The sequence below is a fragment of the Heterocephalus glaber genome, unplaced genomic scaffold, assembly GCF_053883595.1.
Source record: "Heterocephalus glaber isolate CG9 unplaced genomic scaffold, H.glaber_assembly_v1.0 deba00001550, whole genome shotgun sequence".
In the NCBI taxonomy this organism is placed as follows: Eukaryota; Metazoa; Chordata; class Mammalia; order Rodentia; family Bathyergidae; genus Heterocephalus; species Heterocephalus glaber.
In genome coordinates, this window is record NW_028258343.1 from 12,393,597 (window position 1) to 12,465,685 (window position 72,089).

The 72,089-nt window shown below is 37.9% G+C and overlaps 1 non-coding gene across 2 annotated transcripts; it reads right to left on the reverse strand.

The window, feature by feature from the left end:
- Positions 1-22,950: 22,950 nt before the first annotated feature.
- On the reverse strand, positions 22,951-37,648 carry LOC101709655 (uncharacterized). 2 transcript variants are annotated; one of them, XR_015442513.1, is made up of 5 exons: positions 37,391-37,648; positions 36,789-37,041; positions 32,152-33,155; positions 29,770-29,852; positions 22,951-25,388 (listed from the first exon to the last, which is right to left on the reverse strand). It is a non-coding gene; the product is annotated as an uncharacterized LOC101709655 (transcript). The 2 variants fall into 2 exon arrangements; XR_015442512.1 differs by lacking the exon at positions 37,391-37,648 and having other exon boundaries at positions 36,789-37,048.
- Between the last annotated feature and the right edge of the window lie 34,441 nt (positions 37,649-72,089).

The window sequence follows — 72,089 nt, forward strand, 5'->3', positions numbered from 1 at the left end:
GTTTATCATGCCCAAATATTTTCCATTTCCTTAAGGTGAAGTTTAAATAACTGATTTTTGAGAATTTCTTCGTCCATCATGAGCTCTTTGTCTTTTCTTTTTTTTCTTTTTCTTTTTTTTTTTTTTTTTAAGGTAGGATAGAATTGAAAAGCAGAAATCTGGAGCCAAATTGCCTGAGTTTTAATCCCTACTCTACCATATATGAGCTCTGTGTTGCGGGGAAGATTACTTGATTACTCTCTATACTTCCATTTCCTAAATTGGTAAATGGGACTAAAAATATTGTTTGTTAGATTGTTTTAAGAAATAAATGAATATATATGAAGAATTTAGAAATTTTTTGCATTATGTGCAATTTGGTTGTTCTTATGATTGCAAAGTGCATGCATTTATAAAATGTGTGTGCTCAAGGGTAATCTACATTAAATAACATAAACTCATTTAAATAATACACTAACACTTCTAAATAATTTTCAGATTTTTTCTTTGTGCCTCAACTCTCACTGTATAAACAAAATAAACAAAATATTAGGTTGCATTTATGAAATAAGAGAAAAATCCATTTATGCTTCTGATAACATCTATCACTCAGTGGAAGTCTCTAAACCAATCATATGCAATTTCATACCAGAGACTTGGAGAAGTATCTGTCAGATATCTTACTCATGACAAGAATTATTGGTTATCAATTAGTTACTTGGGCTCCATATAATTAATTCTTTAGTAGGCTGTATGTTTTTCTCTTTTCAATGACCTCATGGTTGTATTGTTTAAACAAATAACAACCCACAAAAGCAAAATAGTTCATTAAGAGCAATGACTATGAGACCAGATGACATGCACAATTTAAAATAAAAAATCAAGGATAAAATGGTTCTAGGCGATGTCCCAAGACGTAGCTTTGCTAGTTTCATGCTTGACATGAGGCAGGCAAATACTTTCTTCCTGGATCTTGCAATTCAGACAGAAAAATTGGTCTGTACAATCTGAAACATGGACCACATTTGATGTTGCTTGAATTTTTCCCTTGCTAAGGTTGAGTTTTTGCTGCAAAAAGGCCATAACGGTTGTCAAAGAAATCTACATATAATGTCTGTTTACCACCGTTTAAACAAGCTATTTAATCCAGGACTGGTCTGGCTGCATGTGAAGATGCTGAAGGAAGCACTAGAAGAGTAACATGGGTTTCGTGGTGGAGATCGGTGCATTTTCTCAAATTTATCCAAGACATAAGATATTTGTTTTTGGTATGTGGGAAAGGTAACCAGGAGTTGTGAAAAAGAAAACCAAAATGAAGAGAGGACAATCTATTTCACTGAGCATTTGTTATGTGTTAGGTAATGTGCTAGTTAATACCATTGCACATTACGTCTTTTCATCAACTGAAATCAAAATTAGAAAATCTTTTCAAAATGAATGATTACAAGAAGGCTGCAGGTTGCAAAGATGTGCTATTGGAATCTGTTATGATATGAATCAGATTTTAAATGCTCAAGATTTTGAAATGCTCGGGTGGAATGGACATTCTCTGCCTGTTTTCCTCTGCCTTCCATGATCATAGTACCCTCTGGAAAGAGCAAGGATTCTCATTGCTTACAGTGCACCCAGACCCACATATTAATGAATAGATAAAGTTTAAAATACATTTCTTTAATTAAAAACTCTTACACAAATAGTTATATGTTTTCATCTATCGAAATTCCTTTTGCTACAGTCTAGTTTTGGAGGGAAAATGCCCCTGCTTTGGCATCTCATCTTTATTAAACTATTCCACAGAGAAGAGTTTGCTGAAAAGATATAAACAAATGCAGTGTTATGGCTCTAATTAGCTGGCAGAATACCTGTATAAATGGAATCTGTAGGTCACCCTAAGCCACCCTTCCCCCACTCACTTATCTAATAATCCTGGCTTTCAGAAGACTAATCACCACACACCATCTACACAGCATCTAATTTCCTCATCAAATTTCTCTACTGGGTTTAGCCATGCTTGTCAACTTCCCGGCTCCCTCTTCAATAACTGGGTTTATTCTTACTGTCTCACCAATAAACATTCCTATGAGCAAACCCATGAAAGAATGAAGTCCAAATTTCTTTATCGCTCCTTCTTTCAAGCAGGGTTTTCTACTCACACCCCTGGGAAAGGTCACCGGTAATTTGGGCTGGTCACTTTTGGGTGGCAGGATTGCAGGGAGCACATTAGGCTCTTTTGTTGCATTGTCTCGCTGACCACCAAAGGCGACCGACTGCAAGCTGCGAGGAGACTGTTCAGAAAAGCAAACGGGCCGGAATGAAAGCGAGTCTGCCCGACTCAGTTTCTCTTCAACCTCAAATGGAGTTGCTCATACCGTTGCAGGAGAATACAGCTGTGCTGCAAACACTTGTCTTCTGTTTTGCTTACGTCCTATATTTTGCTGAAGGTTAACAGGGAATTTTAAGGCATCTTTGGGATGGAGAAAGGCACCATGAATCGCTTGAAAAGCAACTCATTTCATATTAATTTTACAAGGGAAGTTCATTTAAATCTTCCCCATTAAGGCTGCTGGTGTAGCTCAGTTGTAGAGCTCTTGCCTAGCAGGTATGAGGGCTTGGGTGCGGTCCTCAGAACAGCCAAAAAATAATAAAAATATAAATAAATAAATAAATCTTTCTTACTAAATCTCTTCAAAATATCTCCCTCCCTAGATGCTCAAAAGGAAAGAGGAGCCTCGGTAACCTGTGGAAATACATAACCACTGAGATGACCATTTCTAAAGTAGTATTGGTCTAGGATGTCATACAGGTGGAGCTATGTCTTCCCTCACAAGAAGATATGTTGGATTCCCAACCTCCTGTACCTCAGAATGTGCCCTTCCTTTGAGATTGACTCTTTACATAGCTAATCAAGTTAAAGTGAGGTCACTAGGGTGGGCTCTAAGCCCACTGATGTTTTTATTAAAAGAGGACGTTGGGCACAGAGAGCCACACAAGGAGAAGGCCAAGTGAAGATGACAGCAGGTGTCAGGGTGATGGGGCAGAAGCAGCCCACCTGCAGACCACTAGATGTAAGGAGAGAGGAGAAGCAGCTTCCTCCACAGCCTTCAGGAGGAACGGACCTTTCCCACATCTTGACCTTGGACCTCTAGGACTGTGAGATAATTTTCTGTTGTTTAAGCCAATCAATGTGTAGTACTTGGTTGCAGCAGCCAGAAGAAATAAGAAAAATGTTAATGATAAGTTCAAGACCCTTTAAATAAAGGTAAACCTGAAAATTCATTCTTTGTCCACAGTAAGTTGGTAGGAGTTGTAAAGATGTGGGCTTGATTCTGCTGTTTCATAGTCTCCTTCCTAAGCAAAGCAGATGTGCTCTCTCCTTCCACTCACATAACTAAACTGGATGCATGTTCTTGTCCCTGAAAGCTAACTAGGCCTTTAGGTCAGAGGGCAGTTCCTCACCTTACACTCTTAACCATTGTGTGGTGGCTGTCCTGAGCCTTATAAGATCAGGCATCCCTGGCCTCTACTCAATTGATGCAAGGAGCACTATCCCCTTGGTTAGGACAGTGCCTGAAGATATTGTGACTGTCCGTTGGAGGTCAAATTTGCCTCTGGATGACAGTTATTGTTTCTAATCATATTTTCAGGGAGCAGTTGTAACTTTCACACACACAAACAGAAAGGTTATTCTTCATATATCCTAATCTCTGGGTTTCATGGCCTTAGAGATTTTTCCCCATTTTTTTTTTGTAATAATAGCCTTGTTTTGTTTTGTTTTTACACGCAAATGAATCTCTTCAATTTTACCACCATTTACCACAAGCCTTTCATTGACATCCCTAGGTTAGGAATGGAGACTTCTGGCCACATGAGTGGAACTTCAGTATCATAATCATGAGACTAACCTCAAAAAAGAAATTCTCCTTTGTAACTAAATGTTCTTGCCTAGGAAATATATTAGTTTGGTAAATATAACCTGATAAAGAGAAAAGTTCATGTAAATAAAATCATTCCATTGAGAGGAAAGAATGGTCTTCCATGGCAGAGGATGTTTTGCCACCGCAAATACTGAGTAAAAATATATTGGACAGATGAATGACTTCTGTTCCTTAAAGACAGGAAGTATAAGAAGTTTCAGATATAACGTGCTCAAAAGTTCTATTGTGTGGTTTCATGTAGTGCATAAAATGCCTCTTTCTTTTTATTTAACACCATTTTTATATTAAACTTTTTCAATTCCAAACCTTAAAATTGGCCTCAAAACACAAAGGTTGTCTCTTCTTTACCTTTCTGTTGTTGTTGTCTTGTGGGAGAAGTACCAGTGTTTATCACCTTGATATGTTATTGAAGTGTGCTATTTAGATTCCAGGCTCTAGATTCAAAACAGACATGGATACATGGGTTTAAATCCCAGACGAAACATAGAGCAGTCTTTCACCAGTTCCTTGTCCTAAGTCAGAGTCAGCTTTTTAATCTGTAAAATGGAAATATTTGGTAGAGTATCAAGGAATAGGTATCAAGTAATTCTTATAAAGCACTTAGCATGGTAGTAAGAGGACAGGTAAGGAGTGATTAACCTACTCCTGGGTAGTAATTAACTGTTAATTACCGCTTTCACTGCTAGTTATTTTTCAAATTGACCCATATAGATGTTTTCTCTTTCTAAATCTCCTCAAATGACCAATGTCTCCTGCTGGAAAGAATTTTTTTCATGGCCTGTGATAACAACAAACTAGATAAGTCTGTATAAAATATGGGTCAACTAGCTTTTGCTAGGATGGCACAGTAGTGCATATCTTCATCTTTACTTGCCAGAGGGTCTCTTCTCAGCTGCTCACCTCTGCCATGGTAGCATGAGAGTGATCATAAATACTGTTATCAAAGGGTAGGTTTCAGCCCACAGATTGTAATGTGCCAACCATTGTTCCATAAAGATCAAGCAGCTTTTCTTTTTCATGTGTTACCACTTGGCTTAGTATTTTGATGCTTTATTGAAAAGAAAATCACTTCGGATGCATAACATGCTACAATTTTTCATGAAAGCTTTACGTTCCTGATTGAGCATAGTAGTGATTAAATTAAATTTGCAAATCATGGGATGATGTCAATGATTTGCTGCAGTAAAAGAAAACTAGTTGGTTCTTGTTTTACTTCTGCTCCAGATGAAAAGTTGGACAGGCCTGGAAAACCAGCCAACTGTAACATCCTACCCTTGGTGTAGACGGCAGGGGCCTCTGCTAGAGCCTGGAAAGGGACTTGCAGTTTGGCCTGGCTTCCCTACCACGCAGAAGCCCTGTAGCCAAGCCTGCAGCGGGTTCATCACTATGTCATGAGGGCCTAGCACCAGAAACACAAACACGCAGGAAACTGTGTTAGGCACAGGTTTGTAAAGTTTTCATCCCCCTAGCTCAGGCTACGAGTGGCATCACAAAACCCATTTCAAAATGACCTCAAAGAAGAGCACAATTCCAGAAATAAAATCCAGGCATAAAAGTAATTTTAAAATAACTTCATTTATTTCAATTTTAACACCGTAAAAGGGATTTATAGAATAGAGAATGCCTCTTTAAAGTCTTTCTTTTGTCTTACCAAAGACTAGCCTTTGCTCAATTTAGTTTTCTTTTAAAATGTCGATTAATATAAACTACAGGCTAGACAATTTTCCAATATTAGGGGTACAGAATCTTGTTTTTAGTTCAGGAAAGTTTTCTCCCACAACACAGTCCATGGAACTAAATCTCTACCCTTGTACTTGTGGTTTTTGTCATCCTTTCCCTCCCCTTTCCTTTTAGTTCTTCACTATAAAGTCAAAAAGTGAATCTGGTTACAATCCAGGCTTCTCTCTAACCAGTAGGGCAGACAAAAGGCAGAGAACCTTCACGAATAATCATTTAATCCCTAAACATAGGCTGCATGTGGATGTACGATGTTGTCCTTGAAGCCTTATATCATAATTTAAACTTCTATTCCTTTTGAGAAATGAAAGAATAGCTACCAACCCTAAGGCAAAAAAGAAAATGAGATGTTTGACAAGAAGAAGGATGTAACAACTGACGCCACCATTTATAATTTGATGTTTTGGGTAGCAGGTAATTTGTGGCATGCCCAACATGGGCACGTGATTCCCTTTCTTCAGAGTGCCATTCCTGTCAATGTTCAAACCATAAGCATCTGCACTGAGCAGGGATGTATTAGTTTATTATTGCTATCAGTTTATTATTACCACATAAAAAATTACTACAAACATTAACTTCAAGCAATGCCCCTCTGTCATCTCACAGCTTAGCTCAGTCTGCAAGGCTCTGTATTCTCTTCCAAGTTCACAAGATTGTGGCTGAATTCAGTTCCTAGCTATTGTGAGACAGAGATCCTTGCTTTCTTTCTGGGTGCCAGCTGAGGGAGGGCTAGCTTTCCTCCTGGGGACCTTTGCAGTTCTTGGCATCTGGTCTTCCCCTGGGTCTATCACTAGGTGGCAGCTGACTTCTTCAAAGCCATCAAGACCTCAGGGAAGCCCCATCCTCTTTCATAGGGAGGGCTCAATTACTAGAACCTTCCTATTTGTTAACTGTACATCAACTGATTAGGGACTTTAATTACATCTCCAAAGTCCTTCACCTTTACATAGAATGAAACATCATCTTGGGGGTAATTTCATATTCATGGACTTTTCTCACACTCAAGGAGATGAGACCACAAAGGACATGTATTCTGAGGGCAGGAATCTAAAAGCCATCATAAAACTCAGTCTGCTAGAGTGAGAGAGACTACTGTGATGACACTGGCAATAATTTATCCTAAACTACTATGTATAAGACTTTATATACACTCTCCATATATGAGATTAAATATATACTCTCCTTATACTGTATAAGAGTTTACACAATATATTCATTAATTCCCCCATATTCGCAGGGGATACATTCCAAGACCCTAGAACTGTAGATAGTATTGAACCCTATATATACTGTATTTTTCCTATGCACACATAACTACAATAAAACTTAATTTATACATTAGAGGCAGAGTAATCACAATAATTATTAATAAAATAGAACAATTATAATATAATGTTATAAATTTATGAATTGTTTGCTTCTGGAATTTTCTATTTAACATGTTCAGACCATGGTTGACTATAGGTCATTGAAACTACTAAGAGTGAAACTGTAGACAAAGAGGGTCTATTGTACATTCTCTGTACACACAGACACGTACACACACATGCACACACACATACACACACACTTGGGAATTTATTCATGATGATGGGCTCACAAAATGATTAGTTTAATGCACTTATGATATGCAACCAACACATAGAATATTTATTATCTATTTCTTAAGATGTCTCCTCCAAATGACACATTTATTGATTGCTTTCATGCTATGGGATGCAGTAGAATCTTGAGCTGACTCTCCTGATGGGGACAGGAACCCAGATGTGCCTTTCAGGCAATGACTTTCTCTTGCCTGGAAAACTACAAAGTGAATTTGAAACCACGGGCAACACAGTGGCAGCCACATGGATAAGGTTTTTTAAAACAAAGAGGAAGAACAGAAACATCAGTAGCCTTGAAGCTGTTTTCTAAATTCAGAATCAGCAGAATATTTATGTTGGCGGCATCCCTTGTCTCACAGCATGAGATTTGACAGAATGTACTCTATACATAACCCATGCAAGCCCCAGATCATGAGGACAGTATTTGCATAAACAGAAACCTAGAGACCATGTCATCACTATCTTGCTCTTCCTCCTTCTTCCCTCTCTCCTCTCCAAGCCAGTAGTATCGAATTTCCTGGGCTACCTTCCATGAATATCAAGGAATGCAGCAGAGATGAACGGTACATTGACACCAGCAGTGCTGCTGCGAGAGAAAACTGTTTGTACACTCTTCGTTTCTCAGCGCAAGCAAGCATCTAAAGACCTTGCACCTGTTCTAGTTAGGCCTGGCAAATGCGCTCTGTATTTATATTAATAGAACGATGTTTTCATAACAGAATGGATGTGCAGCCATCGTGGCACTCTGGATGTTCGCATAAGCGCGCGGCTCTGGGGGAGGGGTGGCTCTTACATAAAGTTCCACATCAAGGATGAGAGACCCGCAGATCCCAAGCTGTGTCACCAGAACAGTTGGGGAACATTTCTGGAATGACCGGACTCAAGTATTGGAAATCCAATTAGATACTCAACGAAGAGGAAAGCACACTGGTTATAAGTGGGCTTTTCATGAGTAGCTCAAAGCTGTGAACTCTTTTGTGTTCCCTCTCCTGTGTCGGTAATTTGTGTCTTATCTCCCCAGAGAAGAGCTGAGAACTGGTGAGATCATAGTTGGCTCAATTCCTGAAAGTTTGTTCTGAGTCACCAGTATAAATATTGTCCACCCAATCTATACACTTGCACAAATTAACTCAAACCACCTACCCAATTCCTTGTTCATATTTGGACCTGTTGATTAGCCCTGACAGCTGGAACCTCATTAGTCCAAGGTCTGGCCATAGTGGAACAGCTGTCAGATTAGGAGGAAGTGGACTTGTGGAAGTTGCCTCTGTGGACTAGGCACGTTAAAACCAATAGGTACTCTAAAAGGGTTCAGCTGTGGTTCTCCTTCTAGTTTGTATTGTGCTGTGGGCTTTTCTCCTAGATCCGTAGTATGGGCCTGAAATCAGTAGCTGATGGAGAAAGCAAGGGCTCTATCACAAAGTGAGAACAGGGATTTTACCTGGAGATGTCAGATCTGCCTCAGTTGGAAATGGGGCTTTAGCCTGCGCTATAACACAGACATTTTAATATATTTTAAAATATTGGTTCCTAATGTGTTTTTTGGCATGAGAGATGTTGTTAGTTTTGACAGGGGGCCAACAGTGTCCTGACTATAGAAATAAGAAAAACCTTGCAGCTGGTGCTTACAGGAAACATGGAGAGAAAAGTGAAAAAAGACTTAGAAAACACTCTAGTAGGAATGTGGCTTCCCTAAATCGAACATAAAGTCCTTAGAGTGAAACCTGTTCATTTCTACAGGAATCCGTAAGGAGGAGGGGAGAAGGTAAAACTCTCCATGACTATCAGTGAAAATCTAGAGGTCCAGGGAGCAAGACTCTTCCAGCTACCAAAGTGCTGAACGTGACAGTGGGGCTGGGCAAATGCTGTGTGTGGACTTCCCTTGCAGCACTTCCACTGTGGAAGGAAGATGGAAAATTGGATTGGGAAATTCTCTGAACAAAACATTTGGAGACCTTGCTTCTGGTTCCAGTTCTGCCACAGTTCATCTTCCAGCCAAGCCTTTGGACAAGTCCTCGGTCTCTCTGGATCTTAGTAGATTCATTTACAAAGTAAGATTTGGGAATGATTGCAATGGTCCTGTCCAGTGATCCAGTGCCCCTTCTTATTTTCACAAGAAGATATTCCACCAGGCCCAAGGTAGATGTATGTACTAGTTTTCTAACTTTGGGGTAATTCTACTCTTTCAAAGTGTCGCTTAGACTTGAATGCAAACAGGTGCTGTCCTTTGGCACCCCCTGGTGGTGTATGTGGCTGTTACACCTGCTTTAACCTTGTGGCCCCTGAGGGCAAGAGTGGTCCTTGTGGGGACCAGGGAGGGTAGAGTGCAAAGAGGTATGGGGGTGTGTGTGTGTGTGTGTGCAGAATCTCATTGTTGCTGTATTATCCTTTTAATGTACTGCTTTTTAGATACTTAATTGAGAGTGTTGATTTTACAAAGAAGCTGCATGTATCAGATGGTTTATCAGCATCAACATCGTGAACACCTAGATGGCTCCAGGGCGATTTACAAAATGGCAAGCACTCCGACTTTCATTACTGTAAGAAAATAGAATTTATATATTTAGGGCAAGTCAAGTGCTTCCTTTGCACATACCTAAAATTCCCCCCAAATTTTGAATAATACATACTCCAGTGTTTCCTAGAATAGATTGAGGTAATAGTAAAGTATTAAAACTTACTGAGCATTTTCATACACTTTCTTCAATTTAAAAGTCATTTGCAAAGAGGATTCTGGAAGTCAGAAGTCAGATTAAAAAGGTAATTTTTTATTATAGGATGAGAAGTAAAAAACAAGTGTTTTGACTATTGTAAGTCTCTACAAAATCAAATTTTACCTCAATTAAGTATTTTGACTATTGTAAGTCTCTACAAAAACAAATTTTACCTTAATCATCATTTTTAACTTAAAATTTAGATCATATTTGCTCCAATCACATCAGTCCTATTCTTTTTGTTTACAATTACATTCTATCCCTTTCACTTTGAAACTTTATTGAAACTTGGTGAACTAAAGCAAAAACAAAATCATTGTCATGGATATAATGTAAAAGCAGATACAACATTTTCAAGTCAAAAGATTCCAAATGCCAAATAATTCCTTTCACAATAGCATCCAAAAAACTGAAATACCTAGGAATCATCCTAACAAAAGAAATCAAAGACCTCTTCTCTAAAAACTATGGCACTCTGAAAAGAGAGATTGAACATGATATCAGAAAATGGACAGACATCCCCTGCTTCTGGGTAGGAAGGATTAATATAGTGAAAATGGCCATACTTCCAAAACTGCTATATAGATTTAATGCAATTCCAATTGAGATCCCAGCAGCATACTTCACAGACCTTGAGAAAACAATCCAAAAATTCATTTGGAACAAGAAGAGACCCAGAATAGCAAAAGCAATTCTAGGTAACAGAGACATGGCAGGGGGTATCACAATCCCCAACCTGCAACTCTACTACAAAGCTACTGTGATTAAAAACAGCATGGTACTGGCAAAGAAACAGACTTGTGGACCAGTGGAACAGATTAGAAGATGCAGAAACAATGCCAGGCACACTCAGCCATCTCATCTTCGACAAAGGAGCCAAACACCCTCACTGGAGGAAAGATAGCCTCTTTAATAAATGGTGCTAGAAAAATTGGGCTTCAACTTGCCAAAGATTAAAATTAGACCTATATCTCTCGCCATGCACTAAACTAAAATCAAAATGGATTAAAGATCTAAATATTAAAATAGAAACTCTGAACCAGTTGGAACAGAGGTTAGGTAGAACCCTTGAAGACATCAGTGTAGGAAAAAATTTTATGAACAAAACCTCAGTTGCCCTTGAACTAGCACAAACAATCAACAAATGGGATCTCTTCTTATTAAAAGTCTTCTGCACAGCAAGAGAAACCACCAGCAGTGTGAAGAGACAACCCACAATGTGGGAAAAATCTTCACCTGCTTTTCCTCAGACAAAGGTCTACTATCTCGAATCTATAAAGAACTTAAAAAGATCAGACCTCCCAAATTTAAAGACCCAATCCAAAAATGGGCATCTGAAATGAACAGACATTTCTCACACAAAGAAGTAGAAATAGCAAATAAATACATGAAAAAATGTTCAACATCACTGGTCATTCAAGAGATGCAAAGGAAAACAATGCTGAGATTCCACCTCACTCCAGAAAGAATGTCTGCTATCATGAAATCAACCAGTAACAAATGCTGTTGGGGCTGTGGGGAAAGAGGAACCCTGTTCTACTGCTGGTGGGAGTGTAGACTGGTGCAACCACTGTGGAAATCAGTGTGGAGATACCTCAAAGAACTAGGACTGGAAGTCCCATTTGATCCCACTATTCCACTGCTGGGGATCTTCCCCAAAGAATTAGAAGAATCATACCACAGTGATATATGTGCACCCATGTTCATAGCAGCACAGTTTGTAATAGCTAAAACTTGGAAACAGCCCAAATGCCCATCAACTGGAGACTGGATAAAGAAAATGTGTTTTTTTTATAAAATGGAGTACTACTCAGCCATAAAAAATGTGAAATTAGAGATATTTATAGCTAAGTGGATGCACATTGAGGCAATACTCTTAAGTGAAATAAATAGGACACACATGAATAAATACCGAATAGTTTCTCTGGTGTGAGAAACTGAAAGTGTAAATAAGAACTAAACGTATAATAGGTTATGTGAAATAGGAAGAAATGGGGCAAAGGGGAAGGAAGTGGGAGAGCTAAGGGAAAGGATAGAAGGGAATGGGATTAATATGAGAAAGTGGAAAATAGGAACAAAATCTTTGTAAATAGGGAGGAATGGAGGGGTTGAAGGGAGGGCTGGGCAAGGGTGAAAAATAAGAACCAAGAGAGTCTATGTAAAGGTGCAAATTTCCAATGATGAATGTCATTATATTGTATACCTAAAATGTACCAATGATTAGAATGAATAATCGATAATGTAAAATAGGAAGAAAAGGTCCAAAGGGGTAGGGATAGTGGGAGGGGCAGGGGAAAAGAAAGAAGGGAAAGGAAAAATGATGAGAAATGGGAAAAATGGAAATAAAGTCTTTGTAAATAGGGAAGGGTGGAGGGTGTGAAGGGAGGGTTAGGAATGGGGAAAAAATAAGAACCAAGATGCATCATGTAAAGGTACAATTCCCAATGAGAAATGTAATTGTGTTGTATACCTACAATGTACCAATAAAAGAATTTAATAAAAAAAAAAAAGATTCCAAATGCTGAAAGTTTTGACAATGCAAAGAAACTAAGAAAACTGCATGTAGTGGAAAAGAGAAAAACATAAAACTTCAATTATTCTGTCACATTGACTATGTACTGACTATAGATGTGCATTTAATGCTATGTACTTTCAAAACTAATCATTTCTGTGTGTTTAGTTTGATATAAATATAACAACTATAACTTTTTCCAGGTAGGGTAAAAAAACAAAAAAAAAACCCACCATAGGAAAAAGAAAAGTCAATATTCCCTAAAGGAGACCAATATTTCTTTACCATGTTTACTTGACACCCTCTGGCAAAAGGCTGTTAGCAGTTGTACCACACAGTTCAAGCAGAGCCTGTCTCCAGAAAAAAAATAACAGTGAATATATATATATAAAATCGTGTCTCAGAGATTTGGTTTGGAAAATCTGCTTTTGTTTCCAATGCCTTGTCTCTTCTCAACCACATTTATAAGCATTTTCCAAGCTCTTTACGAGCACTTTGCCTGCCTCTCCACACTCCTAAATATCACCCTCTGCTCCTTATGGCCAGCCACGTACTCAGCCTTGGCCAAGGAATAAAACATTGGTTCACCTCAAAGACTGCCATTAAATTTACCTCATTTAATGACCAGCAGGAGGTGCACCCACCCTACTGAGGTCAGCACTGGCTACAGTGCTGTGTAGTCCCCCATCACCCCCTGACTGCTACCCTGTTTAATGTCTGCTGGGCCCCTTGGGCCGGGTAAATCCTACTGTTGACATATTGGTGCCAATGCCCTTGGAACACCTTTGATCCTTTAGTATGCTCTCTCCATTCAGGGATGTATTTTACTGTGTGTTGGATAAAGTAACCAGGTATAGAGAAGTGATGGAAACACAGTGAGCTCCTACTGGAAGAATAAGCCATTTATACTCCTCTGCAGTAGACCCTGGGTCCATTAGAACCCCAGATTGAAAGGCAATGAGGCCTTGAGACTTCTACTGTCTGGACAGAACCACCACGGTGCCTCTGGTCCCCTGAGGTGGTCAGCAGTGCCCTGCCCAGGGACCTGCCAGCTCTCTAACAGCCACACTTGCCCTGCAGAATGAATGGCCTTTGGCCAGCAATTTCTGTGCTTTTCCTCATCATCCCTTTGTCATTCTGTAAAAATATGAGCTCTCTTAACACAGTGACTGTTTAAAACAACCTTGAGTGCTTGAATACAGTATTATATAATAGTGCCTATAAGTCTGCTTAGATTTTTAATAGGCTGATAAAAGATCATATTTAAAATAAAGGAAGCTTTGCCTCTTCTTTGTTGAATTAAGTACAAAAAACTGTGCCAAATGGGAAACCCTAGCTATCTGAACTCTCATTTTGTGTGTAAGCTGTCAAATAGCCTCAAGCAGGAATCTCTTACACATTCCCATTTTAAGCCCTGCACACTGGCCTCCCTCAGCCCTGACCTGGAGTGGCCAGATTAGATGGGCAGAGCTCTTAAATCTGAATGTGGATTCAGGCCCTCACTCAGCTCCCAATAATAGTTCACTGGGCGCCAATGTTAGCGGTGGTCTCTTACGATGTGGATGCCTGTCCAGCAGGACTTGGGCTGTGACCAAAAGCCATTTTCCTCACGCCACAGAGTAATGGTCAGATGGTGACTGCTGCTCAGCCCTACTCACCAGCCACAGCCACCTCCAAGGGAGAGTTTCACTTCTTCTGTTCATCCTGCCAGGTAAATCTGGTCAGTATACAGATATTGCCTGGGCTGAAATTCAGTGTTTGATCTTCAAGTCTTTGAAAAAGCAAACAAAACAAATAGGACAAGAAAACCACATTCCTGCTATTTCTCCCCCATAGCTCGGTTCTTTTTTTCTTACTCTGACATTAATTATTCTCTGTTTTATTGTACTTTGGTATTTTACAGTATTCTGACCTTCGGTCATTAGTAGGGACTACGTTTTTACACACTGCATGTTGCATTCATATATTGCCTTTTTCTGGGAGTCAAGTACTTTTTAAATGTTTCCCTGACTGTCTCTCCCCTGTGTAAGCACAGAGTCCCATCCTTCTCTCTTTTCACAGAAGAGGAATCCAAGACACCTAGTCTGAAATAGTGCAGTTCTGAGCAGAGGGTCAGACCAGAAGTAAAGGGTTGGAGACAAGCACCCAAAAAATAAATCCAGAGAGATAATTCCTTGCTGCTAATCATTTCATGGGATGTGGAGGCCTTTGCCCTTGAGTTCGGTCTAGAAGAGTCAAACAGTGTATCTCAGGTTCAGTGTTAACACAGACAGACAGAAGTTTATTCTGGATAATGCAGACTTCCTGGACTAAATTTTCTAGAAACACCAGATTGTACCAACTTGTTTCATTCCTCATTAATGAATTGCATTGTCCTATAGTACCTGAGGAAACATTATTCTTTAAGCCACAAAGCAGTATGTTTCAAATCATGAAGCAAATAAAGATATAATTGTGTGCATGTATACGTGTGTATATGGAGGAAAGCAGCCAAACACATATAATTATCATTTGGTATCCACAGAAGAGTGATTCCAGGATGCTCTTCGGATACCAAGACCCACAGATGCCAAAGTCACTTAGATAAAATAGTGTGATATTTACACATAACCTATGTGCAACCCTCCTGTATGCTTTAAATCTTCACAAAATTACTTAAATTATTGAACCTGACATAAATGCTATGTAAATAGTTGTTATGCTATCGCTTAGGGGATGCCAAAGATAAAAGTCTATACCATATGTATCAGTAAGGATGCAGTTTTGCTAAATATTTTTGGTCTGCAGTTGATTGAATCTGTGGATGCAGAACCCAATCTGGAAAGCTGACAATGTATGTCAACCATGTCTACTCTTAGAAGTCTAATACCCAATGAGGATATTAAAAAAGTAAAGGAAGCCTCCCCCAAACTTGAAAAGCAAGACTATTGATGCTTCAGATGTTACTGTGTTTCTTTTGGCTGCAATTAACAGTCCTTCCAGAAATTAAAAAAACGCATAAACATTTTTTATTAAAATAAGTGTGGATCACTATGATATTTTAGCTCAGAAGCAAATACAAAATTACAAATTTTTGTCTCTAAAGCATACTCTTAGAATGGAGGAGCTTGGCATTTCTTGAGGTCTGACTCATTCATCTTATAGAAAAAGATAGTGAGGCCCAGAGAGGTTGAGAAAACTCTCCCAGGTCGTGTAGCTTGAGTCCAGACCTTAAAGGTGATGGTCAACTTCAGCTTCTCCACCCTTGTCTGAGAGACTCACTGTGTCAACTATGTCACAAACAGTAAGCTATTGAGATTTGTGCACCCCACAGCACTTCTGTCTCACCTCTTCTCTTGCTTCTCCCTTGGGAAAATCCAATTCAAATAATTATGCCCACGTTCACTGGTTTCGTAGACTCTCCTAATTGTTCTCCAAACTGGTATAATTGATGTCTACCAAGCACTGAAATTGTCCTCTGTATTATATACAACCACATACTTTTTCAAATTTCTAAACCTTGTAATGCTTGTGTTACCTGCAAACATTGGTGGAGCACAACAGGGGAACAGATCCAGTCACCACTGACCAAAGCAAAGAATAAACACAGTTTCCAGCATGTCTGAGGAGTGAGTTTCTGATAACCTAACCGTTTCAATTGCTATGTTTCCTTGGACCCATTTTCAAAGTACTTGAGTGAAGTCCCACATGCAAATTATCTTCCCTGAAAAGAAGGCCTTCTCTGGCAGGCTGGCCTTTCAGCTTCTGGGGCAATGCCATGGAGACACAATGTATTTTTAACATCCTTGTTTTGTTCTTGTCTTAACTGACACTAGTAATTTGAGAAATGTAGAGGGTATTACTGAATATAAATTTGAAGAAAAATAGCTCTTTAAACTGTAATGGTAGAAGTGAGATGAATATTCTATCAACGATGAATCAAAGTTTAGATTCTCCATGTGGGTGTGCACCTCCCCAAAAACACAGTCTTGCCATGATACTTTCTTCCTGACGTAGCAGTCCCAAGAACCGCTCTGCAATTTGCAAGCAATGGTGCCCTGGGTGATAGCAACCCACTCCCGTGCTCATTTAAAAGCTCCTGTTACAGAATTTTTAAATGTCAAACCTACAGATGATAGCTCAACTACCTCATTTTGTAGAAAAGAAAGCTGAGGTCTTGAGAGTAAAACTATTTGCCTGCGACTATGAAACATGTTAAGCCTTTATTTAAAGAACCCGATTCTGAATCCTTAACAGAGAAATCTTCTCTCTGGCCTTTCAGAGTGGTTAACCCTTCCCAGCTCTCATTCTCTTGTTTACACTTAGTCATTCATGCTTAAATTTATTCCTCACCCCTCCCTCCCTTGCTTGCTTCCTTTCTTCCTCCTTTTCTCCTTTTCTTTCTTAGATATTCATTACTATATGTCAGTCATTGTGATGAGCTCTGAAATACGAAGAATGGAGTATGGTCCATGACTCAAAGAACTGCTCATTTTTAGAGAAGACCGACATGGTACCAACAGGTCTCGACCCATATGGTATACGTGGTCCTCTGTCAGCTGACAGCTCACCCATCTCTCCCACTTGTGTTTCATGCTCCAGCCTTTTGAATTCCTTCACTCACTGAATGGACTCTTCCCAGTTGTGCCATCACCTATGACTGCTCTGGGACCAATGCCTCTCCTCTGCCCTCCTCATTTGCCTGGCACCAAGGCATCCTTCAAGTGTCAGTCTTAAAGATGTATTCCCTGAATGACAACTAGGTTAAGTCTCCCTTTTAATAATAATAATAATTTTCATAATGCCTCTCCCTCTCTCCATTGGTATTTACAGTAAGGACAGTGATTAGTATCTGACCTACTCCCTCTTATGTCCCCAGTTACTTAGTTCAGGATTTAGCACCTAGTAGAAATTCAATAAATGCCAATTTAATGAAAGAATCTGTTTAGCATACAATGGAAACAGAAAAGAGAATGATTAATTCTTCTCAGGAAGGTAATCAATAGATGTCATCTATGTTTAATTCATTTGAAAGGTTGAGATCAAATTTCATAAGATCAATTGGATACTTATCATACTTAATTTTCTACCTTTCTGTTTTGTAAAAAATAAAAATAAATAAATAAAATAAATTTTGATCAGCATCGATGTCTTTCTCCACAGGGGACATATATCAAGACCTCCATGAAATCACAAATAGTACCGAACCTTACATACAAGCACTTCCTTACCCCCAAAACTGCTCTAAAAACTGAGTGGCTACTAAGTGGTCTGATACCTGGATGGCTGCTAAGGGACTAAGGGGCAGGAAGAAGATACAATACACAAAGCAATGAGTCACATCTCAAGTGGGACTGAGTGAGAGAGCACAAGGTTGAATTCAGTACAGTGCACAATTTAAAACTTCTGAATTGTTTATTTCTAAAATTTTCTACTTAACATTTTCAATCTAGAGTTAACCATGGTTAGTTAACTGAAACCATGCAAAGCAAAACCATAGAGAAGGAAGAACTACTGTATTTTACTTAGGTAGCTTTGTAATTCTTTACATACAACCCTAAAAATCCAAATGAAAGTATAAAAAGAGAAAATGTTTTCATATATGTGAGTATGTTGTAGTCTTCTTCTTCTTTATATGAATATTCATGTTTTACTGCAGAAATATCAATGCTGTTAATCTTTACTTATCTAACTTTGTATAAATGTTGTCCTGTGGCAGAAATGTTTGATGTTGAAGCTATCCCAAAATATCATATTATCCTAAATTTGAAACATGCCTAGCCCCAAAAATATCTGAGAAGGGAATGTGAACATGTATTAATTTACCATCTCATATAGCATAAATTTTGTCCATCATCAAGTTTTGTATTTTCAACTTTCTCCTTGATTAAAATTATTCCCAACTGGGTATAATAGAGGTAAAATCTCATAGAAGTAAGAAATTTAAAGCTCCAGTAAGTGGCAGCACAACATGGACTATCACTTACCAAAGCTGAGGTGACCAAACATTGAAAATGAAAATCTGGAACTGAGAAATCCTCTTCTGGCTTCATTTTAGAAGTTTGTACTATTGGTGAGGTATAATGATCTTACCCACATGCTTCATTTTATAGGAAAGAAAATTGAGGCTCAGGAAAGCCAAGTATTTGTCTTACACAGCTGGTTTGTGGCTGGCTAGACCATTGTTGCTTGGCTCCGTGTTTAGTGTTTGGGGTTTTCCCTTGATTTTATCATTCAATAAACAAAATGGAAATATAAAAAGCAGCATCTAAAGACCAAGAAGAGAAGACATGCTATGATAGCTTCACTATTTGTATTTGCAGGAACACATTTTTGCAAGGGGAGCCTGATTCACAGGCCTCAAATGACAGGAGCAACCAGGACCACCACCCCTTGGGCCAATCAGGAGGGTAAAGTGACTGTGACAAGAGCTTGAGAGTGAAAGTCCGGAGACACTGGGTCTACAGGCAATGTGGAAAAGACAGACTTCAAGCCTTTCAGAGATAATACCATCACTATTCCAGAATGAGGCTCTAGAAGCTAAAATACAAGGGAAAATAATGTGCCTAAGATTAATCTAGGCCAGGAAGCTTTCTAACAAATGAAAACACAAAAAGTTGAAGATAGACATTAGCAGGGGAAAATGATAACCAAACAAAGAATTGTTTTGAATACTTACAAAGAATAATACTAAAAATCTCTGTTTAAAGAAGAATTTTAGTTATTGTCTGGGGAATAAAAGAGAAGATAAAGTAAATCTGTTTATCTGTTTGAGATAATGGTGAAATGTTGATGAAAGTCTGGGAAGTGAAAAGTCTTTCAATTTTCTGAAAGCTGGAATGACCTTGGAGCTAAAAGAGAAGGAATGGAAAAAACCAAAAGAGAATTCAAGTCCCACACAACAGAAACACCATCTAACTTCTCTGAATGAGCTCCAGACCCTGGTGATACAGAATAAGAAGATAACCAAAAGACTTTGCTTCCGAGCCAATGGGAATAGCTGAGCATGTAAGTACTATGCAAGAGCAATGACTAGAAAACAGAATGTGTTTACTAGGGACAAATTATACCTGCTGGGTTCATTGTCTACTTAGGGAAGTAACTCATAGACAAAGGGAATTATTTCATGAACTCGGTGGGTGAAATTGGCCTGAATGCTTTATAATTAGGGAATTATTAATCAGGTGAGAAATTGGTGCTAACCAAAAGCACCATGAGAGGAAGCCTTTCACACAGAAACCACACACAAACTGTCTAGTGACTTGATTGGGTTATATGGTTGGCAAGCTCAGCACTCCCCAAAAGGAATTCATGCCCCATTCACAGAATCCAGAGCCCCCGTGTGAGGCAGATCTAACCCTCCCCTGCTGTATCCTGATCAGCTGCTCCGCTCCTGGGTGTTGTGTTCATTTCTTTACTATACTGTAAGACAGGCTGAATTCAGAGGATGGCAATTAGAGATACAGGTAGTAATCAACACTATATTTTCTGGAGACATTTTAAAGAACTTAAAATTAAAAGAAAAAAAACACCGTAAGACCTTTAAGTAGGGTTTTGTCTCATCTCATGAGAAAAATTACTCTGTGAGGTCGAAAGATCAAAACCTCAAGGAGACAGACTGGTTCTCCAAAACTAGTTCTCCAAAGAACAGAGCCACATCACCTATTTCTATCTTCGAGCTGTCAGTGGAGCAGGTCATTGGCTGAGTGTGAAGGAGGCTTAAACTGGGAACAAGGTGTGCTTTGTGCAAAGAGTTTTAAAATTACATCTTACTAAAGCTGTTCTCAAAAAGAATGAGAGGAGAGATTTCATCACTTTTTCTTCCTTCTTTTCATATCTCTTTGGGTTAATGTAAAGAAATTTAAAATATTATTGAAAAGTAGACAACATTTTTAAAAATCTGAAAAGATGGTATTCATGTTTTTAGTCTCTCAACTATGAAAATAGCAACTGAGGCTTATATTACACCTCAGAGAAGCACAGAATAGTTCTGACCATGTCACTTGCCAGCCTGTTTCTACAACACACAAAATCAACAGCTTTAGATCTACAAGAGTGTAACTCTGATAAACCATTCATCCAAAGCCCTCTACACAGAACTTTGAGTTATTTACTCTAAATTATATTCAGATTTTGGCAGGCAAACATCTTGGACATAAAATACTTTTTAAAAGCACTGATTTTTCCATTAATCTCAAAGCATGAGTGGAGTTTTTTTTTAAATGTCCATTGAGTGTCCACAGTGGAAACTTAAGGGCCACCTACACATTTCCTTTTAATGTGTATGTAAAAAGGGCTCCATGAGTAGATGCATATGTGAGAAAACCACAGATGCTGAATCTAGAAAAACTAAAATAAAAATATAATGGAATAAAAATGACAAATAATCTGCTTTGTTTTTCATAATTCTTAAATAAGAATGCATTAAAATGCCACTTATTTAACATGCAGCATCAGTTCCAATGCTAAGAATGTTTGCCAGGGAGACCATTCGCACATCCCAATAAATGTCTAAAATGAAATCAAAACCCTACATGCTCCATTTTATCCTGACATGCTTTTAGATGATAAATATGACTGAGTGGCAGCTTTGCCACTATCTGATGAAATTCAAGAGTGTTTAGTAATCTTTTGTAGACCACATCATGGAAGATGCATTAGAAAAAGAATGGGTTACCATATTTCTACTACCTCAAGATAGGAGCAGGAAGCTGGAAACATTTCCTGGTGAGAGGGAAACAGTGAGGCAAGCTCCTCTCGTGGAAATGTTTTCAGAGAGCCCGTGAAGTGTGTGGAGCTTTCTGGCTGGCTGATGGCAGGGGCTTAGTGTGCAGCGTACGAAGCCATGCATCATCTGAGATTGGCCCACACTTCCAGAGCAGAGCTACCACAATCCCAGATGCCTGCTGTTTGCTCAGAGACACAGACGTACTCTGCAGTACCCAGAAATTAAGGAAGATACAATTCATGGTATGAAGATGTGCTTTCTGGAATGACCATATTTAGAATTTTCCATATATATTATGAAAGTTTTGTAGTAGGTACATTTTGTTCTCCCAATTAAAACTATGTATGTTTTTTATTACTTTGTCTGAACATTCCCTTTCTTTTTCTTTTTTGCAGGCTGGACCAAAAATGATTAAAATGCACAGATAATCTCTGTACATACTATACAATTAATCACAGTGGCAGTGATGCATACTCCAGATGTCTTAATGCAAATAGTCGTCCCCAAATGCCAGTGCAGACTGGGACAAGACCATGATAAAGTTTTTACTGGTGTATCACAAAGTGAGAAAAGTAAGAAGAATATAATAGTTTGTTTGAAAAGGTAAGTATAATCTAATCTTATAGTATTTATTTTGAGGTCATAGTTATTGCTATTAAAAAGCTCCCTAAGAATAGAATTATGTCAGTGAGATGGTTAAGATCTTGTCTGAGGTTACACACAGCCAGGAGGTAGAAAATCTGTATCCAGACTCAGGCAACCAAAGTCTAGAGTCCACTCTTGACTCTTGGTTAATTAATTAACCAGTTAATATTTCTTATGACCTTTTTGTATATCAGTTTCTCCCACTAAAAACTGCAAAATAATGAAATTTCTCTCCTCAGTTTGTGACCATTTAATGAGATGTATTATGAAAAGATCTTAAATAGTGCATGACAACTACAAGTTCAATATAAACGACTGCAATATAAATTAGCATTTACCCAAAGTCAGACAGCTAGCAAGTTTCAATAATGTAACCCAAACTCTGCTGTGGAGCTGGCACCTACCACTGGGTGTGCACACCTCCTGCTGTGGTGTCACATGGATTCACACCACGAAGCCCAAAAGGAGGGTGAGTCACAAGGAAGAAGTTAACTTAGCCGCATCATCAGTTTCAAAACTATCAGAGGCAGCTTCAGTCAACCATGGAAACGGGTAGTTGTCTTGTTAGAAACCGAGACACTATAATTGTCCTGGGGTGGGGGGGTAAGAGCAGGGAACCAGGTGGGCTGTATTCCCCACGGGTCCCAATACTTGTGCAGCTGTTCAGTGGCGCTAAAGGGCTTAAAATAAAACAGCACAATTACCAGCATGACCCAACTCTGTTTTGGCTCCTGCAAGAAAGAAAACGTTTGTAAAAGGAACATTTGTTGATTTTTTTTTTTTTTTTAATGCTAGATTTGACACAAGTTACCGGTTTGATTCTAAAGACTTAAAGTCTTCAGGGTAAGAAAGTTGTGTTTCTCAAAAGCAGGTGTACGCACTCATACATACAGAAAAGCATTTTCAATCTTTGGGGCTCTATTCAGGACAAAAGCATAGGAAGCAGGTTCTTAGCTATATGAAAGGAAGGAAAGAGATATTTTGAGTTTTCTTCCAAGTGTCTCTTACCTGGGAAACAACCTGAAGAAAAAAATTGATAGAGTTGAGGATTTAGCTCAGTGGTTCCGCCACCTGCACAAGGACCCGAGTTTGATTCCCAGTACAGGAAAAAAAAAAATTTGATGGAATTTTTCCTTGTCCTTGGTCCTACATCTCTATGTTTTGTCTATTATTACTTGCATTTCATCAGCTTAATGTAAACCTCACTCCTCTTGTGGCTGCCAGACTAGGAAAAACTATTTAGCCTATCAGGAAATCACCAGCCCTTTGAACTTATATCTTGATGAGTGAAAATTTGATGGGAGAATGAACAAGAAGGGTTGAGCAAATGTTTTAGGATCCGGTGCATTTTGTTATTCATACAGCTGATCACCAGAGCATGGCTTTGCCAATCCATGAGGCCCTGGCTAAGCAGCCCAGATCCACAAGGCTGGCTACTTCGCAGCCTCTCTTGCAGCCTCCAGCTCACAACATGGTTCAAGTCTTTCATCGCTTGTCGTAGTTTTATAAATAACTCCAACCATATGAAAGATTTCTCTTTCTTTGCCTGGGAACCATATTTACTGTACCATAAGTTGTGGTATTTTGTTTGGGACTTCGTTTTTAATTAGTTTTTCTTACCAAGGACACATTGTTGTTGAAACAGATGTTAAAGGGCCCAATAATACGTCTGGGCTGCCAAAGACAAAATGGAAACAGGGCGTATACTGTGCAGAAGAAATGACTGTAATGGGTGGATGATAAAGTCCAAATAATAGAGCAAATTGACATTTCTGAAATGTAGCAATTTAAGCGTGAGCACAGACTTCATGCATCTAGCACCGCCCTTCTGTACTTTCCCCCTTCTTGGAGTAATCAAACTGAAGGATAGGCTCAGGGTGGGGCTCCAAGCCCATTCCTTCCCCAAATCAGCACACTAATATAGGATGTGTGTTCAAGAACTACAGCCCAGTTGACTTACAAACTGGGCCTGCAAGACTCTCTCTCTCTCATGCACAACCCATTTGCAAAATTAGGCAAAAATAGCCCCATGTAAACTGTAAACTGGTAATGTGTTTGGAATACAAGCCAAATTTTTTTCAAATTAGTAAACATCACGTATGAACACAACATAGGTTCACCAGAGTGGTATGCCTGTAAACGCTGTAACATCAGCCTTTTCAGGGCGGGAGAGGTCATGATTTGTGTTTTCCAGTTTTCACAGTGTCAATTTTCCCACCATGATTGATTTCAAGGTTCCAAGATGATATCACTGAAGCAGGGCTGGAAAGGGCTGCACCGCAGACTCCCATCAGTATTCCCACCACAGGCCTAAATGGCATGGAGAGCACTCATATGAAGGAATGGAGAAGAATTAGTAGGTGATGAGCTTTGGGAACTTATTGCCTTACTTTTATTTTTTTTTTTTTTGCCTTACTTTTAATACAGTTTATTTCATTGCAAATTCATATAATTTTAGCTGTTAATTGTGACTGTGCTTAACAACCACCTCTTGAGATTCCTGAAAATTTGAGAATTGACTTTCACGGCTACCTGGAGCTGGCCTGGCACATCGCCCGTCTCTGTCACCGTGTAAATGGCCATTTGACACTTTCTAGTCTGTGGTCCTGAAACCAGCAGTGCTGGCATCACCTGAGCTTTTGAGTACCTTCCCACACCTTTCAAATCATAACCCACATGTAACAAGATCCTTGGCTATTCTTAGGCTCCTTGAAGTCTGAGAAGCACCAAACTCAGGAACAACTTGAATGGATGCTAAATTAGGGAAATTTGAAAGTACATATACTCGATCTTTAAGTACTAGTATAAGAGGGATTTTAAAAGAAAACCACCAGTGATCATAATTTTCAAGATAGCCTCAAAACATTATGCCCTGAGATTTTTGTCCAAGTTCTGGATAAAATGAATGGGGACATCCCAATGGCTTGGGAGGCAGGCATTCATCAAGCCTCTTGAGTTTCCAGAGTTAGCCTTTTGTGAAATTCATCAGGAGAATGCAGTGGAATAATGATGTGACCTCTCTGTACCTCACATTTCTCATCTATAAAATGGGGTGATATTAGTAGTACCCACCTGGCTCAGTGAGTATAAGAAAGAACGAGATTAAGCGCTCACTCTAGCATTTTAAAGAATATGTAAATGCTAAACAAACTTTAGAAATTATTTATATTTCCTACAGGGGAATAATGCCAAGCCATTCTCTCCATGTCAACCCTAAAATGTGTTCAAAAACAAGAAAGCCATGTTTTCCTTGGTAAGCCTTTTAAGAATTCTCATTTTGATTAGAAATTTTTATACTGTTCTTATTCCCTAATATTCATAAATGAGCATAGTAATTGCAATCATTTGTAAGATATATCCAAATGTCAGAGTGATATGTTCCAATTTCAAAAATCGTCCGGGGTATTTCTGGGAAAGGGTCTTGCATTCAGGAGTTGTGTTGCTTTGTTTTGTTCTGTTTGTTGTTTTTTGAAAGGCCAAAGAAGACAGGATCTCTTCTGTCCACTTTCATCCATCTGTGGATGCTGCCTTGAACTCTATGACTGAAGGAAAGTTCTGAATAACAAAAGAAAACAGAAAAATTCTGGATTTTTGTGATGGCTCCGAGCTCCTGCATTACCAAAACTGAACATCTTGGAGCAGATCTTTCCAAGGACTTTTACTATTCAGCGTAATTAATAAATAGTCCACAATGTTTAAACTGGGTAGGGTTAGTGTTCTGTTATTCCCCAGGCTACATCTAAATCCATACAGGGGGAGTTTTTTCTTTTCCTTCCTTTCCTCTTCTCTCTTCTGTTCTCCCTCTTTTTCTTAAGCTCACAGTAAATACCAAATTTTTTAGACAACCAACACTATCTATTTGTATATATAATATGCTCATATGCAAGGTATGATTAGAGCTAAAATGTTCCAGAAAGTTGTAGCCAGCCCACTGGGCATTCAATTTCAAATTCTATGCTTTGAGTAGATCTTCTCTTAGTTACCCTAGTGGAGACAGCAACTGTGCAACACAGTTAAATCAGCCCAAATCCAAAAAATTACTAAGAAAACATGAATTTATTAAACTGAAGAAAAAAATAATCTATTATACTGTTTGCCATCATGAAGTTTAAAAAAAAAGCTGTTGATATATATTTTAACATTTGCAATATTCAGCTAATACTGTTGATAAATCTAGCTCCCCCCTGCTTATGTATGTAATCCTGGAAATATTTCTTCAGTGATGACTTATAAAGGTAAGTTAGACTCCTGGAGTTCTAAGCAGGAAGAAAGAAAGGGCAATGACTGTATTACAGGACCTGGCTACATGGCTGACGAAGAACCACAGAAACCAAACTGATGACAATGAGGAAATCCAGAGACTGATAAAAAAAAATAAAAAGAAGAAGAAGAAGCCATTGGCAGACAAACAAAAGAAGAAAATGTGGCAGGGTGTGGTGGTGCACGCCTATAATCCCAGTAGTAGGGAGGCTGAGGCAGGAGGATTACCATGAGTTCAAAATCAGCCTGGGCTACATAGTGAGTTCAAGGCCAGCCTGAACTACGTATGGAGATCCTGTCTCAAGAAAGAAAAGAAAAGGAAAAAATAAAAGAAGGAGAAGGAGGAGGAGGAAGGAGAAAATAACAGACAAGAAAAGGACTAAGAAGACTGGTTTCTCTCTTCTCCCACCCTCCAGTCTTCCAGGTCAATTGCCCATAGTCAGTGCTAGCCAGAACCCAGCTGCCACCAGCTCCTGGAAGGCATAGCCTGCAAGAATCAAGGTCATGAGGCAATGGATCTGAAGACAAGAGACACAGGATCTTCAAGGACTTTAACATTTGAAAGTCCTATGAGAAAATTTCTTCATTGACTAATTTTCATAGGAGTTTTTTTCTCAATCCTTTTGAAAATATTACAGAGGAATATGTGGGCCGAAGTATTTTTTTCGACCTTAGTAGATTTCCAATCAGAATATTTAAGAATTAATTCATTGACCTTGAAGAAAAGAGATTACTCTGACTCCACTTGGCAAGTAAGAGCTCCGTTCAAAACATTCAGCAATGAGCCTATTCTAATCAGATACCAATGTCTACATGGACAAGTGGGTACTGTCAAAGCTTAGAAACAAAATAGGGATAAACAGGGAGCACAAGTGAGACTGCATCTGTTCTCTCTCCCTCTCTCTCTCTCCCTCTCTCTCTCACTGAACTAAAATGGGGAAAGGGAAGGGGGGGGAGGGGGGAGGGGAGTTAAGGGAGAGAGAGAAAGGAAGGAGAAGGAGGAAGAGCAAAGGAAATTTGCATTTGAATCAGGAGCATTTTAATTACTACACAAGTCAAAACAGGGATAATAAAGATGACCATTAAGATTTCAATCCCATAATTATTCATAGTCTTTCAGCATTTTGCTTTCTGAAGGAACCTATTCACTTTCCGTGGTCTTAACTATATTTCTCTTAGCTCAGTTGAAGCAGATGGTTGTAAACTCTTTTTATATACCTGAAAAGTACTATGTATCTTACTTCTTCTATATAATTTTTATCTTCAATCATAGTAACACATTTTCTGAAGATCCGGGTTTTTTATTCCCCATTTGTCCGTCTTTTAGGGTGACCTTTCTGGAGCAGAGCTCCAGTCAAAAGGGAAAGGTTCCAATCTCATTCTCAATTTCAGATTTTGAGAAGCAAAGTCCAATTTTAATTAAAATTGAAATCTCACAATTCGGGTTAGAAGAGCACTTTCTCCATGGATTCTTTGGAAGGTTATCTTTTTCTAAGCTATGTAACTAGGAAATGAAACGGATCATCAAGAAAATTCTTGCAGCCTTTTTTCATTGTCCATCAAGGAAATGTTTAGCTCATATATCAGTTCACTTTTTTTCCTTTTTGTATAAATGATTTTTATCTACAAAACAAGATGACCCAGGGCACTAAGAAATGACTTGTAAGTCGATACTAGAAAGTAGGAAAAAGAAGGAATTTTAAACAAGATGTGTATAGGAGATTGAATACCAATTACTTGGACAAATTGCATACTTTTTACCCTACATAGAAAATCAACAATATGCATGCTTTTAAAAAAAAGCACATGTATTTAGTGAGTGTTTGGAAACACAATGAGAATATTAAAGTTTATAAAGTGTTGGTTGGTTGCATTAGATGGGTACCGCTACTTCATGAGATGGATTGATGAAACACCTTTATTGCTGTCAGAACTCAATACAACAGTTCTCATTGAACAAGAAACACTACAAAAGTATTGTTTGGCAAAAATTTAAAGTCATGTTTCATATCAGTATAAATTATGCCTAAGGGCTTGTGTATGGATAGACCACATATTAACTCCAAAAACTGTGTTGTGGCTCTACCCTGAGGAGACACTCAAAGCCAGGATATTGAAACGTTTGAATGTGTATGAGAATATTATATGGATGACTCCCAACAAGAATGAAGAGCAAGAACAGGTCTCCCAGAATACCCTGAGCACTTTTCTAGAACAGCACATGCTTTAATGATCTATTTACATGCCTGTCTCCTATACTAAATTTTAACTTCCTTCAAATTAGGAGTTGTACTTTTTAATCTCTATCCATAGTGCTAACATACTTCAAGCCACATTGGGAATTTTAATCATGATTTGAAATAATGGAATAACCAAATAATATTTTGCTCACTTGCATTAAAACCATTCGTAAGGATAACTGGAAAGGCACAATGTCATAGAATCTAATTCTCAGATTTGGGCTGAAACACTGGCTTTTTAAGACAGTATCTACCTTTATTCTACTTGTTTAGGGAATTCCCAGCATTACTGACACTCACCATGCTATTACCTGGATAAACAGGCAAAATTTGAGTTTCCTTTGCTCAATAAAATAATTAAATATATTTATTGAGGCAAAGTCTTAAATTTCTTATCTTGGCTTATGAATCAGTAAGATTTGTGATTTGTAATAAAATGTTTGGAGCCACTTGGTAAATCATAATAATTGGTCAGTGCAGACCATTGCCATTGAGAATTTATAAAAAATCTGAACTTTTAAATTGGTACAATATCAAATTAATACAGTCATAAGTTTTTAATTTATACAAAATTTAGACAAACTATTTAAATTGTGGTTTCAAATGCTGTTTTTCTATTCTCTTTGATTTTTAGTTCTGTAAAGATTTGCATATTGAATTTCTTGAAGCAAAAATATATTACATATGCTACAAGGAATCTCTGAATGACACAGTCCAGCGCTCAGTGGTGTGGGTGTTAGATGCTTCAGTGTCAATTTGCTATTGGTATTTGTCTATTTCAATGCCAAATTTCCCTAAGCTATGTAAAATAGGTTTTCTTACTAAATTTGGTTTTGTGGCCTCCTCTTTCTGGATCTCCAATGGTTTCTGATATAATTTTTCTCCCCAGCTTTTAAAGTTGTTAAATTAATAGTCATAGGCAATAAACAGACTAGTCCTTCTCTGAGAATTTTCATTGCCACATCATATGTACAGAGTAGGTAATCCATCCCGACCACTTTGCAAGGGAAATGACCTTGCTTCTACTGCCTGCAGAAATCTCTGGCCTAGGCACCAAGACAGCCTAATTAGGCCCAGGTAATTGTATGGATAGCACATGAGCCAAAGGTAGCCAAGTCATATGCCTGCCTGTGACATTTGTAGTGACTCAGGTTGAAGAAGAAGAAAAAGAGGAGGAGGAGGAGGAAGAGGAGGAGGAGGAAGAGGAGGAGGAGGAGGAGGAGGAGGAGGAGGAGTCATTCAGTTGCTTTTCTGAATTGGCACCATAAAAGTATGGGTCACAACAGCTTATTTTCATAGAAGTGAAAGTAATAGTAGAGCAGAAAAAGTTAGCAGGAAAGAGAGGAGAAGAAAGGGGTTGCCAGCAGAGGCAGAAGTGTTCCAAGACAGAGACCATAAACCCCTGGGAAACCTGATGCTACTGTTCTCAGAATCACCTCCTCTCCCTTGGCGCTTCATTCAGTTCCAGCACGTGTGTCCTTCCAACAGTTTCCCAAAAGTGAAGAGCTTCGCTTCTTTTCTGGTAGTAAACACAAGGCATCATAAAACAAAGTTTTTAAATACAGTAATTGTGTAAATTAAAAAGCCACTGTAACACCAATAATGTTGTGCTGGCTAGCCAACTTGACTTGTCCTGAGTGTATATGGTATTCACACATGGCTTTTCACAGCTGGTGTGTATGTAGCCTGCATTTTTTTTACTTGGATGTCATGAACGCATTTCCATGCCTATAAATATAACTTTGTAGCATTATTTCTAATGGTTCATAATATTCCATTGTATCCATAAACCATAACTTCTACCAGAAATGCTTTCACGGTAGACATTTATATTGTTTCAAATTTTATTTCACAATAAATAAGGCTGCAATAAATCTACTTGGGCATTCATATTTTTACACGTATTTTTATTTAATTGTTTTCTTAAATTTTTTGAAGTAGCATTCAGGAAAAATGGTACACATTTTTTATTTTTATTTATTTTCATACTCTATAAGTTTATTTTTAACTGATGCACAAAAGTATAAAAATTGTACACTTTAATTTTTGATTTAATTATAATGTTAACAATTTACATCATGAGCTGTTCATTTTCCCAGACCATACCGACACAAAAAGCATTGGTATTTTTCCAATTAGAGAATTTTTTAAAATGCTATCTTATTCCTGTTGTAATTTGTTTTACCTTGATTATTAATAATGTCTTTGACTATTTATATTTCTTCTTATGAAGCAATTGTTCATAAGTTTTGCCCACTTTGCTACAAGAATTTTGATTATTTTCTCATTGATTTCAAGAGGTTTTTTATATGTTAAGATTATTAATAGTTTGTCTAACATATATGTTGTGGCCATTTTCTGGGTATATTTGCCTTTTAGTTTGCTTAAATTATCTTTTGTAACCAAAAGTTTAAAATGTTTCATAGTCAATGTTATTAACCTTTTATTTATGACTCCTGGTCTTCTTGTCGTTTCACCAAAAGTATATATCTTCATTTGCTTTTAGGATGTTTATGGCTTCACTTTTTGCATTTATATATTTGATCCATCTGGAATTTATCTTGATATGATTGAACTAAATATCCAATTTAATTTTTCCTGCAATTTATAGTTAGTCCAGCACCATTTATTGAATAAGATATTGGTTTTCCTCTGGCTGATTCAAAATGCTACTTTTATCATGTATTAAATTCCATGAGATATATTGGAATGACCATGTAGCACAGTGGTGAAGCAGTTTGTCACTAGAATTAGAAAGACTCATGTTCATTCAGACCCACAGTATATCTTTGGGTGAGTTACTAAGTTAACTTGTCTAAATCTTTGTTTCTTTATGTAAAATGTGGAGATAACAATGCCTTATAGAAACATGAAAGGATTAAGTGATATGTATCCAAAGCACTCAGCTCTGTAACTAGCTTTACGGAAAATTCAGTAAAATTCCGGTGCCTGCCTTGCAAGTGCAAGGTCCTGAGTTCGATCCCCGGTACCAAAAAAATAAAAAATAAAATAAAATAAAATTCATTACTAACTATGCTTGGCCTTATTGCTCAATTTTCTTTTCAGACTTATCAATCTGTTTGTTCTTGTGCCTATGATTCATATTTAATGATTGTCTTTAGAATATAGGTTCATAACTACTAGGGAAAATATCTTACATTAGTTTTTTTCCTAGAATTATCTGAGTTTATTATGTGATCGACTTTTAGGAAACTATTCCTTTCAAGTAAGTTGAGTGGTCTAATTGAATTAACAGATAATCTCTCTGAGCTTCAGTTTAAATATATGCAAATTGGTCATAATATTTACTTCTTGGTGTTACTGTAAGGATTGGATGCGAATACAAATAAGTTGTATAATAGAAGAGCTGAAGGACAGATATTCAATAATTGATACTATGATTATGGCAATCTTTATTCATTATTTATCATAATTTTTGGGTAAATTATTACCATAATACCTTCATGGTTCATAAAAAATGGAAATCAGAATACTGGATTGATAATGCTTACTGTGCAAAGGTAAGTTCCAACAGTAAACTCAACAAGACAAAAGATTCCTGAAGTAGAGACATGGGTTTAGTACAACTGTTAGGATATGTTGCTGAAGGAAGAAGAAAAGAAGGAGAAGATGAGGCATCTCAACTTCTATTACTCCACTAGGCCCAAAGAAAACACATTTGGTGCCACAACTGCGTATATCTAGGTGGTATATTATTACCTTCACCCAAATATATGTATATCAGGACACAAATGATATGGAGAGTATTTGCTACTCTTATGACACTATGTCCAGAAAGTAAAATTAAGAATGTGTACCTTTTAAGTATGCTGCTGGACTCCAAATTAGAACTGTGTTGAGAAAAGTAATCAGTGAGTCATTTTCTGAGGGTTAAAGATCTCTGGAAAAATACTAAAAATTATTGGGTTTCTATTCATTCATTCATTCACTCATTCATTCATTCAATCCCTAATTCATTCCCAGAATCTCCCGTTACAATTCCGTAGGTCATTAAGAAAAAATAATTATACTTTTTTTCTCTCTGAAAGAGAGGAAAAGAAAGAATTTTAAAACTCTGGTCCAGATAAATAGCAAAGGTGATGTTATTTTTAATGGCTCTTTCAGGGCAGAGGAATTCCTCATCCAAGCCACCCGCACGAAATATCTAAGGAACAGTATCCTCTCACTCTGAGCGCAAATCTACTAGTTAAGAGGTAAAAACCAGAAATAAGAAACAAGGGCCAAATCTTTCTTCTGCTGTTGTTGTTAGTAATTTTCTATTTTAGCAAGTGCATTACTGCCAGTTGATGCTAGAGTGTAAGAGTTTAAAACATCTTCGATGCACTGTGTAATATGCCATCTGGGTAATTGTGAATATTGCAGGCAGTCACCTTACTTTTCGGTTCTGAGGTTATGTTCATAAAGAGAACTGCAGTTGGTATCACGTTGCACAGGCTCCCGGAGCTCCGGAGAGAATAATGACACGAATCAATAATGCTGTCTGGGAAATGGCTTAGAATAAAATATTACAGAAGGGCACGAACATCACCCAGAGGGAGACTTCAGCGCTGATTAAATATGGCTGCCTCAGCTCTCTTCCACGCAGTGACAGATGGGGTAGGACTGCTTACTTTGGCTTTTGCTGCATTTTTCTGAGCTAAGTTTACTCAGGTAGCATGAAAACACTGCAGCGCGCGCCAGCTGTTAGCGTCGTTGCGCTTGAACGCCCCCTGCAGGCCAAAACTGCAAACACAAGTAAAGAATTCCCTCTTCACACCTTTCAACGGAAGCCAAAGCTTACAGGGAGTTTCGATTCTTGATCCTTTTCAGAGCAAAAAGAAATCAATAAACAAAATAAAGCACTTACATATTGAGTTCCTTTCACAAATTCCCACATCCAAAGGAAAAGAAAAGGTAGTTCATTTTTTTGAACTAATGAAATTTCTTAAATAGTGGACAAAGAATTAACAAAATACTCCAAATAGAAATTAGAATTTAAAGACTACATAAATGTCAACTTTAAATCATGTTTAAGTGCGTAAAAGAAAGTATGCAAATCTACACTGCCAAGCGTCAATAAACTGTTCTTTCTCTGTTTCCTCGTGTGTGAACTACTGAGTTTTGAAAACATATCGTGCCGTGCCACAAAAAAACATAATGTTCTCCAACTCGACTAGAAACTTATCATAATGTCGAGCTAAAAAAATTTCAATGCTACATATCCTACAATAAGATTTATCTTGCCAACCCTTTTATTTTCTCTTGTCATAAAAGCAAACAAACAAAACTCACTGTATCCCTGGGAGTAACAAGTGTGGGTGGTAGAGACATAAGATACCCATGATTTGGACCCTGGAGTTCCTCTGTGTGGGAGTGCTCATGTCCCTGGGTACCCTGTGATTGGAGACACGGGTCCAGAAACCCTTGCTGCCTACTCAGCTCTGTTATGAATTTGATTGAAACCATTAGCTGGAATATAATGCATTCCATGTGTCAGCCTTATTTGGCATATAAAAAATAGGGTTTTTAGAACACATAATTATGATAAACCCACTAAAGATAATTTATGTTTATCTCTTTTTTAAAACTAGGACTCCTTCCACATATATATTTTAGGCAGTCAAATGAATATTTATGTATTAACAGTTAGTTATGACTCTGCTCTATAAATTTACACTTTCAGCCACTTTTTCCAATACCTTTTTCATTGGGAATTTCCAGTATCTTTCTGGTAGGAAAACAGCTTAACTTTTTTTCAGGCTACTTATGCCAAAAAACTGTTCCTTGATACCTAGACATATTTGGAACCCTTCCTTGCATGTAGTCCCTGAATTTTATAACAGTTGACTAGTAAGCATTTTGAGTTACCAATCTAAATCCCCCCAAGCTCAAGCTTAATAAACATGTGCATTTAACACTTTTATGTCCATCTTATAGAAATTTAGCTAGTGTCATATAAGAAACTGAAGAAAAATCAACGATACCTTGGAAATACTAAAGGGTGGTAAATCTAAAGTAAAGTGGTCAGTCACAACAGTTTCTAATTCAGATAATGAGGTAAAGATGCTAAATCACATCTTTCAGTGAAAGATTTTCTCTAAAGATTGAGTCAGCTGTGCTTCTCTAAAACATGACAGACAGCAAGAAAAGGAAGTCCACAGTATGATCAAAAACAGAGTGAATGTTTAAATTTTAAAAATTTATTTCAGTAAAAGATACATTGCCATCCATCTCCCTCAAAATATTCCACCTCACATTGAACACACTTATCCTATCATTCCTGCCAGTTTCTAAAGCCCTTTACAGTTTGCATTGATGGCAATTCCTCACAAATAAAAACATTATGTTATGCCTTCATCTACCTTATTCACCATGTCTGGCACTGTGTGACTTCTGGCTCTTCCCCAAAGTCAAAATGGCCATGAAAGGTAAACATTTTGAATCAATGCAAAGTATAGCGGCAGCCAAAATAATGCAACTGAAAAGACAAAAGTGCACTTCCAGAACTGTTTCAGAGAACAGCAAGAACAATGGGACAAGTGTGTTTGAGGTGAAGAGGAGTATTTTGTTGGAGATTGATGGCAATGTTTCTTTTACTGTAACAATTTTTAATTTAAACATTTATGCATTTTTATTACACTTTGTGTAGATCTCTCCCACACAATTTCCTCAACCCATTTTCCCGGAATCAGACATGCTGTAAGAAATCAGTAGTTGAAAGCCAATTTTCCATTATTTTAAATGGAAAAAAATGTGCTACATATTAACCCCAAACCACCAATATAAGATTCCTATATATCAAAAACAAACACTAAATTAGAATATAAAAGGTATAAAACATCAATTGCTAATTGCTCAATAGTTGATACTGCAGTTAACCAGAGGTGCTCTGTGTGGAATAAGGTAGCCTTCCTTAACACTAAGCAGCTCCTACATGTAATTGTGATACTTTGGTAGATGGAATATAACACAGGACTTTTCTTACACATAAGTTTGGGGGAACAATTTTTTTTCCTTTACAAATATCAAATGAGGTCATACTGAGGAGACATCATATTTAGTTATCAGAAACCAAGAGACATTCTCTCAGGAAAACACTAAGTAGGGGAAGGACTCCCTGCAAAGGGAGTTTACCTGGCCAGTAGGACCCAATAATTCCAGGAGCCACTTCTGGAGGAACGGATTGCTCTCTTTCTAGACAGCAGCAAGCCCGAGTGTTATGACTCTGTGATCACAAAAGCCCACAGACATTTACCACCAGCATTCATTTCCAGAAGCTATCATAACAAACTACCATAATCCAATGGCTTAAAGCAGCAGAAATTCATTCTCTGACAACTCTGGGGTCTGAAGTCTGAAGTCAAGTGTCAGCCGGGTACTTCTCTGAGGAAGAAGCTGATCCATGCCTCTCTCCAACCTTCGGGTGGCTTCGAGCAGCCCTTGGCATTTCTTGGCCTGTGGACAAGTCCCTCCAATCTGTCTGCATCTTCACATTTCCTTCTTCCCTCTATCTTCTCCTCTCTCCTCTAATTCTTGCTCAAATTGAATTTTAACTTAATCACATCAGTAAAGACCCTTTTTCCAATTAAGCTTACATTCACAGGTTGAGTGGATATGTCTCTAGTGGGGAGAAGGACACATTCAGCCCATGACACCATCCAAGCTTTAGTTCATCTGCTAACATGTCAACTCTACTTGAATTCAGAACTTCTTTACCCACTTCCGGTACCACCTCTGTCCTCATTATTATTTGCTGGCAAGGGAAGCTGGACTTTATTTACATCTTTATTGGAGATAAATTAATAAAAGTAACTAATTCTGTAGGATTTAAACCAACACAGCATACACATCTAAACATGATCTGAATGAGTGACCCTGTGGCAGGCACGTGAAGGTCTCTCTGGAATTTTGTCAGGAATTCTTGTGGTTTTTCTGACTTCCTGTCGAAACTGCCTCTACTACACCTCCATTAAAACAGTCAACTAGAAATCATTCTAAGTGAGAAAGACTGTACAGAAAAACGAAAACAAGGGACCCCTCAAAAGAGCATGCTTGATGGTTCTCTAGATTTTATCACAAGTGGTTAAGCAAAAATTAGTGTACTTAGGATAGTCCACCAAGAAAATGAGCTCCCAAGCTTGACCTAGTTTTTACTCACATAGGAAATAAAATTAAGACATGATGTTTCCAAACGTGGACAGATAAAGAGTTTATACATTTTCATAAGCACGTATTAAGGCACTACGTGTGTACAATGTACAAACGAATATTCATCTCTATCTCTGTGGAAGCATTTTCTTCTTATCAAGTGACTTGGCCTTTCCGAGTTCTCCCCACCCCCACTCTCCTTTTTTTTCCTCCTCTTTTTTATTTTTTTAAATAAAGTTTTCTTTCAAGTCCTCTACTGTTACAGTGTTTCAGCCATCAAAGTCCCCTCCTGGCCATTTGCATTTACCTTGTGACTCTGACCCTTTGTGAAGCTGAGCATTTTCAGAGAAAGCTGATCCGCTGGGTCCCCAAGGATGTTATTCTCATTTATTCACGCAGCCCTTTGAATGGAGCAGTCCTCGCTTGGCAGCCATTCAGCAGGCCAGGATTCAAAGAGCACACAATCCTTTTTCTTCCAGGGGCCTTTCAAAACACGGCCGAGGTTTGTCGAGGAGGCTTAATGGATGTCAGTCATTTAGCATGTTACATTTCATTCATGGCTGCCAACGAGCATGATGAGTAGAGAAGGAATAAAAGAAAACAGGCAGACAATGGGGCTGACGGATAATTTTCCAAGCCTTTGTGACGTGACATCGTAGACGGCATTTTTGAGCTGCCATGGCTCATGATGAGGGAGTTGAAATAGAGGAGTTAATGTGCTTGTATTTAAAGCCTCTCCAAAGCCTCCTCGACAACTTCAGAGCCAAGATTTCAGGAAACCGGGATCAATTTGAAACGTAGGTGCTCGGGATGGGAGACAGCTGCGGTGGGGTGCAGGAGCCCGGCTTCCCCCTCCCCAGCCGAGGGGATGGAAGGGCGGAGCCCCTTTTGTGCCATCTGCACGCTCACCTCTGACAGCTGACTCTCCTTTCCTGAACTTCAAAAATGTGTGGGGACGGGCTCTGGACACCAGCAGAGACCAGCAGTACAGGAGGGGACCAGGGTCTCAGTGACGGTCTCAGGGGACAGGGATGGGGCTGCAGGCTGAGGCTGGGGGACGTACCTGCGTACCTGCCAACTGGTGTGTCACAGAGGGGCTAAAGTTACTGGCTGGTCAATTATCTGATTAAAGAGAACCTTTCATTTGAGGCTTTTTCCCCCTTAATCCAGACTGAAATCTAAACCTTCTAGTAAGTTACCCAAACTTTTTTTTTTTAACTTGGCCATAATCAACATTTGGTGGAAAAAATGATAAAGAAAAGGTACAGGGAGAAACACTTTGTTACTGGCTACAAGCCAAAAATTGTACTGGGGTTTTCTTTCTTTTTCTTTTCTTTATCTTTTTCTCTTTTCTTTTTGGTAAGACATCAGAGTTACATACTTGAAACTACTGGCATCAGATTTAATCTTATTTATCTTCACACATACACATACACAGAGAGAGAGAGAGAGGTAACAGGCTAATTGTACTTTAGTAAAATCAATTGATTAAATAAGGTACCAGAGTTCCCCAAAAGCAATTCATTTTTTATTAGCTTTACAATTGCATTGAAATCCCTTTAAATTATAGAGTTCATGAATTATGCTTGTGTCAGGCAGCATCAGAACTACATTTTTAATGGCTCTTGGATTCCACAGAGGGTGTTGTGGTTTGAAAATAACAGAACAATGTGCTGCCGCTTCACCAGCCAGTTAATGGGCTGCCCCATAGTTAGAGGCCCCAAACCACAACAGGGCGCACTGAGCTGAGGCACCCTGGCCAAGGCTGCTGGCTGCGACCTCACAAAGACAGGAAAAGCAGTCCACATTTCTGTTTTCAGTGCATGCTGAGTCAACTTCTTGAAGTTTTACTAATAATTTCTTCATAGTTTATGCTATCCTGTTCACTTTAACTTAAGAATGGGAGAGGAGAGAGAGAGAGAGAGAGAGAGGAGGAGGAGGAATGAGAATGCAAAAGTGTGAACTCTGCAAACAGCACTACATAAGAAAAAGTTTAAATGCCAGACCTAACTGAAAAACCATTCTGAATCTCCAGATGAACACTGGGAGGTTTCAAGAATAGAAAAGAATTCTGGTCTGGGAGTGTAGCTCAGTGGAAAATGGAAAATGGGGAGAAAGTATAGGAGAAAGAGGAATAGAAGAAGGAGGAGGAAAAGGAGAAGGAAGAAGTGGAAGAGAAAGAACAGGAAGAAGGGAGGGAAAGAGCAAAGGAGGAAGTAAGGAAGGGAAGGCCTTGATGTCAGTTTTGCAATTCTTCAATACACGATAGATGTATAGATAGCAGCATGAATGATGTATGCCAAAGAATACAATAGTCACTAATACACACACCAAAGCAAACCCCTTTGAACATAGAATAAAGTTGGATGCTGACAACTGTTATTTTAAATGTTCTTTTCATACAATGTCTCTGTTCTACCACTCCCAAGAAAATACACACCCCTCTGCAACATGGCAATTGTCATCAAGACAAAAATCATCAGTGTTTACATTGCATTCTGTGTCCAGTATACTTGTTACTGGAAGTATTAGGGTAAGTCCACCTTGGATGCACAAGGATTTCCAGCTCACCAAACTTTCTTACTATTGAGCCACCCTGTTTGTGAAGAGTTTTAATCATTACAAAGCATCTTCTAGGAATCTAAATTTGCCACCCTGTTCCCTTTCCCATCCTTTTAGTTCTATAACTATGTAGAAATATCTACCCCCTTGCTGTATACAACTGCCATTGAAATTCTTGACAAGACGTGTCATTCTCTGGGCAGAATGAACACATTCCCCCAGTTATTCCTTGTATGGACTCAGACCCTTCACCCCTCCCTTGAACATGTGAGGTCAAATTCCCTCTTCGAATGTGGTGGCCAGGACTCAACAGAGCACTTTCTGGGTGACCAGCCGTGAATGAGGCTAATAATTCCCTTGATGTAGACACCATATTTCAAGTAAGTCTCAGGCATTTAAAACCAGATTCACATGCTTGGGTTACATCAACTTGAATTAACACCTTGACTTCTTTTTATATTCACTTCCAAATCTGTTATTCACCATTTTCTACATTAAAAAATTGATTATTTGAACCTCAGTGTAAGATTATACACATTTATCATTTTGAGTTTCAACTTATTTCAACTACTCTCTAGAGCATCAATTATATTAATAAATTATTTCCCCTCACTCATTAGCTAATATTCCTAATTTTGTATTGCCTGCAGTTTTGATAAAATTTCTTTGTCCAAGACATTAAACAAAAAAAAAACAAATGCCTTTGTACAGAGTTCAGTAAATTACCTGACACACACCAGTCAATAAATATTACTGATTACTGTCATTAAAATCCTTCACATGAGAAATGCCAGTGCCTTCCACTGACACGCTCAGGGTGTGTGTGTGTGTGTGTGTGTGTGTGGTAGTGGTAGTAGTAGTGATTGAACCCAGGGCTGTCACACTGACTATACGCTCAGCTCTTTTTATTTTATGTTGAGATGTTCTTTTAAGTCACTAAATTACCAGGCTGGGCTCATACTTGTGATCCTCCTGCCTCAGCCTTCCAGAATCAGGGATTACAGGCATCCACTACCTTGTCCAACTACATTAGGTTTTTCGTAACATGCATTCCATCAGACCATTTTAAAATTTATTCCAACTACACCACTATACTTCTCTGCATTATTAGGTATGTGAGATATGAACTACTGCTTTGACACCTATAGGAAGTATTTAAGCTAAAACTAAAACCTAAACTATATTCTACAAAGAACTCATATTATCATAGTGTTCAGTTGTACACTGATTTAATCTAGACCTCAAGAACAGCAGAAGACCCAATCTTCTATTTGCATAGTTAGATTTTAATCAGTAAGAAAAAAGCAAATATGCACTGTATAGCACACAGTCTAAGAAAATGTTAGCACAATGTTGGCAAAATGTGATTGCTACCATGAAAGGTAGGATAAAGCTACTATTTAAAAGAATAGGTTTTGTGGAAGCTATTGGATCCTGAGCTGGTTGTCATCAGACAGTATCAGTAAATGGCAAGAAAATATTATCTTGGATCTAATGTGGTATTGTTCTACCTCTCCTTGTTGCTAGGTTGTGTTCAATAACACTAGCAAGTATTTAATAGCATCTCTTTGATCATAAGGAAACAGGGTCCAGAACAGCTCGTCCAAGAAAACATAAGATAACAAACAGCTGATCCAGACCCAAACCAGAGCCCTGGATTCCAAGGCCAGTGTTCTTTGCCAGTGCACCAGGCTCATGTAAAACTCCAACACACACATTTTAAACAGGATGTGCAATTTAGAAAATTTACTTTGAATTATAACCTTGTGCCCTGATTATTTTCCATCAGTATTTATCTTTGTATCTCTCTCTGTCCTGAGGGTTCTCTCTTTTGGATCATTGTTATCTGATTTTTCTAAACACTCCTGCTTGTCTTTCACTTTCTCTCCATAATAGCTTTTCCTTTTTAGGTCTTATCTCTGCTTTTATTTTTATTCTGAGCTTATTGTTTTTATTTTTTTCTGAAAATCTCAAGAAGAACACTGTTTTGGTTATGAAGATGCCAAATACATGACTTTATTCTCAAGAATTTCTATGCTACTTATAGTTCCAGATACTTACAGTTATCTTTAAAACTGATCTACCCTTTCTACATTTTATAAAGTTATCTAAGTCCTTTCTTCCCTTCTTAAGTATGTGTTTTAAAATTTGCCGTTTCAGACTATGAGAATTCTATAGATGAGAAACATGGGATGAGTGTGGTTAGAACAAAGAACAATACTCTAACATGCAATCAGTGTGATTCAGTTGGATAAGTAGAATTTCTGATTGTTATATCAGCTTTAAACCAAACTGTGCATAGTCCAATTCAGGAAGATTGATTTTTCCAGTGTTTGTTCTCTGCTTTGAGAACACAACAAAGACTAATAGAGTTTATGATGGTACAGTAGTCCATGTCCTTAGTGCTTCTGAGAAGCAAACACATGGGTCCTAAGTGTTGAATAACAGCCTCTGAATGATGATTCCCCTCTCCCACATGGTGCTGTTTCTTGGTGCTCTGCCCAGGTAGGCAGCCAGGACTAAGTATTTGATAACACACCTTGTCAGCCCATGTAGAATAATATTTTCTTCCAAACTCTGTAATTTTTGTCCTTCTACCATCTAAGCACATCTTGTCTCTTGGGAAACCCACAGAGCCTCAGTGGCCAATAATTATTCTATTTCTACTACTTCCAAACCAAGACAAAGATAGTTTGAAATTTCTGGATGTTTATGACTCACTGACCTTACATATTTCAGCAATTATGAAGAAAGTGCAAAGCAAAAGCGTTCTCTTAATTAGAAGCCAAATGTCTTCTTAAAGCTAATTTTACTTGGTTGTTGAATTATAGGTGCTTGTAAAGTTTTATTAGAAATTAATTTACATTTATTTCTCCTATCATTTAGTAAGTGTTATTATATTTCTTACATGGGAAGAAGTGGAACTCTAAATGTGTTTGTATATTCTCTTTTTGGTATTTTAGTTATAAACATTTACTAATTTCGGGCCGGGGATTTAGCTCAGTGGTTTCACCACCTGCTGCACAAGCGCAAGGACCCAAGTTCAATCTCCGGTACCAGAAAAAAAAAAAAAAAAAAAAAAAAAAATATATATATATATATATATATTATACACACACTAAATTCTCATCTTCATATTTAGCCAATCACACTTATTTCTATTTTAAAGATAAAAATCTGATTCAGAAAATGTTATTCAGATTAAAAATACAAGTTTTTTATACTATGAATTATGTTTAAATGTTAACTCTAATGATGTCTCATTCTATAACTTTTTAAAACATTTTCTTAAATGCCAGTGACTTCTCATACACCATATGTAGGTAAAGGTCATTTGGGGAGTTATTGAGTTCTCAGTGGAAAGAGGGGAAGGGAAAAAAATGCTAATTTTTGCTTTCTTCTGCCCCAGTTAGCTGCAGAATAAAAAAAACAGAATTGAAATTTATCATAACTTGATATTCAAATAGGATTTGCTGATTGTATGGTTATATTGACTATAATTTGGGGCAACTTAGCTTCTCACATACTGTTCCACCCAACCCAACAACTTCCCTACTGTTCACCAACTGCCCTCTTTACCCCTCTAAAGTTTCATTTGAAGTGTACCCCTCAGTGTATGCCTTAGGGTAGCCCCAAACAGACTTCTCTGCATATCATGAGTCCAAATCAAATCACACTCACTATCCTGTTACAAACACAATGGAAGAGGACAGATTTCTCAGTACTGTGATTAATCATTTGCTAATTTGCAAACCTGATAAATTAAGACACTGGTGTATCTGACATGTTCTGGTATGGGACATGTATGTATTTGTTTCTGGCAAGTTCCATGGTGCTCCATTGCTGGACAGAATAAGTCCAAGAGGCACACAGCAGGCCCCTGAGTGACAGCACAAGGAGAAAGAAGGCTCTTGGCCATGAACTTGAAAGAGCTGGAAGACTGGGGGTCGGAAGGAAAGGAGGAAAGGAGACCAGAGTTAGGACTTGGAAATTCTGCAACTCTTCAGAAACAGCCTCCAAAACAATCATTTTGTTCCAATAGAAATTATTGATGGATGAAAGGATAAAGATGGGCTGTAGACAAACCAAAAATAACTTTTACAGTTTCTCTCAATGATCGAGAATTTTAGATATCTATAATTTTGTTCTGCTCCAGTTCAAGAAGCATAAACACCATATTTCCCAGATGATATCTGTAAGTCACATTCATTAAACCTCCAAATGCTATAGAAGAGACCTCCAGTTTAGCAGGAAGTGGTGAAGTTCCCAGTAAGTGGTGATTTTCTTCCTTTTATCCTAGTTGAAGCCTGGGTGAAGTGATGACGCTCCCTATCCTGTTTTCCTTCCACTCAAGGGAATGTGATAATAGCCTTGACTGCAGTGTGCTGAGTGTTGGACTAAGAGATGCAGAAGACTGGGGAGGCAGGGAGGAAGATTAGTAAACAGCCCTCCCCTTCTGCAGGCTGTATACTAATTTGAGGGGAAGGGCCTATGTTATCTCCCAAGGGATGGCTTCTTCCTCCAGTTTAAATGGCTCGTGGGTCACCAGCTGACCTCTGCCCAGCACAGGATTGAGCAATGGCCTCCGGAGAAGCAGGCTCGGCAAGGGTCCATGTCCCATGATCCTTTGCTGCAGCAGGGGACCGGGAAGAGGGGCAGAAAGCACAAGTTCCTGCTCCCAGTCCCCTCAGCCAAGACCACCTTGACTCTTGCATATCATGAACATCTGAAAGCCAGCCTGTGTCTTTTTCTATTTACAGGAAAAACCATCAAGGGTAGCAATAAAATAAATACTAGTTTCCCAACTTCCAGTTGTCTGTTGAAAAGTAAGAACCTGCCATTTTCAGGACTGGCATACGTAATGTTGCATTTGATGTGTTATTCATTAGTTCTCCTTAAAGTTTTAATTCAGCAGCTCAACTTGTTTAAAATGATTTTAAGCCCAAAACAACACAGCAGTTACAGATCTCTGACATGTTGTTTGTAACCAGAAAAATCAGCAAAGCCAGAAGCCTTCTGCTGTGAGAGCTTTTGTTTCTCCTCTTTTGTTTTATTAACCTCTCCACAGCTGGTGCAGTTGAAAACACTCTTTCATCACATGCTTAGCAGAAGTTCAAGTGCACCAGAGAATGCAGCCAAGAATCTGTCTGCTAGATTCACTGTCAGAATGTCATGTTTCACATCTACCCGAACTCCTATCTGATGCAGCTGACGGAAACAAAGAAAATCTGCAACAGGAAAAGCTCTCCGCAGACCCCCTCAAACTGGTAATTCCAGAGGAATCACGGACAAGTCAAGTCTCGAAGAATGGTGATATTTTCACATTCATGTAAGAAATCAGGATTCGTAAGATTTTCTGCCTGTGCAGCTTTTTTTTTTAGTGTAGTATATAAAGTATCTACAAATCACAGAGCTGCTGGATTACTAAGTAATAACGCACCTCTGTTTATACCACTTAGAATTTATAAAACAATACAAATTAAGCCAGTATCAAAAATTTACCAAGTTTCTGCTTTCTTCTTTACTTTATTCCTACTCTTTGTACATTAACTTTTTTGTAATTTAAAGAGTACTTATGATGGTTGTTTAAGTGAATACACACTTATTTGTTATTGCTACAAGATGATATAGGCTGCTGAAATGTTTTTATAAAATTAGATGAGTCCTCAAGTTATTTTTCTTAGAGAAAGGGTGCATTTTCAGCAGCATTTCTTAAACTACATGGGACAGGTAAAATATTGCCTTCATTATAAGAGAATGAGCTTTCCTATTATAGTCATAGTTTTTTAAATACTTCAACTTTAGTTAATTTTTTTTGAGACAAGTTCTTGCTTGTAGTTCAGGAGGCTGGCCTTAAACTCACTGTGTAGCCCAGGCTGGTCTTAAACTTGCAGCAATCTTCCTGCCTCAGCTTCCAGAGAGCTGGGATTACAGGCATGCACCACCATGCCTGGCTTTTTAGTTAATTATTGATAAGATCATCTCCCAAATGTAAGGACCTAGATCCCTTTTATATGGTGACATTTGGATCATAAGGAACATTGATAGAAATTAAATATCTCCCAACACTTGTGAAAAGGTGACATCAATACCCCATGGTCCACAGTGCATGTCTTATCAGAAGATTAATATTTATTAAGAACCTACTCCGTGCCTGGCACTGGTCTAGTTCCTGGGAAACTGTGATGAGCAAGGGAGATAAAGTGTTCTGTTTAATGTAATGGGGGAGTGAGACATAAAAATGAAAATACAAATTCACCAGGTAGCCAGGAGTTTCATTCAGAAAGGTAAAATAGAGTAATGAGAACAAGTGACTGTCATTGCTCTTTAATATTGGGTGATCAAAAAAGTCCCCTTTGAAGGACCGTGATTTCAGCTAAGTTTTCCCTTGTAAGAAGGCAGTCATGTGAAAGCTCAGGGAGAAATAAAGGCTGTGAGGTAAGGAACCCAAAGATTTGTAATGCTGAAAAAGTTTAGGTTTTATTTCAAGGGTAACAGAAAGCTCTTTGGAAGGTCCAAGCATGGGAATAACATGACTTGATTATTGTAATAAAATCATCACTCTGGAAATTAGGTGAAGTGAGAAAACAATGATGGTACCTTACATTAACTGGTAGTTGATAGTTGTCTGTTACATATAAAGCCATAAGATAAACTTCAGTTGTTAAAGTCCTGAAATATTTGCCTACTGAGTGATACGTAGCCCTTGTCCTCAGTCCTCTAAAGTTTTCCCACCTCCAGGCATCTTATACTTTTCCCCCAGGACCTCCAAACCACCTCATGGCCCAGGAACTCCAGGCTCGTTTACACCTGGTACAGCGAGGAACTTAGAGGGCTTCAATAGTTCTTTCTGTATGCATTGCTCATATTTTGAATATTACTACTAATACTGAAAATACACATTTTACTAATATTTATCAAGTACCTATAGCATAAAAAATACTGTCCTAGGTCTTGGAATACTAGCCCTAAATGAAATAGACAAAAATGCCCCCTCAGAAAAGAAGTGAACAGATCTGGCTATATTTCAGAAATAAAGTCATCAGGATTTGCAATGGATTTTGCATGAGCATAAGAAGAGAGAAATCAAAGAATCCTCCTAAGTTTGTTACTCAGGTAACTGGTAGATAATAATGTTGTTTATTTTGATGGGGAAAAGTGGGAAGGAGTAGGTTATGAAAATAAACCTTCCTTCATGATTTGTGGCAGTCCTGAGTTCACAGAAACATATAAGGAAAAGCCAATCAAAATCCTTTGAAAAGAACAGAGAAGAACTCATCCAAGGTGTATAGCACTTCATCTATGAACTTGTGACATGACTGTCTATCACACATAACTTCAGAATGCTGTGGTAATGATCCAACGTGATGGTACACATGAAATCTTGCCACTAGAGAAATGTGGGCCACTGTCTCTAACACATTACTGACAGCAACATCCACTTTTCTGGGAGCCATTAATTTTACCTCTTCCAAGATCCTGCCTTGGAATGCGAGAAATGTGAGTTCCCAAGGATGCACACAGAGGAGCCGGAATGATAGAAGTTAATATCAGCAATTAAAATCTCCTGAAAGTTAAGGGAATCTGGTCAGTTCATCAGTTTTTATCATTTCAGAAAGGATTTCCCATAGTTGAGATTTCTTAGTTTCACTTTTCTTAGCAGTAATGAAAAACTAGACCAGATTTGATTTGTTTTACATTAAATAGTATTGATTGAAATTAAGCTGACTTATCTGATACAAAAAAATCACCATGGGGAGAAAAAAGGATCAAGTGATATAACTCATGTGTCTGGTGTTTTTTAATTTCTTATTCATGCATTGGGCAAGTTGAGTCTTTGGATCTGTAAAACATGGATTTTTAAATGCATTACTTCTCTTCCAGGGATGGGAAAAGAAGCAAGTGAAAGAGTCCATGAGAACACGCTATTTAAATGTGTGTTGTGGTTCTACCAGTAGGACATATAGTATACAGTGGAAAAACTACTAGCAGGCTACAAAGAGTTTGTTATTTGGTTTATATCTTCTTACTTCACCTTAGGCAAGCACAGCATCTCGTATTTATTCCAAAGCATTTACCATCCTTCTTTGGATTAAATAAATTATTATTGAAGACAGCAGATGACAAGAATATCATGTGTCTAATTTACTGTACCTAGAAACTTAAGTTCAAAGCTTTGGCATAATTCCTAAGCTACTTTGCACTCACAACACTGTTCCAAACAACTCAAAAAATTTCAGTAGTTCAAATTCTCTGCCAATATTTTTCAGCTTCCTCTTTTTCCTTTCCATAAGGAATGTATAATTTACTTTTCTGGAGCTTAATAAAAACTAGACTGTATTGTACAGTGGATCAAGGCACAAGAGTTGAAGTAAGATTGCCTAGGATTGAAACCTGGTTACATGACTGATGTTGAGTAAGTTATTTAGCCAATTTATGCTCATCCATGTTGAAGATATTGATAATATTCATCTCTAGGGTTGTTATTAGGAATAAATAGTTGTTAATGATATATAAAGTATGTAAAACCACATTTGGTACCTAGAATGAATTCAGTATATGTAAATATATCTTCAGAATATGATAAAATATCTACATAGAAGAACAAAATAAATTAAGGTATATATATATATAGAGAGAGAGAGAGAGATACAGATATATTATATTCATGTTACTATATCTTAATACTTTTATGGAGAAACAAGTTACAATGGATCCTTGCCATGAAATCAAGTGATACCTACAGCTCAATTAGAATTATTACATGTAAAAATTACTGATTAAATGAACATTTGTGAGGGCTGGGGGTGTAGCTCAGTGATTGAGTGGTTGCCAAACATACACATGGCCCTGGATTTGATCTCCAGAATTACAAAAGAAAAAAAAAATTGTGAAATGAATACTATGGGCCAGGGACTACAATCATGCGGGAAGTATAAAACCAAACATATTTAAATTCTATCCTCAAGCATTTCACACTAAAATGAGAAAAACCAATGGAGAGTCAATGAGAACATTAATTTATGTCTACCCACGGAGGTTCAAGTTTCTATATATAAAAGTACTAGTGTGGAAAGAAGCCCACAGTCAGTGATATGGAATTGGGAACAGCTTGCATGACCTAGGGAGAGCGTTTGACAGGGCCCTCAAAAGAAGAGGAACTTTGCTATGGCCCAAGTGTTCCCCCAAGGGCCCATGCTTTGGAGGTCTGGCCCCAAGAGTGGTAGTGCTGAGAGATGCTGGAAGACAGGGCCAAGTGGGAGGTCCTTAGGTTATTGGGGGTGTGACCCTGAAAGGAATTAAGGTAGCTCTCTCTGACCCTTGCTCATTCTGATAAAAGGATCGGTACAAAATCCTGAACCTGGCCCCGGCCAGCCCCTCGGCTTCCTGTTTCAGATGTGATGGCTTGTTCCCACATATGTACTTCTGCCACTGCCATCCGACACATTCACCAGAGGCTGAACCAGCAGGTCTGCCCAATCTTGAACTTTGAACCTCCCAAACTGTGAGCGAAATAGACCTCTTCTCTTCCTAAGTAGCCTACCTCAGGTACTTTGTTATTGTGATTAAAACAAATTAGTATAGCCTGAAACTGTCATATGATGACAGATAAAATGGGTTGTAAAAGATTTCTAAGAAAATAGTATGTTAGATTTGAGTCCTAAAGTATAAGAAGAAACTTTACTAACTAAACAGAATTAGGAAGCAAGGGGTAGGCAGTTTTAGGTCCATAGACAAGTAGATGCATGGAAGCATGAAATAGCTGGAAATCTGTGTTAACTAAATATGGCAAAATTAAAGACCATGTCTGGATGCATACTGGGTGGAGGATGGAGAGGTTGTTAAGGGTCAGACTATGCAGGATTGGGTATATGGGATATGGAAGTGCAATCTTAGTGTAAATGTAACTGGGTGGATCTAAAGGCAATGAGCAAAGGCATGTTGTAATCAACTGTGTGTTCTTGAAATATCTGACTCTGACAGAAACTGCATCCCACTCCCAGCATTCTTTATTCTCCTCTTGCTCTATGTTCCTCCATATTTGCCACACGATGACATCATTTGATTTGTAGGCTGCATTCTCCCTACCTTGCCTGAAGGTAAACCCCATAAGGGCACAAAGATAAGCACCTATCTTACACTAAATATCTCACAGATAAGTAAATAAATAGCTGGCATATGTGGCATATATTTCCTCTTAAGTGAAATAAATAGGACACACATGTGTGTAAATACTGCACAGTTTCTCTAGTGTGAGAAACTGAGAATGTAATTAAGGATGCACACAGATGAAATGGCCTAATAACGTATTTCTCGGATTGTGTTTCCATCGCGGGTCATATGACTGCATCGAAATTTAAATTAGGGAGAAGCTTGGCTTATGTGGAGTCTGCTAACCAACTGGAGGTTTTTTCCAGATCATTATTTGTTCAATGTTGGTTTTGGGGACCTTTCTGAAATAAATCACATCCTCTGGTGTCTTGTTGGTGCTTGAGATACTTTTTTAAATTATATGGAAAAATGTTTAAGTGCTTTTCAGTTTTGTTTTGGTTGAGTTCTACTGTATTTGAATATTATTGTAGTTTTTTTCCCCCTTGCATTGTTCTTCTTTGAGTGGTTTTAATTTTTTGTATGTGTGTGTGTTTGATAATAAAGTTATTTAATAAAACATAGCTGGCATATGGATCAAGCAGCATACAATTTCTCACCTTCCAATCCATCCATTTATCTGGTTGCCCTTTCTTCTGAGCAAGCTATTTTCATAGAGTAGCTAAAATGTTAGAGTAGGTTAAAATGTTAAGGATTCCCCTAGTTACAACAGTTGCTATTAAGGACAGGTACTTCAATATTAATGATTCACTCTGACTCTTTCTTCAAGAAAAGAGATTAAGTACCCAGCATTATCCAAAATACATCTCAAACCCCAACTGCTTTTTAAAAATAGGTAGAAATAGCACAGTAGAATAGTTTTATTTCTCAACATTTCATTTCCCCTCTAAAAAAACCCCAAATACTTACAAAAGCTTATCATTTCTAATTTTTCTTTACTTTGATGCCCTCAGGAAAAATTGTAATAGTATGATTTCTAAATTAGTACATGTCACATTAAGATTGTTTTAATGGTCTGTGAATTTAGTACCTTAAATGTACATGAAATTCCTTAAAGTACCTACATGTTTTCGTATTTAAATAATTATCTGGTTAATTATGTTTAGTGAAGTTTTAACATGGGCAATTCAGGAATCCATCTACAACTTACTAAGTTTTCCAGAATTCAGCATGTTTTCACTGTTTCATGAAACAACAGTTAAGAGTTCACTTAGGTAAGAATTCAGTTGGAGTTCACCGTACAGCGTATATTACTGGTCCAAATAATTTGGAAACTTTTAATTTATCTCCTGCTTTTGCACATCAATCTGTCTTAGAGCCTGACTCATTTTGAATAGGAAAGCTTCATGTTTGGTTCTCTTAACTCACAACCTGTAGTTCCTTGAAGCACAGGATGGAATTTTCCCTTGTGATCTCCAGAGCATTTCTTGCTGCTGTGCCTTGCTTTTTCAAGACTTCCAAGACCTCCGTTCAGTTGCATCCCTTGAAAAAAGCCAGTTGGGCCTTCCTTGGTCTCCTGTTGACAGACCCTCATGTGCACGAGGCCTCCACATGCAAGATCTCATTTTACCCGGTCTCATTTTGGTAAGCCACAGTGAGCCCACTGTCCACTGTCAGTGCAAAGCAGGCCTCTACTTATTGTTGATGTCACTTGCTTAATATTTAGGGTAGTCCTCAGGCATCTACTCCTTGGGAAATAGCTTGGCTGAAATGTGATCTTTATAGTTTAAAATTCAACCAGCTGCTGACTGTGACTCAGATGTAATTACTATTCCAACCCAGAAAAATATTCTACTGAAATAACTATTCAAGTCAAAGACAAATTTAAGAAAAGTTATTATTTTTAAAAGCTAAATAAATAATTTATACATTGCTACTTAAAGACGTATAATGTGTCATAAATTTTGAATGAAAGCCTGATAACACATGATTATAATCCCAGCCCTTGGGAGGCTAAGGCAGAAATATTGTAAGTTGGAGGCCAGCCTGGGCTGCCTAGCAAGTTCAAGGCCAGCATGGACTATAAGAAGGATCTTATCTCAAAAAAAGTTGAATGAGAAAATGAGTTCTGTAAAGTCAATCCTGAAAACTGAAAATAAAAGAGTTTCTTACTTTTTTTCAGTGCAGTGTATTGAACCCAGGGCCTCAGGTATCATGGGCAAGTACTGTACCATGGAGCAATATCCCTATCAGTGTCATACTTTTAAAAATTATATCAAATGACTGTGTTATTTAGCTTTTTAAAACTTCAGGAAGTGTGAAGAATGGGAGATATTTCTTCTTTTAAGCTAATAAGGTAGCTGGCCACAGTTTCATAACTGCTGTCAGAAGACACGAGATTCCTGGGTCAGAAAAAAAGAGACTGCATTGCTCACAGCTCAACAGGGTACATGAGTTTCACATTTCTGTGGTCTCAAAGCCCATGAGACTAAAGCAGGTGGGCCTGGGTGGGTTCTGTGTATACATCACATCTGTGTCACAGCTCAGGAATTTTGATCTTAGCAAACTCTTATACAGGGTTGTTTATAGGCCTAATCAGCCATTACCACCAGAGAGAATGATTATCTTTATTATTCTCGTCAAAAATAAAATCTGTCCTCCACCCCAGAGCAATGTCTGTCTTTCAAGACTATTTTCAAACATGTATGGCAAATAGTTTTGAAAAGGTAATCTGGAACAGATGCTGTCACAAAATATATAGAAACATGGAAAATTGACCTGAACAATATTCACACCTTGATCTAGTCTTCAGAGATAGAAGCATTTTATTGAAATTTTATAGAAACTATAACTCAACTTCACACAATTTCATTGCAGAGTTAAGTAAAGCACAAATATAATCACCATTAATTCAATAAATAATTTTAACTGCAAAACTAACAAATACTCATTATAAACAATAAAAGTTAGATATATTAAGTGCTTTTTAAATGTGGCACACAAATTTATTCCAGAAGGCAGTATTTTGAAGTGCTTTTTATAACCTGACATTAATGTATAAATATTTCTATGGACTGATATAAAGCAAATAAATAATGACAATAGCAAAGACTTTTAGTTATGCAAATAAAATTTTTAGTGTTTTCATCCTTATATAGTAAATTGGAGGGAAAACCTCTTGCATTATAAACACCAAGTGAAATATAAAATGAACATTTATACCTTTTCCTTTCTCCTCGTAACTCAAACATCATCTTGCATGAAACTCACTCTTAGACATGGCTTCTTTTATTTCACTGAGAAAGTGGAATTGATTAGAATAGAATCATCTAATTTCTGCCACAAATCTACCCAGCCACCCATCCATGTCCATATCATTGTCTTCCCTCTTATAGAACTCAATTTTCTCTTCCTCCATTCTTCTACAACAACTCTTTTGTACCCTGATCTAATCTCCCTTGAATATTTTCAGGGACTTTTTCTTTCAATGCTCTCCTTCCTCTACTTTGCATTATTCATCATTTCTTGTTTCTTAAAAACGTCTCCCTGGATCTCATGTGAGAACACAGGAAGGCAGCTTCAGCTTTTACCTCATTCCCCACTTCCTCAAAAGAGGTCCAAATAGTGATTGTCTCTACTTCCTTACCTTCCTGTGAATGAACAGAAACACTTGGGTTAGTGGAGAATTCTGGTGAAACATGATTGGAAGCAAACAAAGTGTTAAGGAACAAAACAGTGCCTGGGAATATCAGCAGAAAATTCAATCCTTAATAGCAATATAAAGAAATTCCTAAAAACTATCTGAGACATTAAGTAGCTAATAAACCTTTATTTTGTTCAGGAATTAGCTGAGCTTTCTATCTTCCCCAAAGAGTTAAAGGCATCATATTATGGCAATAAATGCACACCCATATATATAGCAGCACAACTCTAAGCCTTAGAAGTGGCCTATATGTCCGTCAACAAATGAACAGAAAAATAAAATGTGGTATTTATACACAATGGACTACTATTTTGTTACAAAGAAGGAGAAATCTGAGATTTTTGTAGGAAACAAAGGATGCATTTTGAGACCATAGTGAAATAAATCAGACATGCAAGCTTAAATATTGCATGCTTTTTCTCATAAGAGAAACCCAAAGTATAAATTTAAAAAGCAGAATAAAAGATAGCTAATAGGAAAGAGGGAGATAGATCTTTTGCAAATGGGAAGGGGACCCGGAGCTGGAGGGAGGGAAAGGGAAGGGGGGAGAGAATTAAAATGTGTTATGTACCTGTACCAATCCCTCCCAAGATGAATGCAAACATTACATAGTGCAATTAACACGTGCTAATACAAATAAAATTTTAAAAAAGAAATACCCGATCATTTAGTATTTTAGTATTTACTAAATGATCAAAAACTGAAATCCTTCACACTAAAATCAGGAACAAGACAAGGATGTCCACTATCACCACTCTTGTTCAATATTGTTTTGGAAACACTAGCCATGGCAATTAGACAAGAGAAAGAAATAAAAGGAATAAAGATAGGAAATGAAGAAGTCAAATTGTCATTATTTGCAGGTGACATGATACTCTATATAGAAGACACCAAGAACTCCACCAAAAGTCTTCTAGACTTAATAACCAAATTCAGTCAAGTGCCTGGTTACAAGGTCAACACACAAAAATCAATAGCTTTCCTCTACACCAATGACAGACTCACTGAGAGAGAAATAGGGCAAACAATTCCTTTCACAATAGCATCCAAAAAACTGAAATACCTAGGAATCATCCTAACGAAAGAAATCAAATACCTCTTCTCTGAAAACTATAGCACTCTGAAAAGAGAGATTGAAGATGATATCAGAAAATGGACAGACATCCCCTGCTTCTGGGTAGGAAGGATTAATATAGTGAAAATGGCCATACTTCCAAAACTGCTATATAGATTCAATGCAATTCCAATTGAGATCCCAGCAGCATACTTCACAGACCTCGAGAAAACAATCCAAAAATTCATTTGGAACAAGAAGAGACCCAGAATAGCAAAAGCAATTCTAGGTAACAGAGATGGCAGGGGGTATCACAATCCCCAGCCTGCAACCATACTACAAAGCCACTGTGGTTAAAAACAGCATGGTACTGGCAAAGAAACAGACCTGAGGACCAGTGGAACAGATTAGAAGATGCAGAAACAATGCCAGACACACACAACCACCTCATCTTTGAGAAAGGGCCAAACACCCTCACTGGAGGAAAGATAGCCTCTATAATAAATAGGGCTGGAAAAATTGGGTTTCAACTTGCCAAAGATGAAAACTAGACCTATATCTCTCTCCATGCACTAAACTAAAATCAAAATGGATTAAAGATCTAAATATTAAAATAGAAACTCTGAACCAGTTGGAACAGAGATTAGGTAGAACCCTTGAAGACATCGGTGTAGGAAAAGATTTTATGAACAAAACCTCAGTTGTCCATGAACTAGCACAATCAACAAGTGGGATCTCTTCTTATTAAAAGTCTTCTGCACAGCAAGAGAAACCACCAGCAGTGTGAAGAGAGAACCCACAATGTGGGAAAAAATCTTCACCTGCTTTTCCTCAGACAAAGGTCTACTATCTCAAATCTATAAAGAACTTAAAAAGATCAGACCTCCCAAATTTAAAGACCCAATCCAAAAATGGGCCTCTGAAATGAACAGACATTTCTCAGACAATGAAGTAGAAATAGCAAATAAATACATGAAAAAATGTTCGACATCACTGGTCATTCAAGAGATGCAAATGAAAACAATGCTGAGATTCCACCTCACTCCAGAAAGAATGTCTGCTATCATGAAATCAACCAATAACAAATGCTGGTGGGGCTGTGGGGAAAGAGGAACCCTGCTTCACCGCTGGTGGGAGTGTAGACTGGTGCAAGCACTGTGGAAATCAGTATGGAGCTACCTCAAAGAACTAGGACTAGAAGTCCCATTTGACCCCACTATTCCACTGCTGGGGATCTTCCCCAAAGAATTAAAAGAATCATACCACAGTGATATATGTGCACCCATGTTCACAGCAGCACAGTTTGTGATAGGTAAAACTTGGAAACAGCCCAAATGGCCATCAACTGGGACTGGATAAAGAAAATGTGGTTTTTTAATAAAATGGAGTACTACTCAGCCATAAAAAATGAGAAATTGTAGACATTTATAGCTAAATGGATGCACATTGAGGTGATACTCTTAAGTGAAATAAATAGGACACACGTGTAAATACTGAATAGTTTCTCTGGTGTGAGAAACTGAAAGTGTAAATGGGGACTAAAATGTATAATAGGTAATGTGAAATAGGAAGAAAAGGGGGAAAGGGGAAGGAAGTGGGAGGGCTAGGGGAAAGGATAGAAGGGAATGGGATTAATATGAGAAAATGAAAAAACAGGAAGAAAATCTTTGTAAATAGGGAGGAATGGAGGGGTTGAAGGGAGGGCTGGGCAAGGGTGAAAAATAAGAACCCAGAGAGACTATGTAAAGGTGCAAATTTCCAATGATGAATGTCATTCTATTGTATACCTAAAATGTACCAATGATTAGAATGAATAATCGATAATGCAAAATAGGAAGAAAAGTTCCAAAGGGGTAGGGGTAGTGGGAGGGGCAGGGGAAAGGAAAGAAGGGAAAGGAAAAATGATGAGAAATGGAAAAATTGGAAATAAAGTCTATGTAAATAGGGAAGGGTGGAGGGCGTGAAGGGAGGGCTAGGAATGGGGAAAAAATAAGAACCAAGATGCATCATGTAAAGGTACAATTCCCAATGAGAAATGTAATTGTGTTGTATACCTACAATGTACCAATAAAAGAATTTAAGGAAGAAAAAAAAAAGAAATACTCGAGCTTTTAAAGGATACTTGTGTACATTCTCATTTAACTGAACAACCTCATACAGACACATGGCAAATGCAGATAACAAACACATACACATAAGATGTGCCTTGTCTGCTTAGCCAGTGCTCAAACACCAAGGCAAATCAATGCCATCAACTAAAATATCCAATATGAAATGTAATAGAATCCATAAAAATTATTTGTTATCATCTGGCGAAGGATTGCTAGAGGATGCAGTTACAAAAAGCTAATAAACGTCTTGAGACCCTGAGCTACATAAACCAAAATAGCTTACTTTGCAGAGTCACATCTGAATTACAGTGTCTCCTCTCTTCTCTATAAAATATGTAAATATCTGGGACTCATCTTACGATGTTCCAGACTTGGAAACTTCTTCCATGCTGTCTAATGAGGATGAGAGACTGCTCGGGATTAGATTGAAGATGAATGTGCTGCTCTCTGAGATTTCCTTCAGTGGTGGCCAGCATCAGTCTACCGTGCTACAGTTATGGGGGAGAACCAGAAAGCTTGACTTAAGAACAGTGCTGCTGTAGGAGTAAACAGGGCTGCAAACCAAGGAAATTTAAAGCACATGCTTTATCGTCACGTTTAACTTGTTTTACAGACCCAAATAGCCACCTAGCTTCTAAAAATTCATTTCTGCTTCAGTAATTAACATTTAATCATGAAGATAAAACAAATATATTTGTACACACACACACAGACGCACACACACAGGAACTACATGATAACAATGACAGAGAACCATTACAGAGAAATGTTTACCAAGCATCATCAGTAAAGAGCTATGTTTAAAAAGTACATGTAGCTCAGTGGTAGAGCATTTGCCTAGATGTGCAAGGCCCTGAGTTTGACTCTCAGCACTGAACAAAAGAGTTAAATTACATTCTATTCCTTCCTAGATTAGAAATGCACCTGAATGTATCTGAAATAGGTACCTGAAATATTCTTTTGTTAATATATTCTCTTTTCCTAAGTACATAATGCCCTTTTAAATTATGCTGTACAAACTTTGTTAAAAGATGGAGAATTCTATTTGAAAATTATTAAAGAAGAAAAAAAGTAAATCACAAAGATGATAAAGTGAGAATTATCCCAATAGTTTTAAATATATATATTTGTATAGAAATGATACTTTATTAAATAATATTTTATCTTATTCATTGTATATACAGATACTCCTCAATTTATGATGGAATTAGGCCTCAATCAACCAATTGTAGTAAAATAGTTCATTTGATATACCGAACCAGATCAACCAGCTCAGCCACCAGCATACTCTAGATTATCGGTTGTTTCTTCTCATGGTGTGGGGCTGACTGCGAGCTGTGAGTCAATCACTACCCCTGGCAGCATCTTGAAAGAATAGCTTGCGTATCACCAGCCCAGGAGCTATCAAAATTCACAAAAATGAGCCAGGCACAGTGGTGCACACCTATAATCCCAGCACTCAGGAGCCTGAGGCGGGAGGATTGCTGTGAGTTCGAGGGCAGCCTGAACTACATAGCGAGACTCTGCCTCAAAAAAAAAAAGTTTAAAATTAAAAAATGTATGATTTCTATTGAATGCATATTGCTTTAACACCATGGAAAATAAAAAAATTATAAGTTAAACCATTATAAATCAAAAGACCAGAATAAAATATAGTGTAAATTAGGTTTTATGGGGTTATGCTGCAGTACCAAGTAATCCGCAAATTTAGTGATTTATCATAAAAGTTTAAGTCTTGCTCCTGTTTCATGTCAGCTGTGGCTCTGTTTCATGGGTCTTCTTTGTTGAGGAAACAGCCCTCCTTGGATACTCTATCCTTCTCATGGACAAGACAAGCCAAAGAGAAACTGGGTGGTGGCTTGTAAGAGCTGTACTGAAAAGCAAGGCGATTCCACCACATCTCATTGGTCAGAGCACATTCCGAGGACAAGCCTGGCTTCAATAGGGCAAAGAGAACAGTCCTCTTACGGGGAGGACCCGCATCTCACATGGTGAAGTAGGGATGTAGAGAAAAGTACAACGATTTGTCACAGTAGCTGTCATGGTGATATTAGGGCTGATTTTTCTTTTCTTCTTTATACTTGTGCATGTCACTTGTTTTAACAATCAACCTGTGTTCCCTTCAGCAGAAGAAAAAAGTCACACATAAAAAGAGATCTGTTCTATCATGGTGATCCACCGCCCACGTCACTTGCTCCCGATGGAGCCGATTACGGGTGGTGAACTGTGTTCTGGTGAGTCATCAGCCTCAGCTATTGATCCGATTGGGTTGCTCATTCTCATTGAGCCACACATAGGCTTCCTGTAACACCATTCAGGCCTGAAGGACAGAGCCGTAAACACTCTCAGTTACACCTCTGGACAGTGTATATTGGTATGTGGCCCAGCTATTCTGAATTCAGGACAATTTTGCCCCAAGAGCCTACCTGACACATCCAGAAAAATTTATGGTAGTCACAACTTTCCAGCAGGGTATGCTTCTGGCATCTAGTGAAAAAAGTCTAGGGATGCTGGTAGTAAAACGGCCCAAGTTAAATGCTCATAAGTACCAAGGCTGAGAGATTGAGTGGGCCCCGGGTGAAGTGATAGTTCATCCTTAAAGAGAGGGCTGAGAACTTGGCCAGCACTTTGACACTGGTCCAGCAGCTCAGCCTGCAGACATGGTCTGGGGGTGATGCTGAGAACTGGGTTTCTAGTCTCATCAAAAGGGATGGTCATGTGTGTCTCATGGACCCTTGCCATCGGGACTGAGGGGCTGAGTTAATATTTTAAGTAACTTAGAAATAATGTCTGGGCGATGACTGTGAGAAGAATCTGCTCTGGTATTTTGCACAGGAAATTGCTGCAGACATGAGAAGGAGAATTTGGAAGCAAGGGCGGAATGTTGTGATGGTTTGTCAGTCACGAGTAACTTCAGATCATACAGTTATTACCATCATTTGTGTACACGTCTGTCACTTTGCTTTCGTCTGTTATAGATTTGGGAGATGAAGGGGAACAGGAGTGACATCATAACAATACTCAGAGGTATCTTGTAACGTTTGTATTACACATTCTGTTGTCAAGGGTTATTAATTGACTACGTGTTGGTTCTAAATTTAAAACAAATGTTACATGAGCATCTCAATGTAAGAGATGATTTTATAAAAGTTTCCACTTCTGAAAATTATTTTTCAACCATTAAAATGTGATGTGCTCTCTTTGCTTCATCTTGCATATCCCTCCCTATGCTTTACACTAGCAACTCCCTTCCAACAAAACTGAGTACCTTCTTTTGTCATCTGCCCTATGCCACGGGTGCTCACGAAATACCCCCCCGGTCTGGACATGGAGCAGAGTTGCCATCTCTACACTTCCTGTTTCATCACAGTATTTAAATTGATCTTTGCACTAAACTGGGGAGACCTAAGACAGAAACCACCTGTAAGGTTTTGGTAACCTAGAGATTTACAAGTCTACTACATGGCATGGGTCAATATATGATTTTGTATCCATGTATTTCCTCAATCACCATGTTTAATTGTAAAGAAGAAAGGATGAATTAGAGGTAATTTTTATATTAAGAGGTAAATGACTAGTTTTTCAAAAGGGCACATAATCTTAGCCCAAAGGATTGAATATCTAATAGTGGGATTTCAGCCAGAGAGATGGGTGGACAGGAAAGATATTTTGTAGCAAAACAGGCTTCCTAGCTTCCTCAACCCATTAAACGAAGGTCGGGGGCCTACCCCCAAAACAGATCTTGCTCTGTTGTAAAGAACTAAAGCTAATAGTACAGTGACTATTGCAAGAGGTCTTGAAACTGAAAAATTTTTTCTTAAAATTAGAGCTGATAAAATCCTTACACATATACCAATGTGATGACTGAAAAAACTAAACACATTTAACTGCCTATTAACAATATAGCTTGATTTAGGGACATATGTAATTTTGATATTTTTAACATACACCTATACCTATAGAAACCAAAATCATAATACTATGGTAACAATTATTTTCAACTTCACAGTTTAAATTACATTTTAAAATATGCTATAATATACTGATTGCTTATTTTCTTTTTTCCCAGATTCAATTTTCATTTGAACTTTCTAACAACACACACTGTCAATAATTACTGTCTTTTCACTCAGATTGTCCTTACATCATAATGGCTACACTTAATAGTTGGGATTCTTTATGATGCTCAGTTTAGCATTTTATTTTGTGATATTTTATTGATGACAAATACTCTTCCATTAAGGGTTTGTCATCTCTTCTATTAAGAGTTTGAAGGAAGGCTTACAACGTAACAGGCATTCCCTATTTACAAGTGGGTTGTTTCCATGATCATATATTGTATGTTTTCAACATGTATGTATTGTTCTCCTAAAATCTCCTGTACCAGGCACTGTGCTAAACCTTGGGAATAAACTCAACTATTTAATTGGATATTGGATTTTTAAAACTCAGAATGTGTTTTTCCATAGAATTATTACATTATAAGGAAATTAAATCCCAGATGATGTCTACAATCAGTTTTACATATCACATGGTTCTATATTATTCATCCTTTATTCCCAGCTCCCAGACATATACAGCAGGAGTTCCTGATACTAACTCCTTTATTTCAAAAGAAGAATAAAATTTAAGTGGGTAGCATGTGAAAATGTTTCCACACATGGCCCAAAACAGTATATTAGTATTGCCAACATTCAAGCAAGAGTTGAATCCCTTCCCCACCCTTGGTGCATCTTGACCGCTCTGGTTCATCAGTGTGTGGCCTTTGCAACTGCTCTCACTGGCCCAGTGACCTGCCAGACTGAAGGGAAAGGGCCCCTACATGTCTGAGGGAGTATCCTTTTTTCTCTGCCTCTCCCATTAGAAGAGCTCAGGAAGGGACAGTCCTGACAACTTACGCTTGTTCTGTCCCAGGCAGAATGTACAGGTAAAGCATATGCCCCTTCTCACTGTTTCCATATTACCAAACTAACCACCCTTGAAACCTGACTAGGACTTCTAGGATATAATACACTACTTTTCCTGTATATTAAACCAGTTCACATCCAGTTTCTATTACTTGCAGCTAAAACTAACATAACCCAATAGCTAATCTTTTAGTGTAAAGAACACTGTTCTCTTCTATTTTTTAAGTTTTAACCCTAGAAATAAGAGTCAGCCCATACTTTCCTACGTTGAGTCTTTCTGAAATAGCATGGGGCAGATAGCTCCTTGCTTATAGAGGACCCATTCTTAATTACTGTTAGAGCCCTTGCTGCCTGTGTTTTCCATAAAGCAGAAAGAAGAAAAAAGTATTTAGATACTAAAGGAGGCAAATGGCATACGGCCCCAAAACAAGCTATTTTTCTTTTTCCACTTCAAATGATACCAAATTTCAGCCAATTTCTTTTCAGAAGTTTGCTGCCATATCTAAAAATGTAAGGTTTTGCTGCATTAGTAGCTGCCCTGAATTCCAAATTACCCTGAACACCCGTTCCTAATCACGGAGATCTTTATTGGAACTAACTTTATTCTCTGTATAGAAATCGCTCATATTCCAAGAGCAGTTTCTCTTCTGGTCAAATTAGCTGTGTAAATATTACAAATAAAAATATATGTAGGGGCAAGTGGATTACAAAAAGGAATTTCCTTATAAATGATCCATGTGACCCCAAATTAGAATGTGTCTTGCAAATAGGGAGAGCCTGCGAAAGATTAGCAGCCCTAAACAACTGGTGCCCATAACTGCCCAGACTTTAGACCAAATTCCCACCAGTGGAGAGCTTACAAAGCAAAAAAAAGGTGAGAAGAAGTGGAAGTGAAGGAGGAAAGTTTCAGGTATATATTTTAAAATTCCAAAATACCAGCTAGATTTTAAAAAACAAAGGGAAATAAAATGAGAAAATGTAGACATTAAGAATTTTCTTGACTTTTTCCAAATTTCCACCTTTATTGTGTTTCCATCCTTTTGTAACCAATTTAACTCCATCTTTCACAATGTTTAAACAAATTGTACATTTAGATTTGTGTGGTGCTTATAAAAACATCAACAAAACATCCGACAGCTTTTATTTTATTATTGTTTTAAGTCTAGAGAGATCTTTAGTGTGGTATTGTCTTCTCTTATGAAGATAGTCAATCACATTATAAAAGGCTTAAAAGCATAAAAATACACATTTTAACACCATTGTGTTCTTCTGCTTTCCTTGGGAAAATCCTATTTATCCTATGCATGCATCAGGACCGTGAAACAAAACTGACGTTTTAGACATCAAATCTCAGTACAAGAACAAGGTCAATAGTGGAATACAGTTGCTCATTTTCCCTCATCTTCTTCAATTAAAACATTCACCTGCAATTTGTTTATTTGTTCTTTAAGAAAAAGAAGTAAACAAGTCTTGCTAAATGTTCAGCCTGTTACAAAATCAGCTTTATTCAGTGTTGGACTCCCAGGCGATAATCATTGAACTTCGATGCCAAGAATGTACAGTGAATTATGTAAGCTAGCAAATTATATATATTTTATGAAAGAAACTTTCCTTTTAGATAAGTACCAAACATATGCCATATGCCATTTATATATTTAGAGTACAACTTAGTATGATCACTGTTTGTTACAGGTGACAAGTAGCGAATTGATTGGGGTTCAGAATGAAGCCTCTTATTAGAAATAAAAATATAGTTACAAATTATGCTGTAGCTCTTTCCCAAAACAGTTGTTAGAGCCACAGATCAATTACTCTGGAGTTAACTCTACAACAAGTTAATACTGTTGTTTATAGACCACCACATAGTAAATCATGCAAGCTCAAATTATATATTAATTATTGACGTATCTATCTTATAAAACTGTTTGACACCATTAAAATTTATTTGAGTAAAACTATCTGAAAAAGAAGGGCTATGTATGTGTGTGGGTGTTTCCTTTTTCAAAAAGATAAGACATTTGTTAAATAAATGCATGTGACAAAAGGCATTCCTTCTTGGCCATTTCACATGTCTTCATTTTTATTTTTATTCAGGTATTTTGCCATATCATATCTAACTTTCTCAGCCTTCATTTCAAATGTACTCCCACCTCCCACTTATCCAGTGAATTTCCCACTAATCCTAGAGATTTCCCCCCACTCCAGGCCAGTCTCTTAAATTATTCCTCTAGATGCCATGCTCAATTAGTAATATGATTTTGTTTCTGCTTGAGAAAAGCTGAAAAGTTCAGCCTTACCCCCACCATTTCCTTCTTCCTCTTGTCTCGGTCACTGTCATTTAACTGCTGCCTCTTTCATCATTTCTGGTGATAACTGAGTCTCACTTGCATCTCTCACCTATCTTCACTATAAAATCACATATAAACCAGCCCATGGAAGGATGCTATTAGTTATCTTGATTCACTAATATTGATATTCTCTTCCTAACTACACTGTAGACCTACTGAGAACAAGCATTTTGGTCCTTTCATACATAGCAATGTGCACTACCAGAGCTTGTACCCAGATTGATTCTTTACAATTATATTTTCTGACAATCTTAGCTTCAGAAATGTAGCTGATAATACACTTTATCTAGTGTGTTATAGAGCATAATTTGATTTGTATTAAAAATATCACATATTTGTATAGTTTCTGAAGGGTGAAAAGGTTTTAGAAAGATGCAACCCTAAAGTGTTCATACTAATTATTTCTAAAGAACAAATAAGTAAGCAATGGTTTGGTGAGATGGGAAAAAAGTGATGAGTCAATACCATTGGCTGAGAGAAATGTGAGGCTTTTTCTATGGTGTTGGCTCTTCAAACTCCAGTGGGCATAAGAGCCGCCTGCAGAGCCCTGTTCCAACAGAGAGCTGTCTCTACATCCAGAGTTCCTGATGCAGCTGGGCTGGGTTGGGCCCAGAATTTGCATTTTTAACAGGCCCCCAGGTGATGGTGATGCTGTGGCTATTTGTCTAGGAACAATATTTGACAAACCCTTCCTATGGGCACTGAGTTTAATCTTTGTCCTTTACTTTTAGGTAGCAGGGAGACTCTTTCTTAACTTACCACATATAATCCTTTTGATTCGAATGAAATAGAGTAAAATCTCATGAACTTTATTTTCTTTCTTTACTTGATAAATGTATCTCCCTTACCACTATCAATATTTTTAAATTACCATTTGCTTCCTTAACCTTTTAATTTTTTATCAATTAACTAAATACAAAAGTCTTTGAAACCATCTGAGTAGGTTAAAAAGAAAAAAGAGAAGAAGAGACAGAAAGAAAGAAAGAAAGAAAGAAAGAAAGAAAATCAGTCTCATTTCCATCTATTTAGAGCACAAAGTCTTTCATAAATCTAAGTGATTAGACCTAAATAATTTCCTCCACTGCACTTAAAGATCCTAGCAGGTTTTATAGTCAATGAAGAAAAAATTTTATTCCACATGAATTGTAACCCATTCATTTAATGGAATAATTGGTTGTAACATGATATTGTGTATTATGCTTATATTCTTTTTTTAAAGAAGATTTTTCCCCCTTTAAATGTTTAACTTAGTAGTAACTTAGCAATGTCTATGAGTTAAAAACGTACTAGCTGCTGAGGAGGACAGAATTTACCAGCCAAAGCTCAGCAGAAAACATTCTGTCAAGACTCATAAACTGATGGGAATGTAGGTCAGTGGTAGAGTTCTTGCCTTGTGTGTGTGAGGCCCTGGATTCCATCCTCAGCACTCTGGAGAAGGAGAACTCATGAAGAAGACACTGATAAGGGGCATTCTGTAGAAACATCAATAAAAGCTACAATCATGTCCTCAGACTGTTTCTCCTTGCTTGCTTTGATGTCTACTGAGAACACAATGCCAAATGTGGCTCAGAAAAGCAATCAACAGGGGACCAAAAATATCTGGTCCAGGTAGGTAAATAACTGACAAATATTTTCTAAATTGAGGAGTAAATAGAATGCATATCTTTTTGACACTACTCTCCAAACAGTATTTCTTGAGACCAAAGCCTATGGTAATAGTTGGCTGAAAAGGTAGAGGGGAAGCAATGTGAAACACTCAGTGAGCAGGTGTGGTTGTCTTGTTGCTAGTGTTGCGGTTGTGACTGAGGGTGTCATAGTTATCTATGGATGTACTGGGGAGGGTGGCAAGGTAGACAGAGGGAAGAAACAAACTACTTCTGAGCTTGACACTTCCGAAATGTGCAGGCACCCCTGGGCCTCATCTGAAGTCCCCCTTGCTCTTTTGCCCCAGCTGTGCCCATTCTCCATTGGAGAACTATTAGGTTTCAAACCCACTTGATGGGGCTCCAGCTGATTTTCTGCTCACCTGCAGGCTAAGCTGTACCCAGTTCCATACATTCTACAGACTAAAGGTACCTAAAAAGGTATCTTGCACTGACTGTCCAGGGCGCTTCAGAATTCTTCACACTGACCTTCACAGAGAGGCCTGAAGACCTGCTTCACACACATTTGAATATGACCATATGTGCTTGGAAAAGAGGAGAAAAGAAATGCTATACCATGCCATTGTTTATATACCTGAAGAAAATATTGAAGCTTTGTGTTTGCTCTGGGCTAGAGGAAGGGGAAGATGTTCAAGGACTATATGTCTTTGTAAATAAGGTGGAAATGGATCCAGAAAGAACAGAATATTACCAAATAATCTGTCATAAAAATGAAGCTACCATTTGCCACCTTTTCAATCCCTCTTTCCTCATCAAATGACTCAAAACAATGAAGTAGTTTTCAGCAAACAGGAACCTGTCACAAACAGGAGTGGCAGCCTAGGCCTCTTTTGGGCTCATAAACAGAGGGCTTAAATGCCCAAACTCAGTGCTGTCATAAATATTCCCTTTCCTCTGGGAAGCTAACTGGAGAGTTTTTGTAGGGCCTGCCTCTCTTTCCAGCTTCTACTTTCCTAATAGCCCCTCTTTCTTTCCAGGATAATCAGAAAATAAGAGTTTCTTAATTTTGTTTTATTTGGGGATTTGAAGAATCAACTTGAATTTGAGAACTTTGGGCTGTATGCACACTGTATTCCAGGGGGAAAATCCAATTTACTGCTCTGGAAAAAAACCAAAATAAGAATAGGTTTAGCCCCTTCAAACTGTAGCCCTATGAGTACTACTTCCATTTGAGATGAAATGCACAAAACTCTGGCATGTGCCAACTTTGGACAAGGAAGATAGATATGGAACTCAAGTTTCTGGACCTTGCGGGTTGGGGTCATGGTGGTGCAGTGAATGGAACCCAGGGACTTGCACGTGCCAGGCACAGCTTCTGAGAGTGCGGCAACTCCCTCCTTTGAATGTTTTTAATGACACTGGAAACCTCTACTCAAACAAAGTCAAGCAACAGTTGACTTCTGAGATGATTTGTCTCATCAGTTCTATATTCTATTGCACTGTAAAAATGTCAAAGTAAAATAGAACATTTCCCCTGTGTTGTTATACTGAATAGAGCTTATTTCTTTTAAATATTTCAAATAGAATATTGTTAGCTCAAAATTCTGTTTGGGGTAGTACAAGGTTGTGAAAGTTAGGAAACTTACCCCATTCTTATTTGTATCTTGCAGAAACCTGGTACAAAACACAAGCTAAAGCCAAAGTTTCTGTGATTTGTAATTTATTCCATGCTGGGCTGTTCTTTGGCTATTGATAAAAATGGGCAAAATTCTATATGCCTCAGTTTTTATCTCAATAAGTAAGGGTAATAATAGTTCGAACCTCACATATTAGTCAGTGTAAAAATCAAGTATGTTACTCATGTAAAGAAATTAGAACAATGCCTATTACATGCTCAAAATTACTATTATTAGTGCTTTATAAAATGCCTATCCTTTGGACACTGCATCTCTTCATAATGTACTTTGCACAAATACTTTCTTTAACCCCACACTATAATTATTTGGCCACAAATTTTATTATGGCTAGAACTACAATACTTGAACCAGATGAAAAAATTATGAAAACACAGGAGTGTTTGTTTAAAAGTAGAAAACCTTTCCCCTGGACACCCACTATGTCCAAAGTAAGGTTTTCATCCTTCACATGGGAGGAGTCATACACATTTGTATCAACAGTGAAGACAGACAAATGGACAAGCTTTTTTAATAATCTCATTCATAAGCACAAGATTTCTTTAAATTGGCCTCTAATTCATCAAACACTGGTTGAGCACAGATGAAATACAAAAATAAGAAGCATGCTTCTGATTATTTTCTCTGCCTACTTTTTAGACATTCATCCCAATACTATTGCTGTTTCCCTGCTCTCCCCTCCTCGAAAGGGGAAAGAAAAAGTTACCACAGGTGGAAAATTGCTTTTGGCATTAATCCTCCTACCTCAGATCAAGAAAATGGATATCAGTAATCTCTTCTGAAATAGCTGCCATCATTCATTTCAGTACCATGATGAAAATGCATGGGGAAACAAGACTTTCTGGCCACTTTCAAAGAAACTCACTGAAGAAATAAAACGAATGAGCATCTATGCATACTAAAATCCCAATTTCATCCAACTTGATTAGAAAGCAGAAGTGAGGCCACTTTCTCTTAGCGAATCTTATTCCCTATGGGGTTTTACCAGGAGGCAGATTCCTAAGTTATCTAACTCAGAATTTTTCCCAATTCCTTTTTTTTTTCCAGTTTGCTTCTTGCAGTTAACTCCATTACTAACTTATAGCGATAAACACCTGGAGTCTATCAAAAACAAAGGGAGGCTTATTCAGCGGGCACAGCCCTGCCTCGTGAACACCCTGAGCAGAAACAAACTACATAATATAAGACTTGAGCAGGAATATGTTTTTTATGATGTGCCAGCATGAGGGGGATCAAAGGCTAAAGCCAAATAAATAGCAACTGGGCACCAGCAGAGGAAACATATTTAGACTTTAAAATAATCAAAAACCCAAAGAACACTAACACCCTCCACATTCAGCAGCCATATTTTCCCTCTTTTTAGATACAGCTTAGATCTGTCAAGAGTTTTTGAAGCTAATTACTGAACCTAAAGGAGAATCATTCCTTTCACTGAAGTTGGGACAATAACCGAAAAGACTGGGCCTGAAGAGATAGACTCTCTCTGCAGCCCCATTCTGACTCTGCCCCCAAAGCCCCTCCTTCCTTTATTGGTCTCTTATTGAATTTACCTTGGCCACATTATCGAATTTGCCGGCTGACATTAACCCATTGATTGAGCTGACTCCTCCTTATCTAAAACATCTCTAGGCAAACTGAAACAATCTGTCCTCCATCCACTGATTGGCAGGACAAATCTTTCCAGCTGGTATAACCAGCTCCCTTCAAACAACTTGCCAACCTTCTTTTAGCATGGTAGAATAGGAGAAAGAAGATGTGAGCAATAAGTCTTTACTGCCATGGTTAGTACCTGCAATGTATTAACATAAACAATTTTGAAAGATTAGTTGTACAGAAAAAAAGTTGCAGATGGGGAGCCCAGCGCTAAGAGGAGGAGGTAGATATGAGAGCCGAGAATTGACAGGCTCAACCTTGAGGGCAAAGAGCTACATCTGTATTTGATTTGTCAGGGATTTACATTAGTGAAACTTTAACTCTGCAGATGATACATAAGATTACACTCACAGAACAAGCTTATGCAAATATAGCTTAAACTCCATGGTATGTGGCCCAGACAGTGAATTTGGCAGATTTCATTGAGTCTGGTGGCTGGATCTAATAAATTCATTTACATGAAGGATTAGGACATCTGGAAAAGTAGCATGGTGGTTTATTGAAACATAAATAACATTAATTGAAAGGTTACAGGTACGCAAAACACTTCATGCAGGTGATGCAAAATGTTATAAGGCTGCTTCCCGGTTCAAATAAAGCACAAGAGAAAAATATCTTGCAAACATAAACAGAAAAAACAATTTCCAGGCGCTAATTTAAATGTCACTTTAGATAGTGAGAGAGAGACACCCATTTCTTCATCCTGCCGTTGCAGGGACCCAACCCCTTGTCTGAGTCTGTGTGGGGCTGCCCTCTTGATAGACATCTTGGGCACTAATTAGCAGCAGCAAGGTAGTAATGTAATTAAATTTATTTTCAGTTAGAAATCCCCAAACTGTCATGCCATTTTGCAGACAGAAAATCATGGTTGAGATCCCAAGCTATTTCTTCCATGAGTTTATTTTGATTTTACTGCTTGTAATGTATACTTGCTGGTAATGTGGATGGCCGGTTAATGTTTCGTGGCGTTGGTTACCATCAGCATAATAACAAATTACCCAGAGGAAAATAAGCCAAGATTGATAGCATATGATTTAAAAGCGGAGAGGAAAGCTCAGGTGGTTTACAATCATTTGAGTACCTCAAGATTAATTTATAACTTGGTAACCCATTCAAACTCCCCTTCGTCATTTATCCCCAAATAAAAAAGATGACCTAAACTGCTCAGTCACCCCAAGTGCCTCCTGCCCAAAGAAATAGCAAACCATTCCTTTCACAAGGGCCCATTTCATTGTAAGTCATTATCCAAGTGCTGACTCTGAGAAGTAATGCAAATGAGGACACAGGAAGCCTGGAGTTCTCTCAGGTCTGGAGACCGAGTGGAGCCCCCTTCAGAACTCGGATGTGGGTTTGACATAAAGTAATTGAGAGCTATTCATTCCAAATTGAAAGAGGACTCAGGGCAAAAAAATAAATAAATTGTAAATGAAATATAGAATGTAATGGAGTGATTAACATACTGTGGAGAATAATTTTATAAGATTTTTTAAAAAGATCAATATTGTAGGTAATCTTGCTTCCCACAAGAAGAAATTAAACAACATGATTTTTCTTTTTAAAGCAGTGAATAGAATTAGAAAATGGAAGCAATCTTCTCTGGCCATTCATATTTCAATTCTCACCATCATAAATACAACTCACAGAATAAATGAAATTCTAATTTGGCTATTACTAGAGTTTCTGTCAGAAATTAAATATAACTGGTAATTGAAACAGATCAACTGACATAGATTGCCACAGGAAGATTTTTTCCCTCTATGGGTGTATTTTTAAAAAAAATACTAAAAAACTCAAAGTTTTTTTACAAGTAGCTAAATAACAATAGACACTGCAAAAAATGAAATCATGTTTATTAATTCCTCTGGCTCTTCAAGGAACAAAAAAAATTAATATGTCCATTAATATGTTTTTACATGGAAATACCACTTGATACAATGATAGGATATGAACATTTTTCAGGGAATATATTTTGAATAGATTGCCTTTATCAAAGTGGTTCATCCAATAAGATGTTGATTACCAACACTTCAAGGATACCAACAAATACCTCTTTACTGATACTGCCTAGACTAAAACGTTTTTTCAAGCTTTACCTATAAATGAGCCCAGTGCTTCTGACAAAAATAAATGTCATTTTTATGTGACATGAGGCCTCAGTGGTCAGAACAACTTTTGTTGGAATCAAAATAACCAGCAAATAACTTACCCATCCAACTGAACCTTCAAGATGGTTTTAACAAAACCTCAGTTATACAGAAAGCTAGTTTCTTTAGCCACTTCCAGTAAAACTAAAATAGATCTCAGGTATCATCAGCATTGCTTGATACATGTCAGTGTTTTTACATATTTCTGGCCACCAAGGAGGCAGGACTCAAGAAGAAATGTTCATTGATTTCCGTTAAATAATTAGACAAGATTCTAATAAAAGTTCTGCAGCTACATGGAAGATTAAGAAGAAAAGTCACAGGCTCTACAAGGCAACATATAGAGCTCACAGGGGTCAAATTCAAGATCTGTTTTCTATGAAAACTCATCCATATTTTTGTGAATTTGCCCTTGATAAATCCCACCCCATGTGACTAGGACATAATCCAGATTGCAGAAAAGCTGCAAAGCATCCTAGGTACTTAGAAACAGTGCTGTACATCTAGAATTCGCTGTGATTGAACATGAACTTAGGGACACTGATATGGTAAGTGAGAGAGCAGAACTGGCTGGTGCACAGGTACGAATCTAGTTGAAGACTTGGCTGCTTACTAGTCCGAATACTGTGGCCAAGTTGCTCAGTGTGTCTCATTTTGCTCACCTACAAAGTGGAGATAACAGTAGCACCCGCCTGATGCCTGATGGTGCTGTAGCAAGGACGGTCTCACTATGGATTTTACACTTAGACTTTTGCCTGGCATATGCATGGGACCACTATCATCTTAGTCCTGGTATTGCTGCTGCAACCTCCGTGAACCTAATAGCTACCACTTACTGATATCTTCTGTGATTTCTAGAAGGAGCTGGAAAATGGCAATAATTTGCTGAGAATAATTTATCAAAGTAAACTCAGTTTCAAAGCAAATAATAACCATAGGCCTATGAGCAGCTCACCACTATGGGATGTGGAGGATATGAGAAGTTCTCGGGCCCTTGGAGAGCCTTGGGAAGACAGATTGTCCTGATGTCTGTGGCAGGTCCAGATAGAGAAATGAAAGATAACTTCAGAAGGCTGTTTGTCAATCCCAAAGTGTTCATTCTGCTGTGGTCCCTTGAGACTCTCAAATATTTGCTTGGTATAAGAACAGCTAACTTTTTAGAAGCTTTAAGTAGCCAGAATGATTTAGATAAGATGCACTAAGATTAAAGGAACATAGTTAAAGGAGCTGGTTCTTTAGATCCTTTATGTAGTCACAGATATAACTGGTGGTTAGTTGAATAGCATTGTAAATTGTTAATGATTGATGTATCCTACAGAAAAATGTATAAAAGAAGAATATTACCAATAAACCTTGCCTTAACTTCACACAGAGTTCTGGTCCCCATGCTCCTTCATTTAATAGGTTTCGTCGGATACTGTCTTCAGGTTCCAGTCTCCCACTGAGGGGACCCCAACAATGGGAAATAAGAGAAGTACTCCTTTTCTAATAGAAATCTTGGGATGGTTAAGAGTGAGTGATTCGTGAGACAGACAGAATGAAAAAGACTTAGACTGAAGACATCAATCATGAGTCAAAGGGAAAGAGAAAATTGGAAAAAGAATTGATTGTCAAGGGGGTAAGAATGGTTGGAGACTTTGAATGCAGGGACTCAAAGGAGGAAAGTATAAAACCATGCAGAGTGTAACTTTCTGGGCCAGGGATTTTAACATCATACCTGCCTGACAAGCACTAGGTCCAGAGTTCCATTCCCAGTACCAAAAAAAAAAAAAGCATGA